At 40.8% G+C, this 72,089-nt stretch overlaps 1 protein-coding gene across 1 annotated transcript; it reads left to right on the plus strand.

Moving 5' to 3' along the window:
* Positions 1-12,101: 12,101 nt before the first annotated feature.
* Positions 12,102-28,268, plus strand: onecut1 (one cut homeobox 1). Its single transcript, XM_048563104.2, has 2 exons — positions 12,102-13,392; positions 21,104-28,268. The coding sequence occupies exons 1-2, from the start codon at positions 12,282-12,284 to the stop codon at positions 21,394-21,396; spliced, it is 1,404 nt and encodes a 467-aa protein (XP_048419061.1). The 5' UTR covers positions 12,102-12,281; the 3' UTR covers positions 21,397-28,268.
* The last annotated feature ends 43,821 nt before the right edge of the window (positions 28,269-72,089 follow it).

Genomic DNA, 72,089 nt, shown 5'->3' on the forward strand with positions numbered 1-72,089 from the left:
CAGCCTGCTTTCCCTCGCAAAAATACTCATTAGAACCCATCAAATCAGAGTGATGAAGCTTTATACTGAGTGGAGAGGCCAGGATACCAGCTCCGCTTTCTGTGTTTTTCTCCCTTTTTATTAATTAACAAGAATTTAAACCCCTGCATCACTGGACAGCTATCTCTTGACTAATACGGAGATAGCTGACATCAACTTCCGTTAGCGGGCTGCCTCAGATCGAAGCCTTCGATTGTAACTGAAACTATTTGCATAATGATTCCCTTTCATAGACACCGAGATACATAACAAGCCGGGGTCATTGAAATGCAAGTAGCATTCTCGAAATGCGAGGCAATACAGCCCCGAAACGAGCTGCCTAAAGCACAGCTAGGCACAGAGGTTGCATCGCCTTTCGTTCAGATTCCTTTATTTGTATTTATTTTGTATGTGTGCCTTTTCGTGTGTTTGTCTGTTTGTTATTTTCCGGCAAAAGGTTTCGGGAGAAGCGAGACGGAGAAAGGTGGGGGGCGGGGGGAGGTGGGGTGGGGGTAAAGTGGATGGAAGCGGCTGTTTCTGTGTGGGCTGGGGGCATTTGATTTGTTTTTTTTCGCCTGAAGCACCCAAGGACGGGCTAAGAGGGGGTTTGGGGGGGGATGGTGTGGTGTGCGGGGTGAAGAGTTGGAGGGAGACTGGAGATTACCTCGACCCGGAGACCCAACTGGTCAGCACTCTCCGACTGATTCTGCGAGGCGAATCCTGGACCAGCCGACAAGCCGGTGTTAAACTTTCCTATTTCAAGCTACACGAGAGAGTTGAAACAAACACACATACACAAAAAAAAGGATGTAGCAGCTCGTTTGCTTTCTTCCCCCAAATGAAAACATTTATGTGACCTGGGGCACATGCCGAGACTTGGCCGTGGATGTTTATAAAATGCAACATGCCACGAAACAAAACAAAACCAAAAGATGCAAAATAATGGCTTTTGCCTGGATTTCGGTAAGTATGATTGAATCCACTGTTCAGATCAGAAATTGGTAACACGGTTATCAATAGCCAACGGCAGCGTCCCAGTGACATGAGGCACCCTCGCTGTTTTATTTGGAGTGGACACGCGATTCAATGCTGTAGGGGACACGTCCGCGGACACCAGCAACATCAGCCTGATGTTAAAGGATGTGGGGGAACACACATGGAGCCTCAATCTTGGCCAGAATGCTGTGCTAGGGGGTGGGGTGGCGGGAGTGTGTTAAAGAAGGGAGACTGTCGACTTGAGAATTACGTTTTTGATATGAGCTGGACTGGAACTCTAAACCACACACCAAAACAAAGGAACGTGACATTTGCAGTCCGTGCCGCAAAATCTCCGCACAATCTGAGTCTCCCTCTCTCTTTGAAGTCAAGGGCTTGGCATTTTTATAACTAGAAACTTTTTATTTGACAAAACGAAACAAGTGCACTGAAAACGTGGTACATCGAGGAGCGGGTCGGCTGTTGGTATTCACTGTCCATCGCCCAGGAGTAGTTATGGCAAGTTAGAATAAAATATAACTCATTAAACTCTGCTCCCAGTTTTCATGTGACAGCAGAAGCAGAATCTTGCAAACTTTTCCTGAATGGTTAAAAGCAGGAAGTGACGTGCTCGATCCCAGTTTTTAATATTTCATATCTTTCCGAGAATTTAGGAGTACTGCAGTACATGAACTGCAACGCTTCTGGAACTGGTCTGTCACCACATATAATGTTCAGTCTCGGCAGTATCTTGTTCATTAAAACACAATCATGCTCTTTGTTCGAGACAGTACAAGCTCATCTTTTTTCTGAAATCATTCATATTAACTATATTATAAAGTTTGCAACTGTTAGGAAACCGTCTGAGATTGCAAGCCGACTCTTTAAAAAGCTATTTTTAAACTATATTCCTGATCAGAGTGTGTCTACGATTGACTGTTTCAGGCCAGAACACAATTATTTCTGCATATCAAACTGACAAAAGAATTACTTTTAGTTAAATACATTCGAATTTCTCCAACGCAATGCTAGTTCTATATTTTTCCTCCGATTCCCGGCTGAACGGGATCAAAATGGCCAGCTCTTAGGGAGGGTTCGAAGTTTGCGTGTGAATGCAACATCTTTGTACATTAATGGATTTTCTAAGCTGTAGCAGCATGAACGTAAAGATATCACATTACAACTTGGAGTTATGTTCTCGGTAATTTACATGAATCTCCGGCACAAACATTGTCTTTTTTAAATTGAGAAGTTCTTGAAACAGGTGTCATAAAGATTATGTCTAAATATTTTAAGACACTTTACATTGGAGAATCAAATACGTTAACTAAGTTAATCGAATAGAAGAAACGCAGGATGCAACTGGGATAGTTATGTAGCGCTAGCAATAATCGGTCCGGTTCAAAATGTGGCTTCTGATGTTAACCTATTTGATCCTTTAATTAGACCTGAGCGGTTTTTGAAAGTTCTGTAATCTTGTTACTAATTGTGATTCTACTTATTAGAGTTATGCCGAGTTAGGACCTATCAGTATTTTAGACCTGGATGTTTTAACAACTGCGGAGCCACTTAGATTGTTTTACAGTTTGATCAATCATGTTGCTAAATTCTCTTGCAATAATAGTGTTACTATTTTTCTTTTGCCTGAGTCCCAAGGGTTGATGCCCATTGTCGTTGATGATGGGGCTTGAGGACACATCTTAAATTATAAATGCACGGGAAGCTCTCGATTGACAAACCCTTGTCAATAGTAGCGATTACATAAATGTCAAAGTTCGATGTCCACTTGTTTCTGATGTTAACGTTATTTACTCAATGTGTGATGAATGCAGCAAAAGATAATAGAACATTTATAAGCAATTAATGTTTGATATTATTGAAAAAGAATTAAATACAGCCGTTCGGGGCTGTAACCGGGTTCCAAAGCCTCTTTCTGCTTGAGTTCCAGGAGGAAAACTTTCCCAATCCGACTGTCGGATGCTCACTAGAGAAATGCGAGATCTGTTTCATTATGTGGCGAGAGAGATTGCGCTACTTTGAAATGGCGGGGGTCGACGTCTCCGCTGTAGCTGCAGTAAAAATAACAAAGTGACTAACACTGGTTGCTAATGTGGCGCTCACAAACCTAGAGGTAAAGCAACAACTGACAGGAGCTTTGTATTTCTATGGACAAAAAATGACAACGAACCCACAATTCTACACGAAAGTCTGTTTTATTGTGATGTAAAAATGACTTGCACTTAGAAGCAAAAATTAATATCCATTGATCACTGCAAGTGTGTCTGTTATAACTAAACCAATTCCGAAAGCATAGAATTGTCTTGTGGACCAGTGCGCCTCGCTGAAATATATTAATCCCTTTAATTGATTGAGGAGCATGAGTTTTCGATTTTGCTATTGCCGTACATCCTTTAGTATTTATGTGTGGTAAAGCCGCAAAGGCGTTTATACGGATAATTACAGATTGATTGGCGTGGAATCCAATGTCTCTGTGAGCTGCTATCCCGTTGAAAACTTGCACACAGTTTCTTCTCAAGATCTTGGTTGGCATTACAACCTAAGGCCAGTGCAAAGAGAAAACGCCAGTTTTAGTAACAATACCATTTACTTTTCATTCAATTTACAACAATTAGTCTGAGTTTACGGGACCGCAGGGGTGATTACAAGAGTGTAATTTTGTGAGTACTGTCTGGATACCGGAAATATATGAGGACTGTTTTGCAGCAAAGAAATCAATGAGCAAACACCACCTTTCTACATATGCGTGCTGTATCAGGGCATTATGTAACCACTTACTTACGCACCTTTTGCTTAACCCTTTAGATGCCGGGGCATCTAATTGCAGCGTCATATTCTTTCTTGGCAAGCTGCCTTGCACTCTTTTTTAGAAAGGGCGGGTTAATTAATTGTCTACACTATTCGCCCTCCCCCACACAACCCCCCGCCCCCCAACACCCCCAATAGTGTTATTCGGACTTCTGCTGTTTAAATCTCCACACGTACATGCACCACTCATTGATCTGGGTTAAATCTAACTGACCCGAACTGGATTCTTCAAATGTATCATGTTCGAAGTTCACGCCCTCACTGTTCTATGTGCATTGTGTTACAGATTGCTTTGCTTTTCCCTGGTGCTACTTAAGCATAGGCTGTATTTACTCGTAAGCTACTGGTGGCTATGATATTAAGAGTTGTCTCTTCTAAAAATAAAGTTTTAGTCGTGCTATTATAACTATATTTCAGAAGTGACAAAACTCTTTGATTCGTGCTCGGGCGGCCGGAATTGATTCATCCCATCCAATTTGAGAACGACTGTCAGAAATTTGCTAAGCTCCAAAGCTAATTTTGTGATTCATTTTCAAGTAGGTGTTGGCACCTTCTGGAGCACGGCTACAAGGTGAAACAAAAGTTCATGCCTTGAACTCAGTCTTTTAATCAAACTTATCAATTTGATGTAGTGCCTGTCAGAATTTCTGTCTCTATAAACAATTGAATTGTTTTTACTTCGAAAATGTAATCACTAATTAGTTCGGTCTGGCCTTTTATTAGCTCACCCTTTGAAAAAAATACTGAATATTCCTTATGATATTTATGATATATAGTGTTCTTATTATTTATGGCAGTTACATTTTTGTCCCACCTGGAATCTGATCTTGATGCCCACATCGCCTTGTTTTGATATGGTACATATGATGGACGTGGTCGTTTTGAAAGACATGCACAAGTTGTTGAAACTGATTTCTTGCTTAATTTATACGCTAATATCAGGAGGTGGGGTGGGGGGCTCTTGTGGTGCAATGGTAGTGTCCCTACTTCTGAGCCAGTAAGCCCAGGTTCAAGTTCCACCTGTTCCAGAGGTAGGTAATGACAGCTGGGAACAGGGTTGATTAGGAAAATCTCTACGCGGATATCAGACATTGGAAAGTACTGGAATCCCACCTCCCCAAACGGAATGCATTTTCAATATTCAGAGACTGACTGCTCTCAAATTTAACCCTTTCCTACAGTAACTTGCCATCAACACCAGTTGTCCGTACAAGGTGTAAATGCATAACTTTCCAGCAGAGCACCTTTTGCTCAGATTCGGTTTTAAAACTCTACACGATTGTCGTCAAAACAGCAGCAGGTGTGAGCGCACAGCGATGTTTATTTGCATATTGTCAAAGCTGGTTGCTTGCCTCAAATTATTATTTTCAAAGCTACTCTCCCACTTGCCTCTCGGATTTTTTTAAAAATTGTCGTCAAATGACGTTTCATTCACTTTTCGATTCGACGACAGTTTCAGAACCTGATAGAAATTAAAACATGTCCAATGATTCGGGAAATTAAGTAAATATTGAACTGGGTTACCTAGGTTGGCACTGTGGACTTGGTCATCAGGTAGCGAACGGTATTTTTTTATCGTTGTTTTTCTAAGTTTGTTTAAAGTTCTTTGTTTCTGGCCTAATCATAGAAGAAAAGTAAACCTCAGTTCTAGTTATCAATGGACACATTTCAGAGCATTATCAGCTCACGGCTGGTTTTACATTCCTCCGTTGTTAAGTGGGAGTAAAGACATTTAACATACCGGTTAAGAGATTTCTGTTGAAATTGCTGTTTAAACTTGTGCTGGCGTATCCTTTTTTAAAAAAAATATGTAAAGTACCAAAATACATTCTTCATCAGCAGATATCTCACCCTTTATCTGTTTGGTTCATTATACTGTATAAAACTAATACCTCAGCAGCATTTTAAAATCTGGCATCTGTGCTGCTATTCAAATTTCGTTACATAAAAATCGTAATTTGATGACTTTTACAGATTTACACAAACTATGGAATTTAACAAAAATCGGCGAATTGAAGCATTCAGTCGATTCTCTCGGAATGTTGGCCCTCTCTCTATACTTGATTCCTGGTTTAAGTCTTGTGTACAAATATCTTCCCAACATTCCAGTATTTAGGATACCAATTGGATTTAGCTATTGGAGATTGTTTCTCAATTATTTCGAACGCCTCTGATCTAAAAACGATCGCTACATTGTTTACTCTGAGAAAAAAATGCAGAGACCTCTCCCTTAAATTTTGACCTCGCCAATAAACTTTTCTTTGAATTCCATAAGTTTATGTTTCTTTCCAAAAATTAGTTCAGCTTTGTGTAATTAAATTTTAAACCCGAATGTTACAGGAATGAAGGAAGACATGACAAGTTGCCTTCAGTTTCTTTAGAATGAAAATAATCCATTATTACAGCATCTGAAAAGGACGTCCTGAAAATTCAAATAAACACATCACTTTTTTTTAAAATTTAAAATATTCTGCTTTTTGCTGAATACAAATGTGTCAATGTCATGAAATCGGCTTTTAATTCAAATGTCAGGGAAAACTGATAATAGCTGAATTCCTAAAATGTTTTACGGATTATTTGTTTTTGGAACAAAAAAATCTCTCATATGATAAAACGGGTAAACAGTTTAACTAGTGACAAATAAAATATTTAAGATTAGATTGCACTGAATAACAGTAATTTTTGTATCAACATAGTATATGCATAGCCAGCAAATAGCAACGTTAAGTTGTACGGTGTCGAAAGAAATATTAGAAAAGACAGGACTTAAGTTAATATCGGCAAACTATTCATTTGATTGAAATTTAAAAAAGAAATTAGATTTTCAAACTTCTGATGTGTTACTCCATAATATAACGATAAAGACTATTATAATAAGAGATTCGCCGGAAGTTGTTGTTAAAATTAGTTAAACATCACAAAGAAATACTGTTTTATTGTAATGCTTTGCATTGATCGTATTCCAGTTGGGTCACTTGAAATCCTTACTATTTACAATTACTCGTTATTCTGAGCATTTCGCTGCCATGTTTGCCATGTTGTAGCGGCTGATATACAGCAATTTACCAGTTTTAATCCTGATGATTGTGGCTTTACTTTCTTATTTATTTTACAGTATGGAATAATTTACATGCCTGCTATCAATAACCCCTGTCATTTGCAGGCTTCCAATACGCGAGTTTCATATTATTGATCCTTAAAGCTGTTAATCTCTGACATGCAAGACATCGAATAATTTTCACATTATAGAAGGCTGTAATAATTTGAAATCATATTTTAAGCCTCGCAGACTCTCTATTTCAACCTAAAATGACCAAAGGCGCCTAATTAATAATTTGAAACAAGAAGACATTAGAGTGTAAATATTTAATGGGAACAACTCTGCTTGCTTTGCAAATTGTTCATAAAATGTGAAATAAGGGGAGATAATGTACATGAGCAAGTGCAATAATTTCTGTTGCGCCGCAGTCTACATTAGTGGTGTTTGGGAACTAATACTCTGCAGACAATAATAGATCTACCTGGACATTTAGGCTATGCGCTACTTTTATACTTAGGCCTAAATGCAACACGAACCATGGGTTTGTACTCTCTCCTGTGGTTGCTTGTAGCCGCTTTCCACATTGTTAGTGCAGTGGAACCCGGCTTTATGCTCCAGTGCTTAGAGTGGCAAAAATGCAATTATTGTATGACTTCCCCCAACGCCTCCCCCAAGTGGGGTGCCTAATTAAAACAAGTTAATTCGAGCTCCTTATTCAAGCATTGATTTTCGTGAATATCTACGAGAGGGACTGTGGATGATTGCGTGGAATTGAAGTGAAAACAAAAATGAAAGCATAACACTTGTTACTGGTTACAAAATAGTGAGCAAACACAATCTAGAAGGACATGCACGTGTCAGTTTTTAATAATTCACGCATCAGACAGATTCGTTTTAAAAAAGACAACACATATTTCGGGAAAAGCTTTAATACAAGGATTGAAGTCTCAGAGCACTGGTCAACACTGGATATTCATCGAATGTGCCTGTTTAAAAAAAATCAATGCGGGAAATTTGGGATTTGACCTTAGAGTGACAACATGGCTAATATTTATATTGTAATTTTGCAATTAAGTGCGAAGTGACAACGATTTGCCATTCGTGTGAAATCCACGTTGAAACAAGTTACCCACAGATTGAGAGACCAGTTCGTTTTCAATGCGAATTCATGTTGTGGCTACATATTAATAACGCGGAGTTTTGCATCAATTAATCCCCTTTTAAATTAATTGTCACGTGTCTTTTTTAAAGAAGGCAAAAGATCCTCCCGTGTTAGCTGGCGGGCTGCTTGGTCTTGCACCCGAGCCCCTTGCAGTGGAAGAGGTACCATCGGATCACGACTGTTTTATCTATTTTAATTCTGTCACAAAACATATGCGGCAAACTTGCGTTCTAACACAAATAAGATTCGCCTGAGTGAATATCAACAAGAGTCTAATTTTCCATTTACAAGCTGCAGAGACGTAAGGTTGAATGAAGAATATCGACCAGTATGAGAATACGAACAGATGCAGTTTTCGGGCAGGGACTGGCTTCTCCTTTCCTGTGAGGGGTCTATCTATTTCCATCAAAAAATACTTTCACCATCGCCAATACGTACACTGCAGTCTGAGGCCGAGCTGTGTAAACCCATTAACTTGAATCAGGCAAGTATTTGCATTGGAAAAGCATCATTGCCAGAATCTGATGTCAGTGCATACTTTCCGTCGCAACAATAGACAGTTCAAGATACTTTCAAAATTAAACTGCATTTAAACACTTAGTTACCACAGACTGATTTCAAAATATTTAAGGATAATATCTGATTCGATATGTCATCAATGCATCAACTCGAGAGATATTTACACTGGGTGGCACCTGGAGTCCAGCTTGTGTTTGTTTTCTTAGCATAGGGTTCAAGGGAATGAAATATAGAATACTGTACAATACGTCAAAGTCTGCGAAATAGTAATTGAAGATATTTTCAATATTCTTTTCAAAATTATGAATTATATTAATTTCAGAAGCACTTTGTTCTCATTGACACTCGTGTTCTGTTTCTCAAAGAGATCTTTCACAAATGGGAAACTGTCAATATTTAATCTGTATTGTTTACATTTTTCAATGGCACATTGACCTAATTGTTTTTAAGGGACAGGTTCTTTAACGTACAAAGATAAGATATAATTCGCTAAAATACATCGGTGCTTGGCTCAGTTCTTGTGTTTTTTTCTTGACTGACAGATGTGTGTTTTCTTGTGACTAAGTCGCTTCCAAGAAGCTCAACAGGCAAAAAGTACAAAAAAAAGAGTCGCCGGTTAATCTGTTGAAACGGCAGCTGTTGGCTCTTGGAGTGTTGAAGCGTCACCTTTGACATGTCCCTTTTCAATCAGGACAGACCTCCAGCAAATGACCACTGCCAACCCCATAAAAGGAGGGCCATAAGATGCCTGTTCAAGATGCTGCTTAAATGTGCCCTTAACAGTCCTTTTTAGCCCTGTGGAATAACTAATGTCAGCTTTTGGATCCTGACCAGTACTAGTTTGCTCTTAAATATGCTGATTGCACCGTCCCCCCCCCCCCGCCCAAAATAATTAACCCCCTCATCCCCCCAAAATGATTACACAAACACAGGTATTCTTCTGTGTAAGCATTACAGATAAATGTTGGATTTTAAGAATAGGTCAATGAAAACAAATGGAAAAAAAGTTGTATTTTGTCGTAATGTCCATTAAAATATTTTGCCCAACCCAGTATTATCAATTTTTTTCCCTTAAATGTTCGGCAAGTCAACTATGAATCGAAATTTAGAAAAGAAGGCCTGCAGTTGCAAATCCAGTCTAAGCCCATCTGTGGCAAAGACCACTCATAAGCTAATTGATTTTAGACCCCAGTATTTCTATCATATTACACTGACTGGGTTATAGGCGAGTCCGCTTTTGCCCACAATTGTCCCGTCACAGGTATTGCATCAAGCATGCACTACGTTAATAAAATTAAAATCAGAAGCCAGGTTGCAACTCGATGAAATTGCTGTCCACCAGTACGTGAAACACAGTTGTCTTTTACACTGATGATTTAATTGTTACCGAAGATATACTTCAAATAAGCGGTAGGAACAATCGTGGCTATAGACCTATAGGATAATGGCTTAATGATGTTAGTAATGTGTCCATGATGATGCAAAGTGGGCTTTGATTAAACAGTAGATATGTCGTTGCTGCTTTGATGTGATCTGTCCTTCTATTTGCCCTACCATCTCTGATCTGTTTAGCTGTTGTGTTGCGAATGTTATGTCCTGTATTTTATCACGTCAGAATTACTATCATAGTAATAGTGCTCATTTCTCCGAGATAAAAAGAGAGCTTGATTGACTCCTACTCGTGCAAGGGGCTTTTGACAGTCATTCGACACTTTACTCACTTATCCCCTCATTCGACACTACGCTATCCAATCAATTTGACCAATTTCATGTAAATCCGTTCAGATTCAGTCAAATATCATAATCTGTTATGTCATAATTCCGTTCCCTCCCGCGGTTCGCCTGCCAGAACTGAGCCACATTTTCCAAACTCTTGTCTGCCTTCATCTGTTATTGTTAATCTTGGAACAATGGGCACATATGTCCCGCTTTTGCTCAGCACCTTAACGGGACCGTGCACAAAACATGGGCAGTGGCATGTGTCGGGCTAGTGTTCCTTTTCCAAATAAAATCCAATTGCTGCAGTCGTAACTTAGACACGTAGTTGTGTTAATTGTTTGCCGATAAGAATCGACCTTCTATATATATTTTTAAAGGAATCTAGTGAAATACCAGGAGTCAAATGCCTCCAAAATAGATCCGTGGCTCGGAGCTTTTTTTCTCTTTCATTTAATTTGTTTGCCAATTTTGTTGCACTGTAGTCGTCAGAAGTGGCTTGTGTGGTTAATTAAATCTACATCATCTCCTTTTGTTGGCCTATCCAAGCCCAGTTTATTGATCAAACATATATTATACAAATTTAGCTAAACATGTTGCAACCAGTTTTTGACTGCACTTTACACCTGCGTCTTGTAGCTGGAATTTCAGCTCGGAATGTCCTAATTAAATGCTGGGACACCCAAATTCGAGGGTTTCATTTATTTTTTGTATTTTTGCAAGCACCCTTCCCCTCCCCCCACCCCCTTTCCCGCAACCCAGAACAGCGAGATGGTGCGTGTCTGCTCTCTTCGATTACACCCTGAGGTTCAGTAGAAGCTGCTACTGCATCAACTCAGTTTCCCCTAAGGAACAAGAGATAAGGACTGCTCCCGGTGTTTTGTGTGTGTGTGCGTGAGAGTGTGATGAAATTCGCGGAATTAACGGGCCGTGGCAACCGAGAAGCGAACCACCTCTTAATGAGGCGAATGTAGAATTTGGACTAGGTTCCCTTGAAGCAATGCAGCCCTTGTCTTTCCCGTGAAAACGATCAGTTTCGAGTCGGTTTGAACCAATGTCTGCGTGGCTAAAATATCTAAGTACGTGAGATTGCAAATAAAGAGGCAACGGAAATGAACAAAAAGAAACTAGAATGAGAGGCTTGTACAAAGAGATAGCTAGAGGCAGCACATTTTTACTGTTGAATTTAATAAAGGTATTTGTGTTGTGTTTTGGAGGGGGGAGCGGGACAATGTTTTGGAATGGGATGTAGGGAGGCGAAAAGAGAAGGCCAGTGTAAGCCTTAAATTCAGGGCTGTCTTTGAAGCAGGCTAGGCTGTACATATATATAATGTACAATGTGTGTGTGTGACTATTGGACTATCTCTCCAGCGCTTAGATTTCTTTGCTCGATCTCTCTGTTGACATGGGGAAACCCGGAAGTGAATGGCCCGTTGTGATTGGTCGCCTGATGTCAGGGCGGTGCGCAGTGTGTGAGTGCGCAGGGTCTGGGCTGGGGGGTGGAGGAGGGGGTAGGGGGTGTGACTGGGAAGGAGTTGTTGGTGGTGGGGGGGGGGAATAGAGAGAAGCTGCAGCAGAAACGGCGGTGGCGGCTGGGGCCAGAGACACGGGGGAGGGTGGGAGGGAGGGGGGCTGGGAGAAAGAGAGAGACTGAGAGAGAGTGGAGCAAATACACACACACACACACACATACACACACATACACACAGGGAGGACATGGCTGGAGAGACGGAGAGGGAAAGCAGCGAGCTCGGACCGAGGCTGCTGCTTTGAGTGGGGGGAGGGACGGAGGAAATCAGTGGGAGGGAGGGAGGGAGGGAGGGGGGCAAGAGAGAAAAGGGGAGAAATTGAGGGTTGTATCATATATATATATATGAAGTGGGGGGAACAATAGATAAAATTGGGAGTGAGTGAATAAATGAATGAATGAATTCCGTGCAAATGTGCAACTCTGACCATCGTTGCGTGTGGAGATGAGGCAGCGCCACGCCAGATAGATGGTCGGTGTAAGCGCTTCGGCGAGTCATGAACGCTCAGCTGTCGATGGAGAACCTGGGCGAGTTACAGGGGGTGCCCCATGAACAGTCGGTGTCAGCGGGAGAGCTGATGAGCAGCCCGAGCCCACACAGCCGGCCGCTCGGCCACCGCGGCTTGCCTCCGTCCGCACGCTCGCTGGTCTCCAGTATGGCTTCGATCCTGGACGGAGATTACCACCGGGCCCCGGAGCACGGCTTGGCCGGCGCTCTGCACCCTACCATGACCATGGCTTGCGAGACGCCGCCCGGGATGAGTATGAGCAGCACTTACACGACCCTGACCCCTCTGCAGCCGCTGCCTCCTATCTCCACCGTCTCGGACAAGTTCCCCCACCATCCCCATCACCATCACCATCATCACCAGCACCAGCACCAACAACAGCAACAGAGGCTGCCCAGTAATCTCAGCGGCAGCTTCACTCTCATGCGGGACGACCGAGGCTTGTCTTCCCTCAACAATCTCTACAGCCACTACCACAAGGAAATGCCAGGCGTCGGCCCCAGCCTCTCGCCCTTGACCAACGGCCTGGGCACCCTGCACAGCAGCCAGCACGGCCTGACACCGTACGGCCACGCCGGGGGGCTGAGCACCGACAAGCTGCTGGCCACTCCGAACGGCTTCGAGGCCGCTCCGCCCGCCATGCTAGCCCGCAGCGAGCAGCACCTGAGCCCCCCGGGCGTGGGCATGGTCCCCATCAACGGCCTGCCCCCTCACCCTCACCCGCACCACCCTCACCCGCCTCACGTCCATCCGCACGCCCAGGGCCCCGGGCAGCAGGGCCTGGGCACCGCTCGCCTGGCGGAACAGGGGGCACCGGCGGCGGTTGGCGGCGGCCCCCAGGCCTCTCAGGGCTCGCAGCTGGAGGAGGTCAACACCAAAGAGATCGCCCAGCGGATCACCACCGAGCTGAAGCGCTACAGCATCCCGCAGGCTATCTTCGCGCAGCGGGTACTGTGCCGCTCACAGGGCACCCTGTCTGACCTGCTGAGGAACCCGAAACCCTGGAGTAAACTCAAATCCGGCCGCGAAACCTTCCGGCGCATGTGGAAGTGGCTTCAGGAGCCCGAGTTCCAGCGGATGTCGGCCCTGAGGTTAGCAGGTAAGAGAGCTGCTCATGTTTCTGGGACAGGGGGCAGACGGCGTGGCTGTTTGTTTCAGCGAGTGGGGCAACAGTGGTATAGAAACGGTCCTGGGTGAACCGCTTGCGTTTGCATCAAACAGCCCTCGATAGCAAACTTGTCTGATCAGTTCTGCTTTGCAGTCGCCGGTGCTATTGTCAGACCACAGCCAGAGTGGATCAGTTCCCCCTTCTCTTTCCAAGACTCCTGTTCAGGGGATTACGGGAGGTTAACAGTTCTCAGGTTTCTGACCTAAATTCCTGGGCTAGAGTGTTCCTGGAGGGAAAATAGGTGACAATCCAGTCGTCTGCAGCGTGTCCCTCCCCGTTATAGCGGCGTCTATACAACACGGTATCAAAACCTGGCTAGAATGGACTGTAACTAAATGTTTGTGTATGTGTGTGTTTTCATACTCGGGAAATTAAATAGTTAACCGTTGTTTCACATGGATCCAAGAGGCATAGAATTAATTTATAGTATTTCGAGTCCGCAGTTATATGGAGCATTAGCTCCGAGACCAATTATGTACAGAGAGAGAGGAAAACAGAAACGAGGCGCCTGGTTCCTTTTTTTGGAAAATTTTGGATGGTGTTGTGCCGAGTGAGCAAAGCTTGGGCTTGTTCCCTTGGTACGGCCCCGCGTGAAGCTTTGTTAATTAACTGATAGGTCTCCATTAATTTTTCCCAGGAGAACGAAAGACAGTCAGTCAGCAGTCAGTCAATCTGAGCCCGAGTCAGAAGCAGTGATCCATTTCACAACAACCTCTGACGTGCACTTATGAGCATTTTTAATCTAAGACTTGCAGGTGCACAAAGAAAAGCTGTTTTCATTATTTTGCTCTTGTTCGCCCTATGTGTGTGCGTGTGAAGGAATACTGTTCTGTACAATAGGATAGGAGAAGCATGAATAATGTCACCTGGTCCCAGCTGTACACTTGGTTCGGGGTTTCAAACGCTAGACAGCGCGTTAATATTTTAATTCCCTAATTTCTGAGAGAAAGGATTAAACTGTCGCAAAAAATGTAGTATCATCTCCTTCATTCGTAAAGTACTATGCCCAGCTCAACATATAGTGACAAATATTGGACTGCTCTCAAAAACGACAGCAGCGTTCGGCTAGGAAGTCAGGCTAGGATGGCGAACTTCAGATAGCAAAAGGGCAAACGTAACCCATATGCGCATTTATTTATAAACTAACCTATTTTAAGCTCCTCATGTCCTATAATTAAAATCCAAATCCAATCGCTCTAAGAGCATGCGTACGGTTGAGTAAATAGCTCGCCAAGAAATCTCCATCGAACGATTGATAACATTCGCGTTGTTCGATTTTTAGACGCTGCCTTGAGTGTATTTTTACGACAATTTTGTCGACCTCAGCCTCTATTTATTTGCATGGATCGATACTGGAAACAGCCACTTGAATTAGAATATGTTGCCGAGTCTTATGGGTGTTATCTGAAGGTAAACGCTGCCAAGGAAGGCCGGCTGATGTTAGAACAGGTCCCTTCCATAATTCAAGAGAAGTGCTCACTTTGCTGATTTGTTTTGCTAATCGCCTCTTTAACCACAGAACCTTTCTGTTTACCTTATTAATATGCATTTCTTTAAGTTCGCCCTGGCTTTCAAAGGAGCTTATGTCGTTGCAATATTCTCAGGCATTACAATTCCTTTCGTGCGTCCATTAAGTAGTAAATGTTTACGTTTGATCGTTATACTTTTGGCCGCTAAGCTCACCAGCCTGATGGAGAGCCAGCCAATTGTGTCCTAAACTGTGATATATTACTCAGTCAATTCATTCATTATTTTACACCGAAAAACACAAGTGGTCTTTCAAATGGACGATGACATAAAATGCTTGTCTGAATGTATGATCTATATTTATGTATCATTCCCGCGTTTCTGCCGACGTGGTTTTAAGAAAAAAAGATCAAAATTTGCCACCGAAATGTGAACAATTAGGGTAAAAATGTGCCCACAGAGAAATTATGAATTTTACGTTGTATTCGGGTACTTATTAATTTAGACGCCTTATTGCAATGTGTTTATACACCGAATCCCTCAAACTGAATGCAGTTCAGCTGTTAAACAGCTGCTAACCGGGAGTGATTTCCTTTTTCATTTCAGCCTCACCTGAACAGCAGTCGGCTTCATTGCTTTGTATAAGGGCTGTTATTAATTTAAAACAAAACAGAAAAGCGTCCTTCTGTGAAGGCGCTGGAACAATTTTATGGCTAAGTGAAATGTGTTATTCATACGGCTCCCTCCTTGCTTTGTCCAGCCAACCCCCTTGTGTTTGCCTCTTCGCGAGGCTCCCTTGGGAATTCCCAGCACCGAGATTACATTGAGCCTCCCGCAAACAGTCTAAAAATTGGTCGTTACATGTAAGGAATATTGAGGTCTTGACACTTCCTGTACTGTCTTCAAATCCAAGCACAGGACACTAATTGCAAATCTGGCCTCCCTAGCCTCCATTTTGTTTCTTCTTCGTCATTTTTCAAACCCAGACTTATCCCCATTTTATCCACGTTTGCTTTGAAAAAAAATCTCAATCCAGGATTTTTTTAAAGTTACGTTTTATTTGGTTTTCTTAAATAGATGAAAAAATGGGTAGCACTTAGTGTCTACACTTTATATTGGCACAGTATAAATCTTGAACTGACGGAATAAATGCTTCTCAACAAATACATTTTCTTCTGATAACAATAATATGTGCCCCATTGTAAAATCAAAAACAAGAAGCAAGTTTCCAGGCAAATGGCAAACAACTCAAATGGCCCATTCGGGGGAATCTCGGCAGCTGCCCCTGGAACAAGAAAGTATTACCTCTACAAAGTGTAGCATACACTGACCAAAAGCAAAATTCGTCTGACAACTGCTTCGCAATATGCCAATTAATCACGTGCAACCGTATAACCACGTCTACAGAACTGAATCTCTATGAAATGTAAAATGACTTTTGTTTTTAAGACCAGGCTTTGTTTGTGGTGGAGTATTTGCAATAGTTTTGCTTTGGTCGGGGCTGTGCTAGATGTTATCGAGGTGGCCTGGCTTTCAAAACGCTCCGGATGGTCTTCAAAAACTCCCGGAGTGTACGTCTTTTTCACTACTGCTAGCAGCACTGGTTATTATTGACAATATTTGCAAATATATTAATTCAATCCAAGTGAACATTATTTCATAATTCCCACTGGTTGGTACGTTTGCAGACAAACTGAAAGCGCTTAATTGTACTGTATGTTTTTCCCACTTAACTGAGTCGGATCTTTTGCGCGTGGAAATTCGGGATTCCGCTGAAATGGTGTTAAAACGGATAGTCGGGAATCTGAAGTCAGTTTAGATAGCAACTACTTTAACTAAATTACGCCAGGAGGCCTCTGTATGTAAATGAGTCTTTCAAACGGAATTTGAATATATCAGCACGTCAGTGCTCCAGTTTTGACACATTGAACGGTGGCATGAACAAAATAATGAGCCAGGTTTCAGGGGTGACATGTAGTTTGAGACTCAAGTTGTAAATTTTGTTTCTTTACAAAAACCGAGGACAATGATGCCAGGTGATTACAGCCACTGTGGCTTCTCATTTACTAAATTGCTCATTCCAAGCAAAGATTTGTAAACACAACGGAGCTAAAGCAAGTGCAAATGTAACTGGCGTACATTTCAGCCGCTTTGAATCAGACACGTTTTTAAACGTAAAATGGGTTACAATGTGCTTATTGTTGCAGCTGAAACGTTGAGATAATATAGGATTTGTTTCAGGGCAGTAGAAAAAAGATACATTATATATCTAGTCATTTTCCTCCCCCCTAATTTCCACTGCCTAACGGTATTTCTAAGTCTGTTGTGCTTCAGCAACTAATGCAAACTGGTGAGTGTACATCATACGTGCGAGAAATGCATTGCTTTGAATTCCTTTTGGAATTCGATTAGACGCGAATAAAACGCTGGTGACAAGCCAGTTGCACATACTATCTACTTTAGTGACAAATCTAAGTTGTGTACTTGTGTACAAAGTTGTATATAATTTATTATTTTACGTATCTGGTGCGTTGCTTAGAAACCAGAAATGTTTAATCATTTCAAGCGTATCTTCCACGGGGCACGATGTTTCCAGGACTTAGGATGTCTTTTGGCAGGTGGGGAGCAGATCTCTTGTGACTAATTATTTTAATTAAAATTCTAAGCCAAATTCAGCTGTCCGCAAGTAGCGCCGAAACCTACTTCAGCCACCTCCCTGACACTGTGACAGTTTTCTCAGTGAGATAGAACAAACACATTTTAACTGGAAGCATTTTGGGGGATTCTCAGAAACGTTTAGTTACATATGAAAACATTGGCTCCCACTGTTTGCATGTGATTTGCTTGTTTGCTTTCTAATGATAAGAGATTTGATACGAGTTCTGGAATATTTTAAGCTAAATAGCTGAACTCTGGGAAAGTTCTACATCTGTGACATTTCCTGATTTTTGCTTGTCAGTGTCCTTGTAGCCTCATTGATTTATAACTAGCTAATACCCTGCCACATTTGTTTTCTGTTAATGTTTGGCTAAACTGAAGGCGTTTACAAGCGTTTAAATTATGTTACTGATATTCCAGCGGGCAATGTAATCTCCACGTTAAAGATCATTATAACAATTTTAAAAGGTGGCGTAATTTGGAAACATGAAGTTTATTCTACCTGCAAGATCAAGTGAAGTCTGTGTGAGAAATTAATACTACGAATGCAGATTTTCACCAGTGTTTGCGGTGCACAATAGATTTTCTAAGCAAGACATACGGCCAAGCTGTTGAAGTCAGAGTCGAACTATAGGGTGCTGTTTGTTCATTCTCCGACCATTTGTGCAACCGTCGTTGTTTCGATTAGGTTTCAGTAAATAATTAAAATCACCATTGATAGCCTTTTTGCACTTGCGAAGATGACGACGATTGTAATTAATAGGTAAATGATGAAGTTTAAAGTGTTATCTGCCTATATCTAATTTGAGCGAAGTGATTGATTTAGGTCAAATGACGTAGAAGCAATTAGAGAGAGGCGAATGATAGAGCTTCGAGATTTTCAGTGGGAGCTTTGCAGCACATGTAAACTCATTATTTCAGTCATTCTCCCATTTCGCCTTGGTCAGTGTCTCCAAAGATTCCCAGCGGAAAGATTCCCAACAAATATGTCGATCAGTTGATTTTCGCTTCATGTATTGCTTATTCAGATAAGGTCTTTTTGCACTGCCATGTTGCTCGCTTGCTGTAAAAGGAGCGATATTTTAGTGGGATTTTGAATGTAATTAAACTCGCGTGCTTACTCGATAAGGAGACATGTTGTCACATCCAATGCTAAAATATTCCAATGGTGGATCTCAAAATCATCTCATTGTAGTATCTTATTAGTGTATCCAAACAGAGCAAATTACAAATATGAATGGGTAGTGAGTGTGTGTTTTATTTTCCCCGCTTTGATCTCAAATGAGTGTTTCTGTTTTGTCGGTCCTCCTCCACAACGAAAACGTGGCAGTGTGGAGGATTTATCGTACCGTGGCTACAAGTTCCACCCGTCCCTGAAACTGACTCATACAATAAGACCAAATGAATTATCAGTCAGAGTTTTCGAATCACCGATATTTTCCGAAGGACCACTGCGCCATCTAATGGATGAATCTGTGGTTTCAATTCCCGACGTCATGAACTGGAATAGGTGTTAACTGATACAAACAGTGAGACTACAGAAGCGAACAGCGAGGTGAAGCTCACGCATTTTGGTGCAAAGAGTAAACACTGAAGCTTGACTTGAGGCAGTAGTCTCGTGGCATGGGGCGCCGCCTCACTGTTGTTTGACCCTCAAAGGTTTAATTCCATTGAAGTTTATCAAACAGAGATAAATGCAACTTCTTAATGAAGATTTCAAACAATTCTGCTTTGAAAATATGGTCGGATTAGAGATGAATTGGGTTATTATGTTGGCTTTCAAAGTCATCCAGTGGAGGGTTGCATCTTATTGTGCAAGACTGCTGTAAAAATGTGCCTGTGCTGCAGCTGGTCAAGTACAACGTGCAGGCAGCGTTCAGTACCACGGACAGCCCCACTTGCCGGCTGACTCTCCATTGGCGGACAAAAATATTGCTTCAAAATCACATCCTTTTATAAACAATAATTATAAGTGATACAGTTCTGGTGGATATGCCTTTATTTCCCTTCGTTATTTCTGTGAAAAATGTCATTTGTCAGTTTTCTCAACCTGGGGCGGCAGATTAGGTTTCTCTCTAGTGGTGTGTGTCTCTCAACTCCTGACACTGTTGCCCTCTGCTGAAGCATCTTTCAGTGGTCTCAGCTATATGGCATTTTTACATTGTAGTCGTTGACAGCTGAGACCTGTTAATCAAACAGAGTGAATTCTACAAACAACACTGCATTCTAAGCAAAATTCCAGCAATTTGAAAAAATCTCCGTTGTGCTACTGGACGGGTCTCCTGTGCGAGTTTAGGGTTAAAAATATTTGTTTCGTATTGTATATGTAAAACGAACAATAATGGAGGCAGAGATAGTAGGAGCTGCAGATGCTGGAGAATCTGAGGTAACAAGGTGTAGAGCTGGATGAACACAGCAGGCCAAGCAGCATCAGAGGAGCAGGAAGGCTGACGTTTCAGGTCTAGACCCTTGTTCAGACCCTTGGCCTACTGTGTTCATCCAGCTCTACACCTTGTTATCTATAATAGATGGAGGCATGTTGGTACAAGATCATTTCATCTATCAGCAGAAACCGTCAATTTCACTTAGATTTTCAGAAGTCGATCTGTATTTATAGTTTACAATTACGTTTATCAAGTTAATCGAGCCAGTTTCAATATATAGTTTATTTTGCAAAGTAGTCATTAGATTTTAATTACACCAATAGACTGAATTCATTCAGCACCGCGACACCCGACGTACTGTGCTATCCAGTAATGACACTTTGCTGTTATTGGCAATGGTGTAGAAACGGTCATCCGTTTCTTTGGTGACAATGATACTGATTCCAAGGAGTTTACTCCGTCATGTGAAATGAAATATCAAAGATCGGTTTATTTGCTTCTGGTCATGCGATGTATCAGGTTGGGAGGCAGAAATATGTCAGGTATGGGTAGCCCAAACTGAAACGTTGATCGAGAGAGAAATGGATTGAAAGGGACCTGAAGTCATTAACTTGGACCTCAGAGATAGATGGATCTACAAAATTAGCAAAGTCCGGGGAGTGCAGAACGAGTTGGATGCACGCGTTGGCCGGTTCATAACCCTAATCCTGTTTTTCGTACGGTTCTGTGCAAAGCATGTTGTTGAAACCTCCTTGTTTATGAAATACTAAACTATTTCTTACAGTGGAACTACTTTGATCTTGCCGCTTGTGTAAGTTTATCCCTATATTTACATTTTGCAACAAAGGTCTCCTTTACTGACGACTTCCGTTTAGTCAGTTCCCCCACTCAGATCCAATTGGTTACATTGACACTGTTGTCAGTAATCGATCCGAAATTGACAAATAGCTCCTCGAGGAAGAAATCTCCGATTGTTAAATGACTAATTGCGATCTTATTTGAAAACTAAGGCCTGAATGATGCAACTCGATAGCGTTTAGATCATTACATCTGTTTCTGACTATGAAACTGTCTGATCTGTCCTGCCGTGTTGTAAGTGGCCCATCGATTCATTTCACGTCTTTGCTTTGCAGCCTGCAAGAGAAAAGAGCAGGAGCACGGAAAAGAGAGGGGCGCCGCGCCCAAGAAGCCTCGGCTGGTCTTCACAGACGTTCAGCGCAGAACTCTACACGCAATATTCAAGGAAAACAAGCGTCCGTCCAAAGAATTGCAAATTACCATTTCCCAGCAACTGGGCTTGGAGCTGAGCACCGTCAGCAATTTCTTTATGAACGCACGTCGGAGGAGTTTGGATAAGTGGCAGGATGACGGCAGCACCAACTCAGTCAGCTCATCTTCCTCATCAAGCACTTGTACCAAAGCATGAAGGAGACCGGACTAAACCTCGGTGGAATAGCTTTAAAATAAATGACCAGGACCTCCAGATAGCAGGTTTAATTATCGAACCAAAAGACAATATAATATTTATATGTCCAACGAAACCAAAGACTTAATTGACCTGCATTAGGACTCCGTTCTACAACACTTTATTATGACATTTGCAAAAAAAAAGCCGCTGGTCGTACACCTTCTTCACTCTGCATCATTCAACGTGTGTGACTGTAAGTCGTTGGGAGCATCGTCATGGTGTTATGAAAAGAACATTACTCCAAACATTGACCCATTTCATTTCAACGGATATACCATGAAGGTGTATGTTGTTAAAAGTACAGTGTACGTGTCAGTGGCCAGAGACTTCAGATGGGGCTGGTCTGCAGGTTGTGCTCAGGCATAACGGTACAATTGTGGAGTCGTCTGTGTTCAAGTTGGAATGTGATTGGATTCTAGCTCTTTTGCAGTTTGAACACGGAAGCTCCGATTTTGGGAGCACAATGTTCAACGCTCTGAGAGCTGTTCTGTCATCTCACACTAGTACTTCCTCCTTGTTCCACGGGCGGAGCAAATGCAACAGCTAAAAGCCAAAAAAAAAGCTTTAATACTGAACCCAGTGTCATAGAAGTGAGTTATGTTGGATAACAAAGAGCAGGGTAAATGACAGTGAAATTTCTCAAAAAGCACAAGTATTAATTTTATTGGGAGTCTACAATGAAATCCACCATTTCGTTTTATTTTCTACTCGAATGTATTTTGCACACTAAATTAATGACATCGCATTGCATTTGAAAACAAAAGGAGTCTTTTAAAAGCATAAAACAAAAACCTGACAGGAATGTAAGGATCACTTCAGTTAGGAATCATTGTACACCTGTTCCTTGCTATCCAATTCGCTAAACGGAAAGGAAACGTGTTTAAGGGGGACGGGCGGGGGTCGCTCTTTTCCGAATTGGCTCCCTATTGTCAAACACGCTGATGGAAATGATGTTCCATTGAACACATTGTTACAAAACATTAATTAGTACTATTCCAAGTCTTTTTTCTGATGTGTCTACCACATACTATTCTGATCCATATTCGGAAGCAACAATTATATCAAATTCGTCTAAATTTGAATCCATATGAAATTAGATCAAGACATGGCTGCTGTTATTTATTTTGCAATATGTCTCTGCAGGGCAAAGGCCCTTTACTCCCCCTAGGTAAATGTTAAACCAATACGGTAGCTCCAATGTATGGGCGTGGGGAGGGATGTGGTTAGAAGTCAACCTGAAAAATGATTCAAAAATACGGATAAAAATCATTACATATTCAAAAGAAAACCAAACTGTGAATTGTGAAGATAACAAGTAGCACAGGAAATGTAACTCCTTATTAAATGCACACTGACCCCACCCCCTCCTCCGTCCATACCAACCAATCCATAATCGATTACACAACACTGGCCTGCATGGATCCGGAACCCCATGAAGTCTGTACAATGATAGAACTTTTTGTTTTCTATTCCCCTTTTCCCAAAATCTGACAGCAAGGCTATCGAACAGTTTCGAAGCGCCAACTAAAATGGAGGCACTTTACTGCTCAAATACTGTTGAAGTTTAATCGTTGTTGTGTGATTCAGGTTAGTTTTCCAAAGTGAAACAGCAGAGAGCTCCATCTCTGTGGCATACAGGTCTGGGACGCTGAACAAGATAGGTTTCAGGTTTTCAGTCAAGATGTAAACCATCCTTGACAAGATGCAACTGTTCAGTCACCCGGTTGCGGTTACTTATTACCCTTTGTGCTTTAAAAAATAACATGTATAGACTCTGCTAAAAACCAAAGATAACTTTTATATTCAGGAACATTGCACTTGTGTTACAAGTCGGCGAGCTACAGTGGAAAGGCAGCCATTTTGTACGCCAACCCAATTATGTTGGTATCAACCTTCAGGATACTCTCGTTTTCACCTCGCTCTGTCCTCAACTGAACCGGGTCACGATACAAACTTTAGCTTTAATGGGGCGTAAGGCGTGACACACCAATAGTTACATGTTGATTATAAACGGCATAGACGAAATTAGTTAAACGCCAGTAGAAACAATTCGAAGCAGGTTCGCCCAGGGAGACTGACAACTCAATCTCAGGTCTAGAAGAGCATGGTTTAATTTGCCTTAACAAGCCTGCTGCTGTTGTTAATGTTGTTAATGTAGCATGGCCCTTTCATTGGCATGGCATTTATTACAGCTTAGACAATATAGACAATAGACAATAGGTGCTGGAGTAGGCCATTCGGCCCTTCGAGCCAGCACCACCATTCATTATGATCATGGCTGATCATCCGCAATCAGTATCCTGTTCCTGCCTTATCCCCATAACCCTTGATTCCACTATCTTTAAGAGCTCTGTCTATCTCTTTCTTAAAAGTATCCAGAGGGTTGGCTTCCACTGCCTTCTGGGGCAGAGCATTCCATATATCCACCACTCTCTGGGTGAAGAAGTTTCTCCTCAACTCTGTTCTAAATGGCCTACCCCTTATTTTTAAACAGCTTGTCAAAATAAATGACGTATGTCTTGCATAAATGGCAAGGATTGACTCGAGTCAACAATGGTGACGGTGGTAGCTTCAAGTCAATAAAATCAACAATAAGTTCAACCACTTTCTTACCTCAAGCCCAACTTCACACGCCAGCGAAACCCTTAAGTACAAGCTCATCTTTAACTTTCCTTTGTTTCACAACATCAATTCTAAAAAAAAACTACATCTGTCAAATGGGGATTATAGAATGTGCATTCAAAAGAACCAAAAAGAAACAGGATAGAATTACGTCACGAAGTGATAAACTAGAGGCCACGATTGAGGGCCGGAAGAAAATGTATAATTGTTGCATTGAAACCGCAGAAGAATTTCCCCTTTCTCTCTTTGTCAGAAGGGAAAAGGTCATAATTTTTTTTACACTTATTGATTACTGCCACTTAGCCTGGAATCCTATCGTTTTGAAAGTGTTCGGCAGGTGTCCTTCTATTTTAAAAAGATGCAAGCATATTGCATTTTTAAAAAGCTGAGATTAACACCGTTAGGAAATGTATAGAGTTTCGCAGCCATTTTTAGTTGGAGGCATTTCTGTGTTGTTTTGTGCTTCTCCCAACCGTCTTTCTCAAAGTATAAAGGGATTATTGAGTGTACATTCTCTCAATTTCGCACACTTGTCTGCAGTGATATTTTCCACTGCTAACTCCGTCCAAACGTTTGACGAGTATTTTTTTTTTAATTTTCTTGGCCCATAGCCCCCACCCTTTCCTTCCCCACCACTTCCCCTTCTTTAGCCACCAAAGAAAACTGTGCAAAGTTTTAACATTAAGGAACAGCTCCCGGAACAAGGAGAAGGTACTAGTGATTTTTCAAAGGTGACATTTAGCCAGGTGCGTTTGTACGCAGGAGGTCATTGAGACGGATATTAATCCGGATTTTAACAATATCCTGGCCTTGTGTTTCTTGTGGTGTGGTTAGCTTTAAGATACATTTGGTAATCATTTACTAGTATTAAGACAAAGAAGCAAAGATAAAATAGCTGCTTCCACGTGTAAAAATGTGTAAAGATCTACTATTTATAGTGTGAACCAAAGACGCTACCTCACTCGATTCCCATTCGTGATTTTAATCACAGTGATGATACCAAAGAATACCAAAGATTTTTCTTGCACGGCCTTCGTGAGTGGGTTACTCGGCGTTCCTTAAACCCTCAACTGTCACTCAGTGTGAAGCTTTCTTCATTTAAAAAAAAAGCTATAGGCAAACACATTGCAAAACTTGTAAAATCATAGGACGAGTGCCTTGCTTAAACCAAAGTGTGAAACCGCTGTTGACCTCTTCTCACCTTACTCTTGAATACCTCAGCCTCTCGAAAGGCCACTATTAAAAAATGGAATAATTCTTCACCGTGGTGCTTTGCAGTGCAACCATGCAATGAAACTTTTTTTGATACCAAAGGATATTTCCACTTTTTTGCTGACAACCAAAGCTCTTTTTTGCGCCCTGGAGTATTCACACAACGCAGGCCGTGCATTCTTTACCAATTTCTCAAGATACCTCATAGTAATGAATCTTTAGGGTTATGTTGTATAGAGAGTCTATGTGATAAGGCAGAACTTAATAGTTTGATAATTGTTAACGTTACTTCAAAGCTTTATAATTATTTATTTTGTAGATTTGGCAGAACTCTGATGCGCTCGAGGAAGAAGTATTTTGAAGATTGAGGGGGGTTGTATAGGGTTAGTAGAGTGGTTGTGCGAGGAAACCTGACTTTTCTTTTGAAATTAAACTGGGCTTTTGTGTTAAATTAAAAGTAGTCTTTTCACAGGGTAAGCCATCCTCTGCTATGGTGTGTGTCAGTATTCCTTGCAAGAAAAAAAATGGTTCATGTGTTGTGATTTTCTTTTGATCAGTCTGATGTAGAGTTTCTCGAATCTTGTATTCATTTATGCAACTGTGTCTGTTGAAATGATGTAAATAGAAGTAGGTTTCTAAAACAACCAAAGCTTTCTGATACAATCTGCAGGCAAAGAGTTCTGTTCTCATGTTGAGATAACTGATGATGAAGAAAACTGCTGTATGACTGCAGAGCCTAACAGCTTCCCGAGATCTCTTTAGCAGTCACTTCGTGTGTTTCAAACACTGTCAGATGCCAAACAAATTAACATGCCAAAAAAAAACAACTTCGTCACTTAGAAAGCTCGTGAGCTATGTTTAAAGTCTCTTTTTGTTGCTTTATTTTTAAAAAAATATATATATATACAAAGGAAGGGTCTTTTTTCGAGAATAAAATACGTCCAAAGAATTTTAAATCTGTTTGACGTTTTAAAACGCAGGAGTTTGTGAAGTTACCTTTACTAATTTGGCATTCGCACGGGCGTAGGCAGTAGAGGGCGTTAAAAACTGTACAGACAAACTAACTTGAGATGGAAACTCTCTCCACTTCATTGCTCATGCTGTTGCTGGAGGTAAGTATGGTGAACTAAGGTAGTTCAGGCCGGACTATAAACTTCGAAATCTCCTGGGGTGGGTGGGGGGAGGCAGAGGGGGCTGGGGTAGATGTTGTAGGGCGAGCATTGTTGGGACAGAGACAACCCAGTCCGAGTGACACATGTGAAAAGGGTAATCCGACCTTAGAGGTAATTATTTTTAGTTCAGTTTTTTTTGGCAGCGTGGTTTATATATTTGTAATAAATATTTATTTGATGCACTTATCAGCAATTTTAATGTGTATTTGTATGTTTCATATTAATTCCTCCCCCATCCCTTTCAGCAGTCCTTAGTTTTCGAAAGTACAGCTGTGTAGCTAGCACACACTTTAGTCGAAAGTCCAGCTCTTTTTCCCTGATTAATGTGCCACGATCATATTCCTATATGTGGGACAGAAATTCCGGTTCAAATCTCAGTTCAAGAAAACCAAGAACTGCGGATGCTAGGAATCTGAAGAGAAAATTAGGAAGTGCTGGAGAGACTCGGCAGGTCTGGCAGCATCTGTCGAGAGAGAAACTGAGTTAACGTTTCGAGTCCAGTGACCCAGAAGATTGTGAAGAAGGGTCCCTAGACTCAAAACGTTAATGTTGTTTCTCTCTGCCCACAGAGGTTGACAGACCTGCTAAGTTTCTCCAGAACTTTCTGTTTTTGTTTGTTGCCTGTTTTACCTGGTTCGTTATAACATGTTCGGAATAAGTTGATTAGAAATCGTTTTTAATTTCACTTCTGACGTGGGCACGTTGGGAGATTTTGTCGATATCGTTTCCTTCATTTGTAGAGTTCTTTTTAATGATTATGTCAACAAGGTGGTTGGATATTACTTCTTTATTTGTCCACAAATTTTCCAAAGTACCATTTATACAAATAATGAACTCGAAACTGTGTGGCTAGTGATTTCTATATCCCAAATTCCAACTGTGCAATATACAGCACAATGTTAAACTGCACTAATAAAATAGGCTGTCTGATATTGCAAAACACATTTATGGAAGTAAATAAACCATGGTGTGTAATTGAGATGGTATAACATGAGTTTCATGATCAAATGTTAAGATGGACATTCATTGGTTCATCAATAGGAAGAACATATTCCAACAAGTATTGTAACACACATCGCCATCATCAAACAACAAATGTGGGTGCATTTACTACAGGATTCAGACAGGGTCTTTCTTGTTCAAGGAAATCAATGGCATATTCTCTCATCAATAATGCACACTTTCAGGTTTGTTATTGCTTAATTCGAGAAAGGTTAGTTGCACAGCATTTTTGCACTTCCACTTTCAAGTTAGATTGCCTTGGAGTTAATACCGAAAAGAGAGCGCCTAAGACAATCAACAGGTGAAGGGGTGCATAGATAATAGCATATCTTCCAAGAGCCAGAGGGAGTTCTTCCATAGCAATTAAATCAGAAAAGCTTAAAAAAAAAGTTTTGATAAAAGACAACTTGCTGACATTTTGCAAATTAGAAAGCGGTAGTAGTTTATGCGTTTGCATCTGCATTTCCAAATAAGTGATTATTGTATATGATTACGGTTTATTGCTGATATTTTGTCAATCTTTCTCTTAGTCAAGCGCTTCTTCTGTATTTTTGTGTGTAGCTGCGAGTATAATGCAATAGGCATTATTCTGGTTTGTTTCTAGGTATCTTTCCTGTACTGCATTAAGACTTCTTCTTTTTAGTTTTGAAGCTTTGCTAATGTTCTCACTATCTGCCGTGCAATATCATCTGCTGTGTTTGCTAAGCAAAAAAAGCAAGTGATGATGTCATCATGCTTTTTCAGTGTTAAAATGTTTCAGCGTTTATGTAGTCACAAAATGTAGTAAAATAAACTGTTGGATTTTCCAGCACTTTAAATGTAGATGGTCTTTTGTCTTTTCTGTCTCTTCTTACAACCTCCTGTTGTAGTCAACATCTATGCAATTAGGAACAGTCAGGGCCTTGTATCAGAAGGTGGTGGGCTCTGAAGGTGGTGGGTTTAGATCCCACTCTAGAACATTAAGCCCAACATCTAGACCGATAATAGGTGCAATACTGCAGAAGTGCAGTATGACCACTGACTATTACATTTTCTACATGAAAACACTTCAAACTTATTTCATTGGCTGTAATGGTCTTTGTAATGAAGTGAAAAGTAGTATATAAATGCATGCTACCATTTTAATTAGACTATTATTCAAATAATTAATATTGTCCAGGCTTGAAATTCTGCTTAAATTTTATCTGCGTAACACTTCATAGACTGTTCCTTTGGTGGAGTATTGATTCATTGGTTATATTGAATGATTTCTTCCATTAATAGAGTTAAAGAAGTAAATGATTTTAGAGAAAGACATTCATTACAGGACTTTATTTAGTACACCATTTCCAAGACCAAGAAACTATGTTTTTTTGAGGATGGAAAATGGAAGAACTTTTGGAATGGAATGCATTTAATTGATCAACATTTGTTTATCCTAACTAGTGATAGAGGTTATCTACAATCAAATGTTCAATCTTAAAACTGTATAAATTTCAGCAAAAAAAGGTGCAATTGGTCAAGTGTCCCTGTACCAATGTTGTTTCCACATTAAAGCAATCTACATTATGTGCTTTTTCTCCATTGCGTTTAGTATTTCGCCTCATCAATTGTTTATCAAATGCCCTTTGAAATGCCATGACTGACAGCTTCAAAGGCCACTTCAGTAATGTAATCCATATACTTATTTAGGGTCCAATATCATGTGCCATAACAAAAGGTTACCCTGAGCTGGCAAATTTGGAATTCCATATCACATAACTACATTAAAATTGAGCTATCCTAAGTAATGAATGAGTTATAATGTACTGGTGGATATTATCTGACTACAGTTAAAAGAAATAGGCGAAAGCCACAAATAAGTAGGGCATTGGGAAGGGATAAAGGGTTTGGCAACATAAAAAATCAGTCAAGAACAGAATCCTGTGTTGGTACCAGCAGGAATTTTGAAATGTTGTCAAATAGTGTGCTACATTAAACTACCTGCCTGCCTGCCCATATTTCCATCAAAACACTGAAAGCAGACCTCAGTTGTAGGGCCAACAGCTACTGTTGAAAGTTTTAAAATTGAGGAATAGTCCCATTATGTTCTTTTCTCTGATTATTAAGAACTTCAGGATCTGCTTTAATGTTAACATGATGAATTTTAGTTTGGCTTCAGTTATGACCTCTCATCGCAACACTACAAAATCAACAGCGGCTTTGCATGTTTAACCGACACTTCTACTGTTCACATGGTGTTGTCATGTAAAAGTAACATTTTGCCAATGTCAGAAAAGTCATGCAATTCTGTTCTAAAACAAGTATCAAGCTAAAGATCGGGTGGTGCTGGCTCAAACCAGGACATTCAGTAACCTAAAGCTACCATTCAAATCCAAAAACAGACTTACTAATTAGACTTTGGAGTGTAACAGTCAACAATATAGTGCTAGAAATGACATTCATTGTCATAAAAGAGTGGAAACTGAAAATTATTTGACCATTTTTCCTTCCCATATCATTTAGTCACCTGTCAGATCTTTCCCCTCAATTTAATATCTTCTTAACTTAATGATCATTATGCCTCCTTTCACTCTGCATTTGATCATAATAGTGAACTCGGGAAGCAATTTTAAATGTATTTCACAAACAGATTGAACCTTGGATCTACTTGCGGATACATAGCAAATACAGACATAGTTGCCGAGGCCCAGGCATCCACAAGAGAGTCATAGTTTAATTTTGCCCGGCATAAGTTGTTCTGTTTAGTCTGCTCACATTTCTAGGTGATTTTGTTCCCAGTTGTAGGTTGAGGGATGTTTGGAAAATAAGATATTGCTCAATTTGGCACCACATGTTTGCATCAACAAACCCCAAATCAGATATAATGCCTGGCAGACCAAGAGTAAGTGTTCTGTTCTGTCTCCACAGTAGATATTAATCCAACAACGTTAAACACACCCCTTTATGAAAATGTTTATTTTCCTGTATCTACGTCAGCCATCCTATGGTTTCTCCAACTGAGATTGCTTGTGCTATTTTGTCCTAAGTTATGGTCTGCTTAATGTTATGTGTTTCTGACCATTTAAAGGTGCATTAAAAATATCCAATCTCATTTCATGTAGCACTTTTTCACCTGAGACAGAGATGTTCTTCAAACCAATTGGAGTAAGTTGTGACTCTGTATCCAGAAAATGTAAGAATAGTATTTATAATCATCGAGCCAACATCCACAACTGCTTAATGGTTTTATATTCCTGGGTAGAGGGATGTTACCTTTTAATATTAAAATCTCTAGTGTTCTTTCAAATATGCCATGTTTGAACTAAATTTTTACAGTCACTGTTACTTATGACAATATGTTTAATTTTAAAATAGTGTGCTACTTTTCTTCAGGACAAATATGTTGGATCTCTCGTCCATGGGAACTTGACAACAAATGACATTCTTCATATCTTGAAAGATGAAATGTTTATACAAAATCTTGACATTGTCAAACTTGAATTGTTTTTGTTTATTGCTATTTAGAATACAACCAGAAGATACCGGAGGCACTCAGCTGACTTGTCAGCCCCTGTGGGAGACGATAATTTGGGGTTAACATTTCAAGTTGATGACCCCTTATTAGAACCAATTGGGCATTGATCGGTAATACTACGCCAAATCTGTATTCTCCATAGATCTGTATTTTTTAAAAAAATTTATTTTATTGTTTCGACTTTGAAATTCCAGCACCCATATGATTTTAGATTTTGTTTTCTGTTTGGCATGATATAAAATATACTACACAGTTGTCAGATGGAGAATTTTCTTTATTTCAAGCAGGTTGAAGAATGTGATTTATTTATTTACGTGGAATTCCATTTGTACTTCTGAAAGAAAAGAACTACGAAGTGCAAACTATCAAAACTGAACCCTATGGAAGAAAATGTACTTAACATAGATGTACCACAGAGACACTAACAGGTGCCAAAGACAAGAATAAACCAGGTACAAATAAAATAAACTAATTTTCCATATTCAATTGAATCTGACTCTACTAACCATAGATTGTATTTTTAATACTCAGTGATAAAGCTCATTAATTGAAACTATTAAGCATTTTGTGGTGCCATGGAATTTCAGTTATTGAACACAATAGTTTTCATTGAGCTACACTCAAAACAGTCAGGTTAATAACACACAAATCAGCTGTAAAATCATTATTTTCAACCTCACACGAAATATGTTTTTATAAATGGAAGATGGTTGCTTTCTGTATGGATTTGATGTAAATAAACAAACTGTTGTAATTTGTTGCTACTGATGTGATCCACTAAAGGCTGCTGATCAATTAGAAAGTATTATTTAAGTTATCTTTTTCAGATGTGAAAAAACTTCAATTAATTAGAGGCTGAGCTTTATGTAAATCAGCCAAGTGTCTTAGACAGGATTCAGTCAGTGAGGCCCGAATGAGATTTCTCACACTATCTTCCCAAACTCACCTCATTACCTGCGCACCATGCATTTACTCCACTCTGCTTTTGTACCCTCCCACTCACCACTACCAGGATCTCTGGGGATTCCTGGTGCGAGTGCCATATTTAAACTGTGATTGTGCACTGGGTCACATACTGTCAGTCTGGAGAACAGTTCCTGAGAATAGTTGCCTCAAACATGTCAGACAGAGGGAAATTGACACATTGTTTTGCCCACAGGCATTTGAGGACCTGATGGATGTGTTCATGGAGAAGAGGGCCAACCTTTACACCAAAGGGCTGGCAGAAGAGACTTGATGCCAGTCCTTGCCAGCCTGGTCTGAGGTTACCACCCAGGGCAGTGTGATATCCACTGTCCAGAGGAATGCCCAGCATTCAATGACCTTCCCCACTCCAGGAAGCTAAGTGCCACTCTTCTCTTGCCACCTCACACTCACTCACTGTCTGTTACTAAATTCACATCCCATCAAGACTCATGTTCTACCACTGTCACATTGAATGCAACATCTTGCCCTGACTCACACTCACCCATCCAAAGCCCCCACCCTAGTAAACCTGCATGACATCTTCACTGCCTACTTGCTCACTCAGGAAAACCCAACAACTTTCCCCCATCTGCACCAGCACTAGTAGCTGTGCCAGCCACTTCCATCTGACTCAATCCTTCCTTTTGTCCTTTTCTAGTAGAAAACAGCTTACAGTACGGCAGGGAGAGACAAGGCGGATGTGGCCAATTGTGGCTGCAGGTATTCCTGATCGGACACATCAATTTCCAGTATGATGGAAGGCAACAGTAAGTGGGGTGGCATGGTGGCTCAGTGGTTAGCACTGCTGCCTCACAGCACCAGGTTCGATTCCACTTTGGGTGACTGTCTGTGTGGAGTTTGCACATTCTCCCCCATGTCTACATGGGTTTCTTCTGGGTACTCTGGCTTCCCTCCACAGTCCAAAGATGTGCAGGCCAGCTGGATTGACTGTGCTAAATTGCCCATAGTGCCCACAGATATGTGGGCTAGATAGATTAGCCGTAAGTAATACAAGGCTCTGGCGATAGGATGGGGGGGGGAAGTGGTGCTCTGTAGGATGCTCTTTGGTGGGTCAGTGTGCACTCAGTGGGCTGAGTGGTCTGCTTCCACACTGGGATTCTATGATTCTAAGTTCTTCTCAGTCTGTGGTTTGTGCCATCCACCTCAATGTGTCGCACTGCTCCCAGCAAACATCTTCCTGGTAGACCTCTCCCTAGTCTAAATCAGTCTCGCAATTCCTGGGATCCCTACCAACCTGTCTACATGAGGCTGTACCTGCTCACCTTTCCTCCCCTGAGCCCAGATACACGAGGTGAGCATGCCATATGTGATCATACACTGCCCTCTGCTTGAAGACAGGGTGTGCCTGATCATGAACAAACCACCTAACCCACCCTCATCTGCATGGCTACCTTCCCATTCAATTGGCGTGCGTGGGTTAAGTGACTCAATCTACAAGTGAGATGGCTGCAGAAGCCACCAATGTGAGACCCTTTAAAGGGAAAGAGCATTACACACAGGCCCATCAGGGTCCAGGACACAGACCTGCCAGGACCCTACCATATCCCCTTCTTGCAGGTATTGTCCGCGCTCCTTTACAATTTTCACACCCTTTCTGCAAGTCTGCAGCCCCCACTCTTGAAGAATAGATTTCCAAGTCTTCTGTAGCTCTTGTACCCACCCCGCCCCCAAAACCTACTGTCCCACTCTTTTCTGTGGACAGACCATCCAGACTCACTGTGGTCCACCTTCTTCAGCAATGTAACAAGGCAGCCTGAGATCAGAAGTGCCCAGACTGCTGACTGATTGCTGTGCATCTCCCAGACCGTGTTAGCCCTTACCCCATGCACTGGGTAGTAAGTGGCCACAGGACTGACTCAGTCCCTGGATTGCAGAGACATGGACGCCCCGACCAAGATCAACCCCTGACCATGGCCAGTCCACTGGACTGGTTTCAGAGGCCATGCTTCACTTCTTGGGCTAAGTCACTTCCCTGACTGATGAATGCCTACAAGGATTCCAGTAAGGACTATTCCCGTAATATTTTCAGACCTGGCTGCTTGCTTTCTGAACATACAGTGTGGTTGCCACATAAGCTGTGGGTGTATGGAGCAAATATGAAATTGACATTGCACACTGCCATAGCAAGATGTACATCCTCTTGAATGAGCACGACTGACCAGTTAGTCTGGCAGCTCTGACCACTACTGACCAGGAGTACTGAAACTCTGCTGGGCAAGGCATAAAGGAAATGCTGCCAGCCTGCAGATAGGTACTAAGTGAGTGAGCACTAAGACACCTGAGATGCAGCCTAGTTCAATCCTTCAGCCATGTGCATGTTCGTGCGAGTGCAAAGTGTCCCTATGGCAGCCTTTCAAATATGTGCTTCCAGTGGTTTCTGCCAGCATTTTGGAAATGATTGTGAGGCATTGACATATGCTGATGCCATTGTTTGCGAGTGAGAGGTATGGGCAGTAAGTGCTAGTGGATTATGCCCTGAGATCCAATTTGGTCATATGTAACGTGGACATTCTTCTGAGGGAGCAGTGAGCTGAATACCCATGCTGGTATTTCCATATTGAGTATTTTTGATGTCTTGTTTGTTTGGTGAATTTTGTCAGGTAGAAATCTGAATATTGGTGAGATGACTTGGGCCATTAACAAAGTGTTAAACAAGCAATGATCTCCTTAACTGGGAACTTGCCACTGTCTAGTGAGAAAGTCACCACGCTTCTTGTCCAAAATATAGAAGATGGAATGAGATGTTCCTATTGTCAAGGTGAGCATTGTCAGACTTGTCATCCAGTTCTGCAACAACTCTCACTATAGCCCACGTCACTCAGACCCCTATGTTTATAATTACAGTTCAACCACTTTGTAAGTTCAGCACAGCCCCCTAAAGTAATGGAGCAAAGAGATTCAATAATATTTTAGAAGCTCTGTGAAAGTTAGTTAAGTTTCTGACAATGAAGGCCAATCCTGTCAGTTTGCAATGAGTATTTTCTGACTATCCAAATGTCATGTTTTAGTTCAACCATAGGGAAAAGCTGAGGACAAACAGTATGAAGTATAAATTTCTGTTAATGTTACTTTTAAAAGATAAAGGATTATAAAACCTCTTAAGTATGTAAGAATGCATGTATTGAATTAAATTGAATTGAATTAACTTTATTGTCATCTACTCAAATGAACACAGTGAAAATTTTCCAAGTTGCCACTTATGGCGCCATCTTAGGAACAACATATATAGGTACAGGTTCTTCAGTACAAGTTTTTAGGAAAAAAATGGGAGAAAAATAAAGAATTTACATCAGACCTGTAGCATCAATGTGAAGCTGTTTCATTTCGTAATGATGCTGGGGATTTGGTATAAATGCAGATTGAGTTCAGTGTCAAGATCCAACTCAATACTATAACATTGTATAGAGAGATTTCCTGAAGGTGGGTTTTGGACTCTGCTTTGTGAGTCAGACTCTCAATTTGCATTTCCAAACTTTGAATAAGTACACTATCATCTCAGCATCAAACTGAAGTTCAAAGTAAAGACAGATCCTGCAGTAAAATACAGCTGGTTTTACACACTTTTAGTTAGACAAAAAAATTTCATAGATCATTACCAGATATAATCATAAATCTTTGAAAAAGGTTAAGAAAATTAATTGTGTTACGAACTTTAGACTTTATAAGATTGGTTATGTTTTAAATTGTTCCCTTTAATTCACAGTAAAATAGAACAGCTTGGAGAGGGACAGGTAACACGCTATACAATCTGCCTGAGCATAAGCCCATGTGATTTTTGTTTTCACAAGGGAAGAGGCCCAAGTCAAAAAAAGAATTAAGGTGTGAGTTTTATGTTTAACACTATAAGAGTCACAGAGTCACAGAGCTGTACAGCACAGAAACGGACCCTTCGGACCAATTCTTCCGTGCTGACCAGATATCCTAAATTAATCTCATCTCATTTGCCTGTTTTTGGCCAATATCCCACTAAACCCTTCCACTTCATGTATCCATCCCGATGTCTTTTAAATGTTGATCCATCCCGATGCCTTTTAAATGTTGTAATTGTACCAGCTTCCACCACTTCCTCTGGCAGTTCATTCCATACAGTCACCACCCTCTGCGTGAAAAAATTGCCCCTTAGGTCCCTTTTAAATTTTTCTCCTCTCATCTTAAACCTATGCCCTCTAGTTTTGAACTCCCTCACCCCAGGGAAAAGACCTTGGCTATTCATCCTATCCATGCCCTCAAGATTTTATAAATCTCTATAAGGTCACCTCTCAGCCTCCAATGCTCCAGGGAAAATAGCCCAGCCAATTTAGCCTCTCTCTATAGCTTAAATCCTCCAACTTAGTGACATCCTTGTAAATCTTTTCTGAACCCTTTCAAGTTTCACAGCATCCTTCCTATAGCAGGGAAAACAGAATTGCATGCAGCATTCCAAAAGTGGCCTTAACCAATGTCCTATACAGCCACGATATGACCTGCCAACTCCTATACTCAATTCATGGATCAATAAAGGCAAGCAAAACAAACACCTTCTTCATTATCCTATCAACGGTGACTAAGGTCTCATCAGAGATTGTTTTTTATAAAGAAAATTGTAGCATGCAACCTAATGGAGCATATAATCAGATTTAAAGTTTTACAACATTTACTGCAACAAATAAACTAAAAACCAACATTAAATAATTACTATGTTTGTCGGCAACTTGAGATTTTTCGTAATTTTAAATGTTAAAACGGGGAACTTCTGTTCTTTAGTTATATTTTACACAATCCATAAAGTTGACATTCAGTTCTCTGGAAATGAGTCCAAAGTGATTCTCAGATTCTAAGGGTTTGTATCTGTTCTTTTCTTTCCTGGCTAGTACCTTTTAAACTTAAATGTGGCTTTATAAAGAGGGCTTTTCTTACAGATCCTCCCTTTAGTTCAAGCTGGGCAAATCTTCCAGCCTTATTTTAAGTCCTCACAAATTTCAATCTGAACATAAAGGTAGGGGAGGCAATGGCCTATTATCACTAGACTATTAATCCAGAGACCTATGTAATGTTCTGGGGACCTAGGCCTCAAATCCCACCATGACAGATGGTAGAATTTGAATTTAATGAAAATCTGGCTTTAAAAGCCTAATGATGACCATGAATCCATCGTTGATTGTCAGGGGAAAAACCCATTTGTTTTACTGATGCCTTTTAAGGAAGAAAACGGCCATCCTTACCTGATCTGGCCTACAGGTGACTCCAGACCCACAGCAATGTGGTTGACTCATTACTACCTTCTGGGCAATTAGGGATGGGCAATAAATGCTGATCCAGCCAGCAATGCCCACATCTTGTGAATCCAGTTAAATTTAAGAAGTGAGCTCACATTTACACTACTGCATTGTAAATAATAGAAACCAGGCACTCTCAATGCAGTCCATCTCTCAGAGTCAGATACACATCATCCTCATTATGAAATTGAAGAATATCTTTGTTGGGAACCTGATAAAGCAATCCATAATGGTTTCAATGCACTTTCCCCTTTCAATGCCCAATATATTGCAACATACATCTGACAGACCTTGTAGCAGGATATAAATAATGATTCGCTATCCCTGGGACCCCAAAACCTGCTCCACCTTTGAAATTAATCGGCAGCTTAAAGTACAACCATTTCCAACATGGTATTCTCAACATTTCCTTTAGATGTAGAAAATGAGTGGTTTTCAAAGTCTATTTGCTGGTGGCATCATTTTTCACGGAGCCCTCCTGTTGGTGTAGACTCCTAGTCTGTGTGTAATTCTAACTGGATGATTTTATAATTATCATTATACACACCTTGCACAATTGGCCTATCTCTGTATGTCAGTCTGCAGTGAATATTGTGATCAAACCCAATTCTTCACAAACATGTTGATATGCATGACTAATTTTCCCCTCTAATCCAGGGCACTCAATGTAATTTATAAAACCTCTTTTGCCAAACCCCGTCCCTGCTTCAACTGCATTCATCTCGTCTCATACAGACAGGGAATCAATCTTGTTATTGTGGCCTAACTGCTCAGCTCTCAACAAAGCGGAAAGCAGTCGTTCCTAGTACCTCTGCCATTCAGAAGAATGTGAAGGAGTGTACATGTATGTGCAGGGGTGAAGGAGTATACACAATGCATGTGTAGAGTTCCATTGCTTTTGCACAGAAAGGTACACAGGAGTCAGAATCTGACAACCACACACAGCAGTATATTGGATTTTGGTTTTGTTTAGATTGTCTGAGATCACTGTTTGCAGCATAACTGCCACTCATTCAGGCAAAGGAACGGGTGTCTGCAACTTGAAGAGTTTCAGATGTCACTAAACAAAGCGCACATTTTTATTCTTCCAAATAGGGTATAAGCTGGAATAGTGGCAATAAAGAAAGCTACCCCTTAATGAGAAAGAGGCAGTTTCTGAAATAGCAGTAGTTCATTCAGGACATAACTCCCTGATTATCACGAACTTCTATCAGATAAAATGTAAATAATATTCATCAAGTAGAATTATAGTTTACAGATCAATGGTGAAGCAATGGCTTAGTGGTATTATTGCTGTTAATCCAGAGATCCAGGTTAATGTTCTGGGGACCTGGGTTTGAATGGCAGATGATGGAATTTGAGACCAATAAAAACATGGAATTAAGAATATAATGATGACCTTGAAACCATTGATGGAGAAACCCATGTGGTCCTTTAGGGAAGGAAGCTGCTGTCTTTTCCCGGTCTGGCCAACATGTGACTTCCAGACCCACAGCAATATGGTTAATCCTTAACTGTTTGCTGGGCATTTTGAGATGGAAAATATATACTGGCCAGGCCTACAATGCTCACAGCCTGTGAATGAATTTTTTTAAAAACCCTAAAAACAGAAGGATTCTCCATTTAAACAAATTTGCTTAACATTCAAAAGCTAAAGTGGATTTTGGAGTCATTTGTGAAGTGCTTATCTGCCTAATAACCTCTCAAAATCGTCTTAAATCAGAGTTGTAGCAACAAACTAGAATTCATCCAAGATAATTGTTTAGCATGCAGGGAAGCTTTACATTATTGCTCAAACATCCATGAATAAGAATTTCAGGTTATAGTATAAATGATTTTTCTTCTCATGCTCAACAAAATTCTTAACCATTGTTAAAGTAAATTGTGACAATTGTTCCTTTGAACCATAGTTTTTGTAGATTTTCTTCAAAACACAAGGCAGATGTGCAAAAGCATTCAAAAGGAACAGAAAATTTACCTGGATTTTGGGGAGAAATGATTCAGAGGAAATATGTATACTGGTCAAGTACAATCAACAAATGTATCAAAATTCAGCAGTATTGGACCTAATCATTACTGAGTGTACTGAATGTATACAAAGAGATTTTTGATCTAAAAGGCTGGCTGGCTCTCACAGATAATATCTCATTGCTAATACATGGTCATCATGGGAGAAAAAGTCTACTCCCTGCAAAAAAGAGGCAGATAATGTAACCAAAATGGTTTTGTCCTGTAGACTTCTAAACAGGATTACAGGTCAAAAGCTTCACAGAAAATGTCGTCAGTCAGAAGCTGATTTAAATGCCCACACTGATGATGAGTATATCCCTGAAATATTGCAAGTAACTTTGTCTTTCTCACAAGCTTCAGATTTCTGCAGTGTTTATAATTGTGCCATTCTAAATTAATGCAGCATTACCAACTTACGGAGTCATTGTAAAGTCCAGGGCTATTTCCCAAACTTTATTCTTGTTGGGTCCTTTATCGAGTTTCCGACTGCAATTCCTTCAATGTTATACTGAGCGGAGGTATTCTGCAAAGCGGTCCCCAAGCCTCCGCTTGGTTTCCCCAATGTAGAGGAAGCCGCACCGAGTACAGTGGATGCACTCCCCCTCCCATTCTCTAGATGACATGTCCATCATGGGCCTCCTGCACTGCCACAATGATGCCACCCGAAGGTTGCAGGAACAGCAACTCATATTCCGCCTGGGAACCCTGCAGCCATATGGTATCAATGTGGACTTCACCAGTTTCAAAATCTCCCCTTCCCCTACTGCATCCCTAAACCAGCCCAGTTCGTCCCCTCCCCCCACTGCACCACACAACCAGCCCAGCTCTTCCCCCCCACCCACTGCATCCCAAAACCAGTCCAACCTGTCTCTGCCTCCCTAACCGGTTCTCCCTCTCACCCATCCCTTCCTCCCACCCCAAGCCGCACCCCCAGCTACCTACTAACCTCATCCCACCTCCTTGACCTGTCCGTCTTCCCTGGACTGACCTATCCCCTCCCTACCTCCCCACCTACACTCTCTCCACCTATCTTCTTTACTCTCCATCTTCGGTCCGCCTCCCCCTCTCTCCCTATTTATTCCAGTTCTCTCTCCCCATCCCCCTCTCTGATGAAGGGTCTAGGCCCGAAACATCAGCTTTTGTGCTCCTGAGATGCTGCTTGGCCTGCTGTGTTCATCCAGCCTCACATTTTATTATCTTGGAATTCTCCAGCATCTGCAGTTCCCATTATCTCTCATCCATAATCCCAAACTAAATGAGTCCCACCTGCCTGCGCTTGGCCCATGTCCCTCCCAACATTTATTATTCATGTACTTATCTAAATGTCCTTTAAATGTTGTAACTGTACCCGGATCCACCACTTCCTTGGGAAGTTCATTCCACACATGAATTACTTTCTGTGTAAAAGAATTGCCCTGCAGGTCCATTTTAAAGCTCTCTCCTCTCATGATAAAAATATGCCCCCTAGTGTTGAAATCTCCCACCCTGGGGAAAAGACACTTGCCATTCACCTTATCTATACCCCTCATGATGTTATAAACCTCAATGAGGTCACCTCTCAACCTCCAGTGCTCCAGTGGGAAAAGGTCCCAGCCTATTCAGCCTCTCCTTATAACTCAAACCCTTCATTCCCTGCAACATCCTGGTAAATTTCGTCTGAACCCTCTGCAGCTTAATAATATCCTTCCTATAACATGTAGACCAGACCTGGACATAGTATTACTGAAGAGACCTCACCAATATCCTGTACAAACTCAACATAATGTCCTATGCTCAATAAACCATTGGCTGAAGAATGAGGTGCCAATTTGAATAGTTTTATATTCAAGCTTTAGCTCAGCAGCACAGTGAAAACAACTCTCTTTAATGTTAATTCAGATTTAATTGTATCCATAATTTTGATTATATCGATGGGTTTCTTAATTTCTAATTTTCTAGATGCCTACAGGTAGACTTTTTGTATCTGTACATTGCACAGCAGTTATAGGAAGATTAGGCAACCAGCTTGTATATTGAGTTATAACTCTTGTTTGATTTTTAACAGATTCATTAATGACCAAAAAATATTAATTTGAAATTGTTTCATGTTCTCAAATCATTATAAATCTTGATCTTCCCAAGATTTAGATCAATTAGACAGGCCTGTGCCAAACACTATTAAAGCTTCTAATACTTTGGGTTCCAGTGTTGATTCTGTCCCCATCCCCAACAAATAACAAGAGCTGAACCAAATTATTTGTTGTCTCAATGTCCTATTTAATTCTAAGTTGAGTTTCTAAGCTTGTATTCCTTCCAAAAACAAAATGACTGTCCAGTCTCACACCTGTATTTTCATGACTGAGTTAGGAGTGATGAACTGATTCCTTTCCCTTTTCCATGGCTGGCCACAATAAAGTGTGAATTTTAATAGAAAGGTAACATTGACAATTCTATGTATTGGACTCTACATAGCTCAGTACCAAAAACAAGTCAGCCACCTTCCTTTAGTAACAATCAAAACTTTCTCAAGCAAAATAAAAGTAAAGACTATTAATAAAATGTTTCAACTGTGTGAATGTATACAGTAAAACCTGCAGAGTGTTATCTTACTTGTACTTTGGCCAAGCGTATGTCAAATTCATAAGAAGATCACTGCTCATATACTGTTGGCATTGGGATTTCTTCTTGGATCAGATATGGATAGTTGAATTCTTTTTAACTGGAGACATTTGTTGTAGATCTCATTTGCATCAATGAAGGTGTCTTCTAAAGGAACTTGAAGTGATGAGGTAATTCAATGGGTTGACAATACATAAACAGTGATGCAAGTGGTTTCAGAGGCAAGAGTAATAGAGGGGGAAACAGATATTGCTCCGGGCATTATGACTCAGACTCTCTTCTGTTCAAAATCCAATGGATTTAATACACCCACAAACTGGAAAATTTAATGTCTCCGTGGGCAATATGGGCTCAGTGATTCCAATGGAGCAGCTTGTATTCTTTGCAAGTTTGCAATATTTTTCCTTTATCTTCCAGAATATTCTTACCAAAAAAAATCCAAGATATGCACATTCAATTATATTCTTAATTAATTAATATTTCAGTTAATATATATTCCTAACATTATTATTACCTATCAGTTAATTAACATTTAAGCAATTTATCAACTCCTGCTTTCAACGATTCCAACGCCTATATGATTGTATGCTTCTCAAATTGCAACTTCTGTAAACTTTAATTCTATTGTCAATAACCTGATGCAAAGTGGACCCCATGCATCTATCACTCTGTCCTCACCAACAAGGCATCCTGTAAATGATTTGACTGAGGATAAATGTTGCTATGCTATAGAAACTTCTGGGGTTGTATGGAACAGTGATTGGCTGGGAAAGGTGCCTATTTTATTTGGTCCGTTGGTGGGAAGCCCGCTAAGCACAAGCTCAGGACTGGCTAAGGACAAACTCCTGGCTGATTGCTATTATTTCTAAAACAAAAACCCTCTAGCTGATTTCAAGATGAAGCTTATTTTCCTTTTAGAAAGACTGACAGAAGAAAGCTGAGCAAACAGTGTGCAAACAAAGTGTTGTGTGTGTGTGTGTGTGTGTGTGTGTGTGTGTGTGTGTGTGTGTGTGTGTGTGTGTGTGTGTGCATTTTTTAACTCAGAGAGTCAATATTTGTAAATAAGTCTGCGCTTTGGAGATATTTTTGAGGTATAAGAATTTATACTTTACACATTGCTGGCTACCTGTTAACCAATATTTGTGTTTTGATTTAATATGTTTTGTTTTGTTAATAAGCCCATAATTACATTTATTGAGAAACCTGGTTAATAGATCATGATTATTAAAACCTGATGAAGATAAGATGTTTAACTTGTGATCTTAAAAACAGGAAAGAGTATCCTCAGGTTGTGACCTGTGAAGCACTGGGACTAGAGCAATAGTGCATTCTATACGTGTAAGAAAGAAAGGCCCCAAACGTGCAATGGAAGGGAGCAGTTTGTCAAAAGAGAAGACACTGCCATTTAAGGGAGGTGGTAGTGTAGTGGCAATGTCAATGGATCAGTAATCAGACAGTCTGGATTACTGGGAATGCTCTGGGACATGAGTTTGAAATTTAATTTCCACTATAAAGGTGGAATTAAAAACTAGTCCATTTAGGACCACAAAATTGTTGCCATTTGTTGTTTTAAAAACTATCTGTTTTGCTAATGTACTTCAGAGAAGGAAACCTGCCTTTTTTTTAACAAATCTGGCCTAAGTGTGACTCCAGACCCACAGTAACATGAATTCTGAACTCTCTGATATTTTGTCTGATATTCATGACCCCTCAGTTATATGTATGTAACTACAATGAAGCCTAAGAGAAGGTATAAACCCAAACAGACCATCTGCCTCTGGCCAGATGGAAACAACAATAGCAACCCTGGATTTATCTGACATTGCAACGTTCTCCACCCCAGCAGCTGGGGGCATGTGAAAAAAATTGGGAGAGCTATCCCACAGACTTTTCAAGCAATAGCCTTACATATACTCACAGATCGGACCTTACAGATAATGTCCCAGTTACTACAATCTCCATCACTGGATCTGTGATGTCCCACCAGCAGACTCCATGGAAACTCAGATCAAATGTAGACAAAGAAATCTGGTGATTACTATCTAGTGCACTCCCCATCTCCTGATGAATCAGTGCTTCTCCACATTGAACACCAAATAAAGGAAAGACCAAGAGTGGAAAGAGTGCAGAATATATTCTCATGGGGGACTTCAATGTCCTTCCCAATAGTGACTTGGTGGTGCCACAACTGACTGAGATGTTCGAGTACTAAAGATCATAGCTGATAGACTCTGACTGTGGCAGATAGTGAGGGAGTCAACAACTTTGGAAAACATAGTTCGACCTCATGTTACCAATCTACCTGCTGCAGGTACATCTGCACATAACAGCCTTGGTAGGAGTGATCGCTATACAGATGAAGTTGTCCATTTACATGAGGGATACACTTCATGGTGTTCTGTGGCACCACCACCGTATGGATTTCAAACAGATCTGGCAACTGAAGACTGGGCATCCATGAGGCACCATGGGCCAATAGCTGCACCGTAACTTCACACTGTAACTTCATGGCCCAGAAATCTGCCACCCTATCATTACCATCAAGCCAGGCATAACATTGGTTCAACAAAGAATGAAGGAGAAAAGGCAGCAGCAGATGAAAATGAGGTATCAATCTGGCAATGCTCGAACACAGACATAGCAAGATGCTGGAGTCAGAGTCAATACAGTGTGAAGCTAATGAAGGGTCTAGGCTCGAAACGTTGACTCTCCTGCTGCTTTGATGCTGCCTGACCTGCTGTGTTCCTCCAGCTCTAACATAGGGCTGTTGCATGCCAAACAGCAGAAGCAACAGGCAATAGACAGGGCTAAGTGATCCACTGGCTAATGGATGAAATCGAAGCTCCGCAACTCTTTGACATCGAGCCATGAATGGTGATGGACAATTTAACACATCACCGGAGCAAGAGGTTCCACAAATATCCACGTCCACAATGATAGTGGAGCCCAGCTGTAAAAGTGTAAAAGCCCCAGCGCTTGCAACAATCGTCAGCCAGAAGTGGATGATCCATCTCAGTCTTGTCCAAAGGTCCCCGCCATCACCTTTGCCAGTCTTCAGCCAATTCAATTAAATCCACATGATAATAACTGCCAATAATCCAGAATTTGCCATGCTCCTAGCCAAGCTGCTCCAGTACCAAATTGGCATCTACATGGCAATGTAGAAAATTGTCCGGGTATGTCCTGTGCACAAAAAGCAGCACAAATCCAAGTCTGCACATTACTGTGCTGTGCCAATAAATGAGCTTATGATCATCAGTAAAGTGATGGAAGGTGTCATCAATAGTGCAGTAGAACAGCAGTTTCTCAGCAATGACATGCCCACTGACATTCAGTTTGGAGTCTTGCAGAGCCTCTTAGCACCTAATCTCATTACATCCTTGGTCCAAACATGAACAAAAGAGCTGAACTCCAGCACTGAGGTGAGTGATTGAACTTGTTATCAAAACAGCTTTTGACCAAGTATTGTATCAAGGAACCCAGCAAAACTGGAGTCAGTGGGAATTAGGAGAACATTCTCTGGGTGGAGTAATACCTAGCACAAATAAAGTTGGTTGTTAGAAGTCAATCATTCCAGGCCCAGGTCATCTCTGCAGGAGTTCCTCAAGATAATGTCCCAGGCCTAACCATTTACAGCTGCTTCTTCAATGACCTTCCCTCCATCATTATTTCAGAAATGGGGATGTTCCTTGATGACTGCACAATATTCAGCCCCATTCATGGCTCCTCAGACACAAAAGCAACTTGTATCCATAGGCAGCACAACATTCAGCCTTTAGCCATTGTATGGTGCACATGTCATTTATCATTTGGTGCCAAGTAATGACCATCTCAATCAAGAGAGAATCTGACCATTTCACCTTGGCCTGTAGTTACATTATTACTGCCTGATCTCCCACATTTTGGGGTTACTATTGACTAGAAGTTGAACTGGACCAGCTAGTGATAGCAGTATGTACCAGTTACATGACGCACTGCAGTAACTCACTCAGGCTCCTTCGATAGCACCTTCCAAACCCACAACCACCTAGAAGGACAAGGGCAGCAGATGCATGGGAGTACCATCACCTGTAAGTTCGCCACCAAGCCATATACCATGCTGTCCTGGAATTATGCCATCGCTCCTTCCATTGTGACTGATCAAAATCCCAGAATCCCCTCCCTAATAGCACTGTGTAGTACACATACCACAGGGGCATTGCAGTTCAAGGTGGCAGCCACCAACAGGTCAATTAGGAATGGACAATAAATGCTGGCCTAGCCAGAGATGTCCAAATCCCATTAACAAATAAATAATTAGGATTAAAATTAATTATCTTTTCAGCTGCTACCACACTTCTGCATCACAATATCTTGGGTTCAAAACTCAGTCCTAGGTTTCAGTGCAAAAATCAAGATTGACACTTTAGTACAGTACTGGAGGAGCACTGCATTGTCAAAGATGCTGTCTCTTGAATGGGACATTAACCAAGGCCCTATTTGCCATCTGAAATGAATGTAAGATATCGCATGGCACTATTTCAAAGAGGAATTTTCCTTGACCATTATTTATCCTTCAATCAACATAAAAGCAAATTGTCTGGTCATTATGATGTTGCTGTCTGTGGAAGTTTGCTGTGCACAAATTGTTTGCAGGGATTGCAACATGAAGCTTCAAGATTGACATTAAAAAATAGAATTGGTTGGCAAGCACATTCCTTACCTGATTAGGCCGACACATTACTCCAGATCCACAACTCCCCTTTGAAATAGCTTGGCAATGCCATTCAATTGTAGGTGGCTTACCACTCCCTGTAACAGCTGTTACGGCTGAGCAATAAATGCTGGTCTTGCCAACAACACTGACAGAAGTGAAGAAGGGGAAAGAAAAACTTGCATTTTGAATTTTTGAAAATTGCAAACTACTGCTGAGCTGAACCTTTCATATCTCTGACGTTAGGACTTCAGATGCAGTTCTTTTAAGAGTGACAAGTTTGACAAATCTCACTGATCAATTACATACATAACCTGTGGTAGCCCACAAAGGTATCCTATCATGGATTATACTTCTCATACCTCTGGATTTTAACACGCAGAATGAATATAAGTTAACTTACTCTTGTAGGAGGAAAACATTGCTGAATCATGGGGTACTTCAAGTGAGTGCACAAGAATTTCTACACAGTGGTGTATGACCAACCACAGGATTGCGAAGGGCAAATGTTCTTCTGTATTTTTGTTTTGCCTTGCTTTCTATCATTATTCCATTGCAAATTTGACACGTGTGTAATGAGGCCTCCTATAATGTTACAGTAACTCATTACTTCATTAAAGATTGAAAATTTGAATCCTTTGCATGATGTCTGAGATGATTACAGAGTTATTTAGTTTGTGTGACCTGTTGGTAATTTTTGCATTAGTTTCAGCCAATTAGGTGTATGGTGTCGACAGGAGGTTGTTTAGCTCTGATAGTTGGCTTGTTCTTCAGAATAATCCCAAAGCATGGGTTCTAGCTGGATTAGGCTAGGGATCTCCTTCCTGGTCCTGACCCTGAAAGTGGAAGGCAAGCAAAGCCCCTGTACCAAAAGCTACCAAGAAAGCCAACCTGAATGAAGCATTAATAAACATGAGCCAAAAATGTGCATTTTAGCAGAGGAAATAGGGCATGGAATAATGCCCACATGCAACCATTTGATAATAACATCTTCATAGCCAAGTTCATATTGACAAATCCTTCACTGCCTTTAACATGTTATGAAACACTACACTTTACACCTCTGTCAATCATTTTCAAAATAACAGTTTATCCAGTATTCCAATGGATTACTTCACTCCTGTCTTTTTTCACATTGCAGATTTTCACTTTGAAGACTGACTTAATATATTGACATCCATTTAGACTTCTATTGTATCTGTTGTGCAACAATTATATTTTCCTTTTTGTGTATTGCCATTTTTAGCAGGAATGGTGACACATGCCAACAGTTTTAAATCTCATTTAGGTGATGCTGAGTTTGAAGGTGAATCATCCCTAACATGGCTAAATATACTACAATTTTGTTGCATGTAGAAAATATTCCACCTACTTATAGTTGACACCATAAAGCAGTTTCAAAATGTAATTTTTAAATTGTAATTCAAATGCTTCACTCCTCCTCCATCTTCAACTGAACCTCAAAACATTTCTACACATATTTTGACCAAGTAGTTTCCAGATTGATACCAACTTGGAAGAAAATTGATTTTGGGGATTGATCATTATTTTTCCAACCAGAGGACAGTATTAAAGAGGTCACTTCAATCTTTAGACGGCATAAAGATCATAGTTCTGCATTGAAAACCTGAAATGGCCAATACCAAAACAAAACTGTATTTGCTAACTATTTTGCAGCAGTTTTCTGTAAATTATAATTCATTTGACATGCGTCTAATGGAGGGAGAACTAGACACAATATAACTATGTGGCCTCAGTCATTCCAATTATTCAAGATCTCATTTCTAGGTTGTAAAGAGCTGTTAAGGAACAGAGTAGTGTGTTATTAGGGTAAGTACAGCTAAAGATGGTAAATTCTCTGTGAAACATCTCCATTCTTCAGCCACTATGTCAATGAACATGTGAGAATATACAGTGGCAAGTGCAGGTATTTCTACTTTGGAATATTACAAGATTCGCATTTGGAGATGCAAGTAGAAGTTTGCAAAACATTCATAGAAGAAGCCTTTCATTAATCTGGAATAATAGCATTTATATGCTCCACAACAGTCAACACTGTTTCAGAGTTAGTAGGAACTGCAAATGCTAGAGAATCTGAGATAACAAGATGTAGAGCTGGATGAACACAGCAGGCCAAGCAGCATCAGAGGAGCAGGAAAGCTGACATTTCGGGCCTAGACTCTTCTTCAGAAATGTCTTTACTCTGGCTATGATTTTTGCTTTCTGCACTCATTAAACAGTTAGGCCTTTTGTCTAAACAAAAACCAAAGGAACTGCAGATGCTGTAACGGGAACAAAAACAAAGTTCCTGGATAAGCTCAGGAGGCCTGGCAGCATCTGTGAACTAGAAAACAGAGTTAACATTTTGGGTCTGTTGACCCTTCCTCAGGACTGCATTCGGCCTTTTGTCCTGTGCGCAATGCATGAATATAGTCTGTTATCTAATGTTAGCACTAATCTTATTTCCTCCTGATTGGATAGAATTTGTCCAATATGACAGCTATATGTAGGAAAAGCCAGTAAAGAAAGTAATGCTTCTGGATCTCATTGTAATTATTGTGTTACTGTGCCTGTCTTATCAATCGTGTGGAATTTGTCATCCAGTTGTTGTGGGTTTATGTAGTCTTCATGACAAATGCTTAGACATTGCTCAAGTAGGCAAGACAAAATCAGAAATGCTGCAATACACAGTTAGAGGTAATAATTGTCTGGCTTAGCTTTGTGTATGTCATGATATGGAATAAAAGATGAAAATGATGAAATAGAGCTTTCTTTGCTAACATGATCAGTTAATTTTGACTAATTTTAACGGGTCTAATGAGATACTAGGAATGTTCATTTCTTGTCTACTATCAGAATTCTTGAGCTGACTTACAATTTGATTTTGCTGCAAGTGCAGGTCTGCTCATCGTGATCTTTTAGTGTGTTGAACTGCTGCAGATCTCACCCTGTCTCTGTACAGGTAATAGATGTTTGGCAAATCCCCAAGTGGTCAGATATGTGAGTTACTCAGAGCAATCCACTCCTCTGATATTGTTATATTTAATGCAAGGTCAATCAATTATCTTTGGAAGCTGGATTAATATTTCAATCAGGGAAAAGATGATAAATTCTTCATTGAATAAAATATGGCATTCAGATGACTGTAAAGTTGCCAAGAAGTGTAAAGTTATATTAATACGGAAGGTGCTGGTTCAAACCAGATAATATACTAGTCACAGAAAAAGCAGGCAGCCAGACGAAAGCCAAGAAAGAATTAAAAAGGTGAAGGAGACAAAATAAATCTGATGTAATTCAATGTCTATCCCCCCATCCAGTTTGCTCTGATCATCACTTGTAACCCCCATAAATTCCATTATAAAGAGTGTAAAATCATTGAGGAAGTTTTAAAAAATTTCAGATGCTAATTGACTGTAAAGTGCTGCAAAATTCTAACTGTTTCAAAGCCAAACAATATCTCCTCTGCTCCATCAGCAGGATTCTTGTCCAAGATTTTTAACTAACTCCTCTAGTCTTGGTGAGTCAATGTTTCAAGCTCCATTCTGTTCAAGATTCTTTGAATAAACAATATTGTATATATTATATACTCAAAATACTGAAGTGTATACACAACATGTGAGTTGTGGGAACCAGGAGAGAATAAAAGAGAACATTAGGGTGCACAATATACTGAAAGAGAGAGTTCACCCTAGAAAAGAGAATAGTACATTATTAGGTGGACCGAAATAAGGGAGGTTTGCACTTCATGTATTTGAAAGCAAGAAATATGCTAACTAGGATTGGTGAGTTACACGTGCACACTAACATGTAGAATTATCATTTTGTGGGTATAACAGAGAACTGGCTCAAGGAAGAGCAGGATTGGGTGTTAAATATTCCTGGATAAAAGGTGTCCAAGGAAGGGAAGACAAAGAGGATGGGTGGTAGTATTGGTCAAGGAGAGAATTGCAGTGTTTAAAGAAACAGAATGTCCCAGAGAGTTTAAGTACAGAATCAATTTGGGTAGAGCTAATGAACAAAAAAGGTGCAATTGCATTGCTAGCTGTAATCTATTGGCCACCAACTGTTAAGACTGATAAATAGGAACAAATTTGCAAAGGAATTACAGAATGCTGTAGGCTATTCCATACAATTGAGTCATTATAATGGTGAAATTTAACTATTTAAATTAGACTGCAATAGTGGTACAGGAAAGGGTATAAGAAGCAAGCTTTCCTAGATTATGTTCAGAAGAATTTTCTCCAGCAGTATGCGCCCACTCCAGCAAGGACTAGATTTGACTAGGTAGTATTCATGCAGAACATTTAGGGATCAGTGATTGTTGTGTCATAAGTTTTAGGATGATGATGCATAAGAACAATGAACAATCCAGAGTAAGAATAATTAACTGGGAGACAGCTGACTTCAATGGGCCAAGAATGAAACAGGGCCAGATAGATTAGAGACAAAGGTTGATGGGAAGAACTCTAAATGAACAATGGGCTACCTTCAAAGAAGGGAGAGATTCAGTCACAGTCGAGGTATATTCCCCTAAAAAGGAAAGGTAAGGTGGGCAAATCCAGAGCTCCCCGGATGAAAAAGAACATGGAAATTAAGGTAAAGAGAAAGTGTGTTTACGTTAGGTATCAGGTAGAAAATACAATTGAGAACCAAGCTGAATACTAAAGGTTCAGAAGGGAGGTGGAAAAGCATACTAGAGCAGTAAAGAAGGATTATGAAAAGAGAATGACAGGTAACATAAAAGAGAATCCCAAAGTTCTTCTACAGGGAAATAAATAGTAAAAGGATGGTTGAATGACGTGAATGGCAAACTAGGGACCAAAGCAGGGTTTGCACATGCAATGGGGTCGATATGCTGAGGCACTATACTCATACATTGCCTCTATTTTTAACCAAGGAAGCAGGTACTACCCAGGCAGTGATGTCAGAGGATGAAAAAAAGTCGCTAAAATATTCAAAATCGACATGGTGGAGGTCGTAGCTAGATTGCGTTCAAAGTTGACAAGTATTGCAAGCAGATCCAGGCTGAGATTTTGCAAGTTATTGTAGTTCCAGACAGGATACACCATATTGTGAGAAAGAATATAGGCTCCCATTCTTTATTTAACTGTCCCTTCGGTTGGTCACAACAAGATTAATGACAAAGGATGCCCTCCTTTTTTCGGAAAATGAATTAATGTTTTAACCAGGCTTTCTTGAGTTAACAAAAGACTTAGTTAATTGGTTACTAAACATGAGAAGAAATAGTATTGCAGTATACATACACTGATTAAAAAATGAGAAGCGAATTCAAAAGAAAGCTAAGAATTGCAACATCAGTTTCTGCAATTCATTCTTAAAGAGGAAATGATGAAATATTGATAGTTCAGCAGTTGATTTTGTGGTTCTTGGCTTTGCAGGATAATTGAATCTTCTCACCTTGTTTCCTTCAGATGGTGCTTGGCTGGCAGAAAGACAGCGAGTCCTCCTTTTGTCTTCCCTTTGACTGGCCTACTGCCTAGCTGGCCTACAGTACTCAAAATGCTATATGCATTTAACCGCAATGCAGGGGTGGCTAGTGAGTGGTTCCTCATCTGTGACCTTTCCAGCACGTGAATCTCAAACCCAGACTTGGACACATAAGTACCTCTGCTCACTAGCACAACCTTCTTCCACTGGCACTAGCAGAGAGAACATAAACTAAAGGTTACTAATGTTAAGGATGTGCTAGAGAAAATAGGCCTGGGCTGTCTATGTACATAAGGGCATTCATTCTGAACAAATCACCAAGAGGAAAGGCAGCAAGTCTAAAAAGAGTGTGCAGTCGTAGAGTATACAGCACAGAAATTGACCCTTCACTCCAACTCATTCAGGCGAACCACATATCTTGAATTAATCTCATCTCATTTGTTAGCATTTGGCCCATATCTCTCTAAACCCCTCCTATTCAAATACTCATCCAGGTCCCTTTTAAGTGATGTAATTGTAACAGCCTTCACCACTTCCTCTGGTAGCTCCTTCCATACACGCACCACGCTCTGTGTGAAAGTGTCGCCCCTTAGGCCCCTTTTAAGTCATTCCCCTCTCACCCCAAACCTATGTTTTAGTTTTGGATTCCTCCATTCTGGGAAAATGATCTTGTCTGTTTACTCTATCCATGCCCCCATGATTTTATAAACCTCTATTAGGTCACCCCTCAGCCTCTGACGCTCCAGAGAAAATAGCCGCAGCCTATTCAGCCTCTCCCTATTGCTCAAACACACCAACCTTGGCCACACACTTGTAAATATTTTCTGCACCCTTTCAAGGTTCACAACATCATTCCTCTAGCACAAGGCCAGAATTGCACACAGTATTCCAAAAGTGGCTTAACCAATGTCCTGTACAGCCGCAGTATGACCTCCCAACTCCTATACTCAATACACTGACCAATAAAGGAAAGCATACCAAATGGTACCATGAGGAACCTTGTTGAATGTCTTACTGTAGTCACAAAGATCACGTCCTCCACTCTGCCCTCATTAATCTGCTTTGTTACTTCTTCAAAAACCTCAATCAAGTTAGCGAGACATGATTTCCTACACACAAGGCCATGTTGACTATCCCTCATCAGACCTTGCCTTTCCAAATACATGTAAATCTTGTCCCTCAGGCTCCTCTCCAGCAACTTGCCCACCACCGATGTCAGGCTCACCGGTCTGTAGTTTCCTGGCTTTTCCTTTTACCCTCTTTCTTAAATAGTAGCACCACATTTGCTAACCTCCAGTCTTCCAGCATCTCACCTATAGCTATCGATGTTACAAATACATCAGAAAAGGGATCACAATCACTTCCTTAGCTTCCCTCAGAATCCAAGGGTACACCTGATCAGGTCTCGGGGATTTATCCACCTTTATGCATTTTAAGATTTCGAGCATAACCTTCTCTGTGATATGGACATTCTTCAAGATATTGCTATTTATTTCCCCTCGTTCTCCACATCCTTCTCCACAGTAAACACAGATGCAAAATACTCATTTAATATATCCCCATTTCCTGTGGTTCCACACATAGGCGACCTTGCTGATCTTTAAGGGGCCCTATTCTCTCCCCAGTTACCTTTTGGTCCTTATTTATAGAATCTCTTTGGATTCTCCTTAACCCTATTTGTCAAAGCTATCTCATGTCTCGTTTTTGCCCTCCTGATTTCCCTTGGGTATACTCTTATTGCCTTTATACTCTTCTAGGGATTCACTCAATTTCCACTGTGTATGCCTAACACATGCTTCCTTCTTTTTCTTGACCAAAACCTGAATTTTTCTAGTCATCCATCATTCCCTACACATACAAGCCTTGTCCTTCACCCTAACAGGAACGTACTCTCCCTGGACTCTCGTTATTCTCATTTTTGAAGGCTTCCCATTTTCCAACCATCCTCTTACTTGCAAGCATATGCCCACAAACAATTTTTGAAAGTTCTTGCTAATATCATTGCCTACCTCCAACTTAGAACTTTAACTTTTAGATTTGGTCTATCTTTTTCCATCACTATTTTAAAACTAATTGAATTATGATCGCCTGCCCCAAAGTGCTCCCCCACTGACACCACAGTTACCTGCCCTTCCTTATTTCCCAAGAGCAGATCAAGTTTTGCACCTTCTCTAGTAGGTACATCCACAGACTGAATCAGAAAATTTTCTGGTAACCACTTAACAATTTCCTCTCCATCCAATTCCTTAACACTATAGCAGTCCCAGTCTATGTTTGGAAAGTTAAAATCCCCTAACATAACCAGCCTATTATCCGTGCGGATGACCGTGATCTCCTTACAAATTTGTTTCCCAATTTCCCACTAACTATTGGGGGGAGTCTAAAGTACAATCCCAATAAGGTTTTCATCCTATTCTTATTTCTCAGTTTCACCCAAATAACTTCACAGCATGTATTGCCTGAAAAATCCTCCCTAAGTACAGCCGTAATGTTATCCTGAATCAAAAATGCCACTCTTCACCTCTTTTGCACCCCCTCCCACCCACTTTCTATCCTTCCTATTACGTCTGTAGCCAGGACATTAATCTGCCAGTCCTGTCAATCCCTGAGCAATATCTCTGTAATTACTATTATATCTGTGTGCTCTGGTTTCCTCCCACAGTCCAAAGATGTGCAGGTTAGATGGATTAGCAACGCTACATTGCCCATAGTGTCCAGGGGTGCTTGGATTGACTAGGATATTAGTAGGATATTTGGATTAGCTGTGGGGAATGCAGTGTTACAGGGATAGGAAAGGGGATGAGTCTGGGTGGGATGCTCCTCAGAGAGTCAATATATACTTGTTGAGCCAAATGGCCTGTTTCCACACTGTAGGGATTCTATGGAAATCCCAGTCCTATGTTTCCAACCATGCCTGAGTTCATCTGTTTTACCTGTTACCTTGCATTGAAATACATGCAGTTTAATTTATCAGACGTTCCTCGCTCTCTGCTTTATGCCTGCCTGCCTTGTGGGGAGGTGTTTAGTTAACACAGCACTGAGAGAGGAGGCAGCAAGTTTTAAAATAGCACTGAGAGAGTGAGAGCTGAGAGTGAGAAGCGAGGTTAAACAGAGCGTGCAGGGTGAAAGCGGCTCCATTCTGATCACGATGCTGAGAGAGGAGGCAACAAGTTTAGCAAGAGTGTGCAGACCGGGGAGTGGGGATTTGACAGGAGTTTCCAAAATCAGGAGAGGTTGGACCAAGTATAGATCAGGAGAAACTGCGATGATAAAAGAATCAAGAACATGAGGGCGCAGATTTAAACTAGTTTGCAAAAGCAGCCAGTGCAATGTAAGAAAGAAGAGCTATTTGACACAGCTGGTGATGAAATGTGAGGCTGGATGAACACAGCAGGCCCAGCAGCAATCTCAGGCTCCTGAGATGCTGCTGGGCCTGCTGTGTTCATCCAGCCTCACATTTCACTTTCTTGGATTCTCCAGCATCTGCAGTTCCCATTATCACTGACGCAGCTGATGGTTGGGACTTGGAACGTGTTGCCTGAAAAGGTGATACAGGTATGTTCAGTTGAGCCACTCAAGAGAGCATCAGATGATTGTTTAAATAGAAAACAATATCCAGTGTTCCAGGGAAAGGCAGAAAAATGGCATTAATGAACCTGCTCATTCAGAGAGCCGATGAGGGTAGGATGGGCTAGATGAAGAACTCCTGCTCCGCAACAATCCTGTCATTACAAACTCGAGCACATACAGCTATCATTCAGTGCTGCTCTGTAACTGAGGGATGCTGCATTATAACGTGCAGTACGTTCTCACATTGTTCATATCACGGTAAATGATGGTTCAGCAACAGTTCTCTCCACTCTGCATGCCAAGGTTCTGGGCTCACGTCCCACTTCTGAGCAGCACGAAGCGAATGCGATGTTGTCACAGGAGCCGATTTTCGGACGTGATGTTAACGAATTCCTGCTGGAATGGAGATCTCCATGGCAATATTTCCACGGAGAACCAGGAATTATCCCTGATGCTGTGGTCATGTTTGTTCTTCAATCAACATTACACCGTCAAATGATCTAATCAGCATCGCAGTACTATGTGTGAGAGCTTACTATGTTACATGTCAACAAAGACCGTACTTTATCATCACGCACATTTGTAAAAGTGCTACATAAACGTAAGTGTTTCTTCGCTCTTTCATCTTCTGGATTTGACTTGGACTTGAAGCCCATATTAGAGAGATGATGTGAAGTTCTCTTTCCTGAGCAGCTCATCAGGGTGAGTGCCTCGTAATTGGAGCTGTTGCCAGTTTGCGGCCACAGCCGATGCCAGTGGCTCGGGAAGCAATCAATTAACTGCGGAATAAATCGCTCTCGGTCATGTTTGTCAATGTACCTCTAAAGAGCAGATATTACTGATCCAGCTAGCAAGATGCCTCCCCCCCATATTATTTTTAACCCGCCGAGGATTGCACATGTAGGTGACCTCTTTATTTTCCTCACATTAATAGTGATCTTGACCTTGACAGGCAGAAGCCCCTCAGGGCAGTCATACTGCCACATTGATGTGAGGTGGTATTGTATGGTTTGCAAAGTGAAATGACGGTAAATCTTGGGAACCATTTCCTGATCTGACTCCTCAACACTGACCCCTTCCGGGAGGCTATCTCATTTCATGTTAAACTTCAGATGACTACAATGTAATTCCATTCAACTGGGTAATCTAGTGTTTGTGTTTTGGATTGGCCCGAAATATTGTATCTAGACCATAAAATGTAGAAGCAGAAGTAGACCATTCAGCCCATCTGCCTTGCTATTCAGTGAGATCGTGGCCGACCTGATAATCCTCAGTTCCACTTCCCTGCATTTTTAACCATAACCCTTGATTACTTTACCGATTAAAAATTTGTCTACCAGTATACACAGTGTTTTGCTCATCTTCTCCTGAAGTGAAAATGTAGCCACTTTCAAAAGGGAGCAAACATTGTGTTCCTTAGTGGTGGCCTCACTACAGGGTATAATTTCCAGTAAAACTTCAGGCTGCCAGTTATTTTTATGCTTTCTTGACATGTGGATGCTGCTGGCAAGTCAGCATTTATTGGTCATCCATAATTGCCCTTGAACTCAATTAAATGAACCAACAAACAAGACAGCAATTAAAAGTCAAACTTATTGCTGTGGGTCCCGAGTCAATGTAACTCAGGCTGGATAAGGATGGCGGATTTCCTTCTCTCAAGGGCTATTGGAGCTTTACAACCATTTTCAATAATTGTCATGGACACTATCACCAACTTTATATTGCCAGGCATTAATTTAATTACCAACAGCTGGCCTGGTGGGATCTGAACCTGTTGCAGCTGAGTTGGGAGAAGCAAAGTATCACGCTAGTGCCATGCTTTACAGGCTGCAACAGTAAAGGAAAAATATTCTGCCCAAGTCGTGACCTGGACAATTAAACTTTCTCTGTATTAGACTTAGAATGAAGAGGTCCAATGATGGGTTTCCCCAATAAACCTAAAATTATCCACTTATTATAAAACAAACACATTCAATGATGTTTCAGAATTGTTATGTATATGGAACATGAAAGTATACTTTTTATTTAACCCCTCTAAGTAAACAAAAACAGGCATGCACTTCAGGCAATGATAACCAAATTTTCACTCTCTGCAGAGATGTTTTTTAAAATGCTTCCCCACTTTTAATAGATTTTCTTGAAGACAAGATACAATAGGGTATAGGATGTTTCAAAGTCTGTCAATCTGGTCTTTCGTACATGCACTCAAGTCACGAATTGTGCATATTTGCATCAGGAATATTGGCAGGTATGTCTTGCTCAAGAAATACAATGTTAAGAAATGCTCTCAGTTATTTTTTCCAGAGTAACAATCGGTTTTCACCCAGCTCCCTCAGCAAAAGCTTAGGAAAAATGAGTTGAGCCTTTCCTCAGTTGTGATATCCAAATATAAACTCCAAGACTGCCAATGTGGTTCAAACAACCATAAAACCTAGTTGTAAAACAGTCAGTGTTTTCCCCAAACAACCATGACTAGCAATTATCTGGAGCCCTATTGTTCCCAAGAAATGCCTTGTTTAAAGACAAAAATTCCTTTTCTTTGAACTTTGAAAAAAACTCCAGTTGTTTCCACAATCTTTCAAAATCAAGTCCAAAAAAACTATTTGAAACATCTTCAAAGCAGCACATGTGCGCTGAGCATTAGCATGGGCCTTTGGATTACTCATCCAGTGATATATTACTGTACCACCACTTCCCAATTGCAGAGCACACTTCATCAATATGATGTAGAATAGAATCAGAGAATCCCTCCAGTAATAAAGCAGGCCATTCAGCCCACTGAGTCACACTGACCCTCCAAACAACATCCCGCCCTTACCCTTACCCTTACCCTATTCCCTATAACCCTGTATTTCCCATGGCTAATCCTGCACATCCCTAGATGCTATGGGTAATTTAGCATGGCCAATACACCTAACCTACACATCTTTGGGCTGTGTGAGGAAACTGTTCTACAGTTGTTAATCAGCGCAGTGATAACCACTGAGCGACCATGTCACTCCTGTGTAGCTATAGTATAACATGCAGATTACTCAAATACTTAATTCATCATTTTCAGTAATGGCAGCAATATTTTGTGGTTTGTGCTGTTTTCTTACGTGAAAGGGAAACTGTTGTAGCGCCATAGGAATGAGCAGGAAAATGGTATTATTTGGGTATTTCATTCAAACATTTGACTGAAGCTGGTGGTTTGGTTGCAAATGTTTCATTGCCCTACTAGGTAACATTGTCAGTGTGCTTCCTGTGAAGTGTCGCTATTCTGTCTCACTTGTTATTTATATGCGTCGGTTTGCTGGGGTGGTCGGTATTATTTTGGTTTTGTTTTCCAGTGGTTTGTACACGGGGTCTAATTCAGCATGTTTGTTGATGGAGTTCAGATTAGAATATCAGGCATCCAGGAATTCCCTGGTGTGTCTTGTGTGCCTAGTGTGACTTGGAATACTGCGTCCAGTTCTGGGCGCCCTATTATAGGAAAGATGTGGATGCTTTGGAGAGGGTTCAGAGGAGGTTTACCAGGATGCTGCCTGGACTGGAGGGCTTATCTTATGAAGAGAGGTTGACTGAGCTCGGTCTCGTTTCATTGGAGAAAAGGAGGAGGAGAGGGGACCTAATTGAGGTATACAAGATAATGAGAGGCATAGATAGAGTTGATAGCCAGAGACTATTTCCCAGGGCAGAAATGGCTAGCACGAGGGGTCATAGTTTTAAGCTGGTTGGTGGAAAGTATCGAGGGGATGTCAGAGGCAGGTTCTTTACGCAGAGAGTTGTGAGAGCATGGAATGCGTTGCCAGCAGCAGTTGTGGAAGCAAGGTCATTGGGGTCATTTAAGAGACTGCTGGACATGTATATGGTCACAGAAATTTGAGGGTGCATACATGAGGATCAATGGTCGGCACAACATTGTGGGCTGAAGGGCCTGTTCTGTGCTGTACTGTTCTATGTTCTATGTTCTATGTCTCTGTTTGGCTCATGCAATTATCGCTGTGCTGTCCCAGTCGAATTCATGTCCAACGTTGTCCGTAAGTAGTGAGACAAGTGAAAATTGGTGGTGTTTTTTGGTGCCTAGTTGGTGTTCATGTAACCGTAGAGTCAATGTTCTTCTAGTTTGGGCCGTGTAGTGTTTCTCCTTGCACAGTTTTGTGCATGGGATCCTTTACATTTGAAATATGGGAGGAAACTAAAGCACCCAACAGAAACCCACACAGGACGTGGGGAGAATGTGCAAATTTCACACAGAAAGTCACCCAAGGATGAAATCAAACCTAGCTCCCTTGTCCAGTGAAGCAGCATGCCAACCATTGAGCCATAATGCTTAATGATATTGGACAATCAATGGGTGGCAATGTGACTGAAGACTACAGTGTATAGGTAAGAGAGTTTTTCAAGGCTAAGTATAATGACACCAGGGTATACTGTTGTAATTTGAGGTTCATTTTAAAAGTCTTAGAGTCAGCCCTATATTCAACATGTAAGGCAATTTTTTCTAATCAACCGCCACTCAGAACACTGTGTGCCGGATGATCAAGAGATTCGTAAAAACACGCCGTGGAAATATAATGCGGGGTGAATAAACATCACTCCTTCCTTTGTTTACAGCACAAATCATGTAAATAAGGCAAAGTTGCATTAAATAAAACTTGATGGCAGAGAGCCTTCTCACTCACCCGGACCCTGGGGAGATCGTGATAATGCAGTAAACATGTGGTATGTGAGGTATATTGTTTTTGCCGGTAGATCGGGAATGCCCGTTCATTACGGAAACATTAACCCTTGGAGCAGACAAGTGAGATGGAGCAGTAAAGTTTCTTTGGAGCCCAGGTTGTCGGAGAAGGGGGAAGTAAACTGAACTCTGACTATTCACAAAGGAAGTGTTCATGGACATACAATTTTAATATGATGCATATCTGTTGAAACGACTATTATAAAAGTGTTTCATTAGCAGGACCGATTGCCATTAGTTGCAATATCAACTAAAGCCACAAGATGGCAGCCATAACTAAAAAAATAATCTTTTATTCATTTAAAGGTAAAAATCTATCTCCAGTATTGGCACAAAGTTTGTGGTATCGGGCCAGTCTGTCATTCACAGTGCTGCATAATCAGATCCATTCCATCTAATGGTCCCCAAATTCCACTGATGAACTGCCCTGCAGCCAAACCCCTTGTGTGGGCCCATCTTGTCCTGCCACTTCTACAGACCTGATGCCCATTCAACTGGAAGCCAAGCTGTCAATCACCCTGGAATCACCTGCTGGTGCCACACTTCACAGCGTATGGGGGCATCCTGCCTTCTGTGTCTGAAATGTCTATGGTTCTCTACTCCCCATACCCAGCACACCACCCCACCATTTCCAGTAGGTCACTAAAACTCCAGGATCTTCCTGGCATAATAAAAGTATTACACATAACTTGTTTTTATCATGAATGCCTGGCACAACATTAATTAAATAAAAACACAAGCTTTCAGATCCAGTCAAGACTTTTCTGAGGTATTCATTCTGAACTCAAAATATTAATTCAATTTCTTCCTCCACAGCTGCTGCCAGACCTGTTGAATTTCTCAGGCATTTATTTTAGCCTGGAGCTCCTGCATCTTCATTACTTTATACTTATGCCATATTAATTAACATGTAGGGGATCAGTTACCTTGGACAATTGGTTGACAATGCAGAGTGACACCAACAACATGCGGTTAATTCCTGCACCAGCTCAGTTTACATTAAAGGACTCTCCTCCTCAATCTCTCCCTTCACCTGAGATCTGATGACCCTCAAGTTAAACCACCACCAGTTGTCTTGCTGTAATGGGAGAGCAAAACTGCTCTTTATCTTTAACTTTACCTTTATTTACTTAACATGTGGCTGAGGCTTGTATCAGTAAATTCTGAGGATAGGTTTGTTTTGAGCGTTGACGAGTCTAAAATTGCTTATTCTTGGAATTAGTGTTGATTTTTGGGTGAGTTATTAATTCATTCAAAACCCACCCCATGTACAGCCCAAGATATCCAGTGCTCCATAAAATTCTTTGTCAATTCAAGTGGATCAGAAGCTAGTATAATAACATGGTTACAGTAAGGAACAAGGAAAAAATGGAAAATACAGCGGATGCTGTAAATCTTAGAAACAAAAGCAGAAAATGCTGGAAATATTCAGAGAGAAACAACTAATATTCTAGGTCATGACGGTTAGTCTAATGGGATTTGAAACTTTATTTTCCTCTATTTGCAATTTTGATAGTCAGTGGTTTCCAAACAGAAGTTTATCTACGTGAGGAGTTTGTACTGTCTGAAATATACCTGACTCCAACCTCACTGTAACACCACACCTGGAATCATTAAACATAAAAATAATGCATCGACTTAAAATCTTTTCAATCGTCAGGATATTCAAAACAGTTCAGCCAATTAATTGCCTTTACAAATTTGTGGTCATGTTAACACTGTAGCCAATTTGCAGCCTGCAAATCCTAACTGAGATGACGCTCACTTAACCTGGTTCACATTTTGAACATTCATCATTGCTGCAGAATACAATAAATGAATCTCTATTAATATTTTGTTCTCAGGGAACATTGTGCACATTCACTTCAGTTGATAAATTGAGCAAATGTGCACTTTTTGTGGCTTTGCAGAACAGATGCAAAAAACTCAAGGTTAGTTCTAATATTGATGTGAATGAGCTGCATCAATGCAGGGACAGATCCTCAGACGCCCTCTGGTGACAATAAAAGTAAGATCACGATATTGTTCCTACAACCTTGAAGGTTCTGTACTTCCTCACACCACGTGCAAATTTATTACATTTAATAAATTGCTTGTAAAATGCAAAAATGAACCTTGAGCACAACTGTGCCTTTTGACAACATATAAGTAAAAGCAAAATTTGAGCAGATGCTGGAAATCTGAAATATAAACAGAACGCGACAGAGAAACTTAGTAGGTTTGGCAGTCTGTGGAGAGAGAAACAGAGTTAATGTGTCAAGACCAGCATGACTTCTTCAGAATTGAAACATTTGTCTGATTTGAGCTCCAGGGGAAGCTCGCACCATTCCAAACGAAGCAGCCCTTTTAATTGGCACCACGTCCTCAAACACTTGCTCGTCCAACACTGACACACAATGGCAACAGTGTAGTAACATCTACAAGACACAGTGTAGAAATTCACTAAGGCTCTCAGTCTGCGCCTTCCAAATCCACAACCACCATCTGGAAAGAAAAGGACAGCAGATGCAGGGGAATGCCACCACCTACAAATTCCCCTCCGAACCAATCATCGTCCTGACTTCAAAGTATATTGGCAGTCCTTTACCATTACTGGGTCAAAAGCCTGGCACTCCCTCCCTCACAGCACAGCGGGTGTCCCTACACTTAAGGACTGCAGCAGTTCAAGAAGGTAGCTCTTCACCATTCTCCCAAAGGTAATTAGGAACAGGCAATAAATACTGGCACAGCCAGCAAAGCTCACCATCCCAGATGAATAAAAGAAAGTGGATGCTTACTGGTAAATATCCAGAAATCAGCGAATGTCATTGAGTGAGCAACTAATTCAAATTAAAAACAGAAATGCAATAGAAACTCAGCGAGACTAGCAAAATCTGTGGTGAGAGAAACAGAGCTAATGTTTCAATACCAGTATGACTTTTCTTTGGAATTCAAGTGGCTGGAGCACTGAGCTGAGTGTGTATCAATGAAAGGAAGGGGCCAAGAAGAAGGAGAGAAATTGCTGCTTATGACAAATGAATTTTCAGCATTTACTTTGGATGAAGATGTTGTCAGAAATCTGATGGAGTTGCAAGGGAGGTTAAAGGTGGGAGGAGGAATAAGGAAATGGTCTGGGGCCTCAGGGAATATTAAATTAAATGTTAATTAAAGAATGATGTAGAAGCCACCACAGGTCCAGAAAATACAAAGAATTTAACTCATAATGAGACAGACTCATTTGACATCTTTGAAGAAAGTGGCATCTTGCTACAAAACTGTGTCTGTATTTTTAGTATGGTAAGGTGTTAGAGCATAAGTTATAAATGTTCAGGTTTTATTAGCATGTTGTGAACTGTACAGGCTGAGGCAAGCCACTTGAAGCACATAGAAAAGTGAAGCAGACAATAGTATGAACACTGCAAAAGCATACCAAAAACTGAAATAAACAAAAAACAAAGCGTAACACTGCAGATGCTGAAAATCAGAAATGAAAATAGAAGTGCTGAAGAAACTCAGTAGGTCTGGCAGCTTAGAAAAAAAGTTAAATGTTTTGAGCCCAATATGACTCTTCTGCTAATTTCATTACTATGTTACAACACTACATGAGATATTGGGACATTTTTTTAAATGTGCTCATGTGATATGGGTATCGCTGGCTAGGCCAGCATTGATTGTCCATCCCTAAAAGCTCTAGAGAAAGCGGTAGTGAGCTGCTTGTTGAGCAGTTGCTGTCTTTGCGATGTGGATGCATCCACAATGCTGAAGAGGGAGTTCCAGAATTTTGATGTAGTGACGGTAAAGGAACAGTGATATATTTCAAGTCTGGCTTCTGTGAAAACACCTTGGAACAGTATTTTACATTAAGACAATGTAAATTTTAAAGGAGCTTCCTAAATGAGGAGAGATCAAAGGAGAACTTCAGGTCTTAGTAACTGAAGATATGGCCAACAATAGGAATGCAATGAAAATTGGAGATGCTGAAGGAACCAGAAGTGGCCAAAACACATTGACCTTTTAGAGCTATGGAACTGGAGAATACAATCAGCTAATAAATGGAACATCTACTGTAGCGATCAGCATTTAAGGGGAAAATGTAAACACACCAGTGGATGGAATATCAACAAGGAGACAAAGAGGGAAAATAGAACTAACGGGTGAAACATGCAAAAGACATTAACAATGTGTCAAAAGCCTGGGCTTGTTCATTCAAGTGCAATTAAACTTTTAACTGTGTACTAAATATGAATTATTGTCCTGCTTATCATAAAGTTGCAATGCCAAGAAACTCATTCAATTCACATCTCCAATCCTGTCTGATAGACACACAGAATTTCCTGTGTACTATTCATCACTGCCTACTCTTTTTGAATATGTTAACATCTTTGAGCCACACCCTTTTGAAGTCACTTTGTTTTTGATTTCAGATTTAAACAAGGTGCGAAAAAATCCACCAATCCCAAAGAATAACACACTCCAATTAAAAACCACATTCTCCAGCGGTCGGTCTCTCTCACTTGGGTTCTTGCCCACTCCTGTGCAGCCCTGGAGAAAGGACACATGGCACCTTCCACTGTACCAGCTGCCCATTTTCACCACAACTTGGGGGCATGATAGACACTAAACATGTTATTTTAATTTCAGAAGTTCCTTCTTTATTTTGGAAAACAAAGTACTTCCATTGAAATTCTAATTGACCTTTGAACTGTCCAATCTTTCCTTATTGAAGCCTTTTCCAATAATCAGCAAATTAATTCTGCCAGTGGCAGACATTGAGAACTTTCCCCATATCATCCCTCTCCCTGCCATGACCCTCATTTCAACCTCCTGCCTGTTACCCGCATTTGTAGATTTGTCAAATCAAATTAATTTGAGGTAGAATTGCAATACAGGTTTGGATCTTTCGTTAGGAATATTGGTCAGGCCATCAGCGTTCACTACAGGTATGGAGTAAATTGGACAGCAATTTTCAATGGTCACATGTGCATTCAAATACAGAATTCGACAAGCTTCTAATTAATTTTCCCTGTTCTGTCACAGCTTTCTTCCTATATAGTTCACTGACAAACACTGCATTCGAGAAGAGCACAAATTTGCAGTACTTATCAAATAGATATCTACTAAACAAAGTAGACAAATATAGTCCTTTTCCATTCACATATAGCGGCATTTTTATTGGCAAGTTATTACTGCCAATAAATGTATCTGTCACTGTCCTGCAATCCTCTCCCACTTTAAAGTGGGCGTGGCAGCCATGTTTTTAGCCACAATGGGCTGAAATAACTTTGCCTCATTTTTTTTTCCTTAGTAAGGATTCTTCAGTCTTACTGGTGAAAGAAGTGTTCGCCTTTTCACACAGGCCTGTGTCCCCATTAGTGATACCTGCTTTGATGGTCTATAAATTGCACATTGTAAAACATTAATGTGAGCAGAGTTAAATGCACTGAACATGGTCATTTCCTGTAAAATCAGTGGGACCACGGACCTTTGCTCACTATACAAATCTATGTGAAACATTGTAAACATTCTGCATGGCATTTGGCCTGCTGAACAGCACTCTGCTTTCCTTGTGATAATCAGAAAGAACACAGTGATCCACGCAAGTAACTGCTGCAACAGTAACATTTTAAATCTGAATAACCTTCACTCTGAGTTTACGAATGGCAAAAACTTTGAGTAACAAAGAATCCCTACTGTGTGGAAGCAGGCAATTCAGCTCATCAAGTTCACATTGACCCTCTAAACAGCATCCCACCCAAATTCACCCTATTCCTACAACCCTGCATTTCCCATGGCTAGTCCAACTAGCCGATATACCTGGATACTATGGGCAATTTAGTATGGCCAATCTACCTAACCAGCACATCTTTGGGCTGAGGGAGGAAACCCATGTTGACATGGGGAGAATGTTGAACCTGGAATCCTGGTGTTCTGAGGCAGCAGTTCTAACCATTGATCCACTGTCCTACCCCACAGGTCATTTCTTTTTTAAAAAGGACACTGTAGTCCATGGTGTGGCTGTATCAGTCCACCTGGGCCCTCTAATTCTGTAATGTTGAAGAGATTTCAAAAGGTAGGGCTATTTTGAAATAATAATTCATTTCAGGAGTGATGAGAAACTGGACTACCATGGCCTTTCGCCACTAGGACTTGAGTCAAATTCAGTCCAGATGCTAGGATATAAGTTTCCTCTCACAGTGAAGTTCCTTATGTATAACCAGCATGTGGGAATTTTAAACCAATCCTTAGTCAGCACAAAGCCAAAACTGAGAACTGCCCAAAACTGCTAACTAATTTAAAAGTCATAATTCTACTAATTGCTAAATCTCATTCTGTTGAATAAGAGATGAATTTGAGTTAAGGTAGGATGTTGGCAGATAAGGACACATTATATATTGAGCATGTATGCACCAGAACCACTTGCATCTCACTCAAATCCTAAAGACAGATCTTACTGCAATGTTAACCATTGCCCATGAGTCACCAACAGCTCTTTGAACCTCAGTTGATATGACATAAGTTGACACTTCATTCCCCAAAGCTGCACTCCTCAACTTCATGAAGTCAAGGGAATAAATGTTTTTGAAAATGGGTGGCATATGTTATGTGTTTAACACCAGAAGTGGACTTCCTGACCTCCTCCACTCAACCACACCCTCACATAGAACATAGAACACTACGGCACAGTACAGGCCCTTCGGCCCACAATGTTGCACCAACCTATGAAACGAAACTGAAGCCCATCTAACCTACAGTATTCCATTATCATCCATATGTTTATCCAATGACCATTTAAATGCCCTTAAACTTGGCGAGTCTACTACTGTTGCAGGCAGGGCATTCCACGCCCTTACTACTCTCTGAGTAAAGAACCTACCTCTGGCATCTGTCCTATATCTATCACCCCTCAATTTAAAGCTATGTCCCCTCATGCTAGCCTTCTCTATCCGAGGTAAAAGGCTCTCACTGTCCACCCTATCTAATCCTCTGGTCATCTTGTATGTCTCCATTAGGTCACCTCTCAACTTTCTTCTCTCTAATGAAAACAGCCTCAAGTCCCTCAGCCTTCCTTCATAAGACCTTCTGTCGATACCAGGCAACATCCTGGTAAATCTCCTCTGCACCCTTTTCAATGCTTCCACGTCCTTCCTATAATGCGGCGACCAGAACTGTACGCAATACTCCAAGTGCGGCTGCACCGGACAGCTGCAACATGACCTCATGGCTCTGAAACTCAGTCCCTCTACCAATAAAGCCTAACGCATCGTTCACCTTCTTAACAACCCTATCAATCTGGGTGGCAACTTTCAGTGTTCTATGTACATGGATACCGAGATCTCTCTGCTCATCCGCGCTACCAAGAATCTTACCATTAGCCCAGTACTCTGTATTCCTGTTACTCGTTCCAAAGTGAATCACTTCACACTTTTCCGCATTAAACTCCATTTGCCACCTCTCAGCTCAGCTCTGCAGCTTATCTATGTCCCTCTGTAACCTGCAACATCCTTCCGCACTATCCACAACTCCACCGACTTTAGTGTCACCTGCAAATTTACTAACCCATCCTTCTATGCCCTCATCCATGTCATTTATAAAAATAATAAACAGCAGTGGCCCCAAAACAGATCCTTGCGATACGCCACTAGTTACTGAAAACTCACAGTCCACTTTACAGTTGTCACCTAAACCATGAACACAACAAAGTAGCTATCCAGAAAATAAGAAAAAAAGAGCGTTGCATTTACTGCCATATGATGGTACAGTGTAATGATTAACCAAAGGAAAGAAATCTTGAGGATTTATTTTTGCAGCAGGTCTCCCAATCAGAGGGAGGGAGTTGCATGTATATTGTGGATCTTGTTAAGTGACGAAATACCGGATGATGTATAACACTAATGAGCTTTTCCTGCTCTGTCTGACCAGAGAATACCACAGTATGATGCTGACAAAAGACTCCCCAGAAGGGAAGAAAGCAGTACAACTTGTGAATGACACATTCTGGTCTGAATCATCTAGTGTACTGCATACTGAAACTCCATGATGATCAGTATATACGTTTGTCAGCATTACAGATTTTGTATTGGCTTTTCCCTCAATTTAGGAATGAGTAGAAAGTAGGAAGTCTAATATTTGAACTGCACTGCTGAAAATGTAAGTCTTGGACTCAGTTGGTTCAGACATATCTATTTTTTCTGTAATTCCTTGAATCCATTGATGCATGCAGAGATAAAAATTCACAGAAGATACCTAGCTAACCAAATGTAGATATTAAGTGTGGGCAGGCTATTCCTCTACACGGGCGATTTCAAGCCTAATCATGGGCACGTGCAAACTGATTCAGATTCTCCCCTCCCCCTGTTGCCCTAGCAAGTGTACTGTTGCAGACAGCATGGTTGATAAAGCAATGTAGACCAAAATTGAAAACTGCATCTGTTTAGAATAGGAGAATCCCTACAGTGTGGAAGCACACCATTTGGCCCATCAAGTCCACACACCTTCTGAAGAGCATCCCCTTTTCCTATCATTATAACCCTGCATTTCTCATGGCTAACCCACCACCCTGCGTATCCATGTTCACTATGGACAATTTAGCATGGCTAAGCCACCTAACCTGGGCTCTGGGAGGGAACCCACACAGGCATGGGGTGAACATGTAAACTGCACATAGACAGTCATCCGAGGGTGGAAATGAACCCAGGTCCCTGCTGTTGTGAGGCAGCAGCACTAACCACTGTGCTGCTCCTGGATTACCTTGGCTCAATTGTGTGGCACTGGTGCCATATTTTTGAGTGAAAGCAACATTGGAGCTTAAAGCTTTGCTGATGTGAAAAGGCAGCAATAATGAAATGAACAAAGAATGTTCTGGAGGGTAAGATTAAAGAAGCTCAGTTTCAACAAGCATCAAAGGAAGTAGTTAATCCGAAACTTTCTTAGAATATTAAATAGTACAAAAATGTTCACCGAATTAAACCAGAAAAGAGGGATCTGAAAACTCAATTATAAATTGAAAAATCATTATTAGGAGAATTTTTTACTCAGTGATAAATATTACCAATAATCTGCCTGGCTTGTGCCAGAAGCAAAATAATAGGAATATTCTAAATGTGGCAATAACAGGACTTGTGATCTACAGCAATAGACCAAATGGACTTACTTTGCAATTGATTTCTGTTCTGTGCATTATCATGTTAATTCCTCTTCATTAGCAATGCTGCCAAAGACATTTTACAATCTTGTAGATTCATTCTGATGACACTGAGCAAGCAGGCTTGCTGGTGAAATAAACAATAGCATCATGTTCATATTCGAACAATATAAGTGGGGAAAGATGTACATTTGTCTGTAAGGTCATGGAGTTATACAGGATGGAAACAGACCTATTGGTCCAACCTGTCCAGGCTGAACATAATCCCAAGCTAAATTAGTCCCACCTGCGTGCTCCTGGCCCATATCCCTCCAAACCTTTCCTATTCTTGCTTTTCCAAATGCCTTTAAAACATTGTAATTGTACCTAAATCCACCAATTCGTCAGGAAGTTCATTCCACACGTGAATCACCGACTGTGTAAAACATTTGCCCCTCATGTCTTTTTAAATCTCTCTCCTCTCATCTTGAAAATGCTTCCCCTAATCTTGAAATCCCGCAAATTAGGGAAAAGGGACCTACCATTAGCCATACCTATACTGCTCATGATTTTATAAACTTCTATAACATTGCCTCTCAACCTCCTGCACTCCAGTGAAAAATGTCTTAGCCTATACAGCCTTTCTTCATAACTCAAACATTCCATACATGGCAACATCCTGGTAAATCTCTTCTGAACCCTCTCCAGCTTAATAGTATCCTTCCTATAACTGGGCAACTAGAACTAGACACAGTATTCCAGAAGAGGCCTCATCAATGTCCTATACAACCTCAACATGATTTTGCAACTCCTATTCTCAAAGGACTAAGTAATGAAGGCTACTGTGCCAATCATCGTTTTAACCACCCTGTCTACATGTGATGCAAACTTCAAAGAATTATGTACCTGAACCCTTAGGTCCCTCTGTTCTATAACATTCCCAAGGCCTACCATTAATTGTACAAATCCTACCCTCACTTATTGTACCGAAATGAAATACCGCATATTTATTCAGATTGAACTCCATTTGCCATTTTTCACCCCATTGACCCATTTGATTAAAATCTCTTTGTAATCTGAGAAAACTTCTTCACTGTATTCTATGCCACAAATTTTGGTGCTGACATAATTCAAAATCTTTTCAGTTTTTGACAAGAATTATTCGTATTCACCACCAACCTAGAGTCAGCAGCACCAAAAACAATTCATTCTCCAATGCATTCTTGAATCAAGTAAATAGTGCATGTGTGCACACAGAAAGTCAATTTAAATAAGTGTTCAACAACTGAAAGAGTGGGCAGATCACTGTACATCCCTCTTTCTACTCTGGAGCATAGAAATTCTATCCTCAATGTATCTCACAGTGGCAGTAACTTGGCTATTTGCCTTAAAAACTTAATTCATTAGTTTATTCTTTCCCCAGAACAAATCAAATCAGAGTGCTGACCTTGATCCATATTGACCTGACTCCTGGAAATATGATTCACTATGAGCCAGTTCACAGGATATGGATTATCACCTGATATGTTTTCTTTCCTTGTGTAATTCTTTTTATTTTTCTAAATACTTATATTTGCTTTTCTTTATATTCTCATAAAATAATTCAACATTGCCCTAGATCTGTAACTACATAGACAAATTGAATTAAAATAAAAGTAATTCTTAGAGTTATATAAACTTCACTGAACTTATGAAGGTTTTTCTCAAATGCTGCACAGCCAGAGAAGTGTAGTCAGTTTTGTTAGAAATACAGCCATTTTATGCCCCGAAAATAAAATTAGAAACAAAAAAAAACGTGGTCAGCCAGGTAAGCAGGAGCAAGCATGCTCCAACAGTTCGTACCTTGCTGCCACCACCATCTTGGTTCTTTGCTCTATTCAGAAAATTGCTATGCACTACATAACCACAGAGTTACCTTTCCAGTGCAATAAAGCAAACTCAATGTACATAAGCCATTTGTAACTTTGTCCCTTTTGATTATTTTCTGCGAAGATGTAGAAACTTCCAGACTATCATCACATTTTCCATATGATCTTTACACTACTTTGACAATTAAAATTGTAAAATATTTAATTGTTACATCCACATTCATTCTATGATCTTTGTGTTGTATTTTTCAACTTTTTTACTTGCTTTAGAGTCTTGATATGCAATGTGACTTCATGTTATTCAGTATAGATTCTAAGATTATCAGTTTGTTCTTTTTACATACTATACAACTTGCTTCTGTTTGAAACTCAGAATAAAGAATCACAGTATTGCTCCTTCATTCATAGTATTCATTCTCAACAATTCCTACGATATAGGCATTACTTTGTGATGTCATGTTTTTTCAGTGCCGTTTGCTAGAATCATAGAATTGCTACAGTGTGGAAACAGGCCTTTTGGCCCAACAAGTCCACTGCTGCACCAAAGAGCATCCCATCCAGACCCTTTTCCCTACCCCTGCATTTTCCCAAGTCTAACCCACCTAACCTAAACATCCCTGGGCACTATGGGCAATTTAGCAATGCCAATCCACCTATCCTGCATATTTTTGGACTGTGGAAGGAAACAAGAACACCCAGAGGAAGCCCACGCAGACATGGGGAGAACATGCAAACTCCACGCAGATAATTGCCTGAGGCTGGAATCGAACCCAGGATCCCCTGGTGCTGTGAGGCAGTAGTGCAAACCACTGAGCCACCACGCTGCCCCAAAATAAACAGACTTTCTCTTCCCTGACCAGGAATCAAACCCAGGCTGCGACGGTAAAAGCGCCAAATC

Source organism: Stegostoma tigrinum, chromosome 33 (assembly GCF_030684315.1).
Source record: "Stegostoma tigrinum isolate sSteTig4 chromosome 33, sSteTig4.hap1, whole genome shotgun sequence".
In the NCBI taxonomy this organism is placed as follows: Eukaryota; Metazoa; Chordata; class Chondrichthyes; order Orectolobiformes; family Stegostomatidae; genus Stegostoma; species Stegostoma tigrinum.

What these genes read in the sequence shown, in the direction of transcription:
- onecut1 (XM_048563104.2), top strand. Translation starts at nt 12,282, where the DNA reads ATGAACGCTCAGCTGTCGATGGAGAACCTGGGCGAGTTACAGGGGGTG. An exon ending in GTCGGCCCTGAGGTTAGCAG is followed by an intron (nt 13,393 to 21,103) that starts GTAAGAGAGCTG and finishes TTTGCTTTGCAG; the next exon opens with CCTGCAAGAGAAAAGAGCAG.